This window comes from Cibotium barometz, chromosome 4, assembly GCF_041138505.1.
Source record: "Cibotium barometz isolate CiBa-2024 chromosome 4, ASM4113850v1, whole genome shotgun sequence".
NCBI classification, from domain to species: Eukaryota; Viridiplantae; Streptophyta; class Polypodiopsida; order Cyatheales; family Cibotiaceae; genus Cibotium; species Cibotium barometz.
In genome coordinates this window covers 45,697,268-45,769,356 of record NC_141049.1, presented here as the reverse complement: position 1 = coordinate 45,769,356, position 72,089 = coordinate 45,697,268, and the positions used below count along the sequence as shown (strand labels likewise).

The 72,089-nt window shown below is 38.6% G+C and overlaps 1 protein-coding gene across 3 annotated transcripts; it reads right to left on the bottom strand.

The window, feature by feature from the left end:
- Positions 1 to 33,170: 33,170 nt before the first annotated feature.
- LOC147639311 (uncharacterized) lies at positions 33,171 to 36,882 on the bottom strand. 3 transcript variants are annotated; one of them, XM_086789902.1, is made up of 4 exons: positions 35,774 to 36,882; positions 34,394 to 35,649; positions 33,959 to 34,113; positions 33,171 to 33,841 (listed from the first exon to the last, which is right to left on the bottom strand). In XM_086789902.1, the coding sequence occupies exons 2-4, from the start codon at positions 35,388 to 35,390 to the stop codon at positions 33,506 to 33,508; spliced, it is 1,488 nt and encodes a 495-aa protein (XP_086646028.1). In that variant the 5' UTR covers positions 35,391 to 35,649; positions 35,774 to 36,882; the 3' UTR covers positions 33,171 to 33,505. The 3 variants fall into 3 exon arrangements, with proteins under 3 accessions (XP_086646028.1, XP_086646019.1, XP_086646013.1); XM_086789893.1 differs by having other exon boundaries at positions 36,021 to 36,882; XM_086789887.1 differs by having other exon boundaries at positions 34,394 to 36,882.
- Positions 36,883 to 72,089: the final 35,207 nt, after the last annotated feature.

Sequence of the window (72,089 nt, the reverse complement as noted above, 5' to 3'; positions counted from 1 at the left end):
GATAGAGAAGTTGTGCTTGTTGTCATCTATGTAGATGACTTGATCATTACGGGGGACCATGATGCAGAGATCTTTGATGTAAATTGAAGAATAAAAGGAAATCCCTCCAAAAATGAGTAAATACTCACATAAGATAAAGAGTTGACAAGGCTATTAGTTAAAAAAGAAGAGATATTTAGAAGAAATGATGCATTTTTGACACCTCAGTGTGGGGGAATTCCCCTCATGAAGGAGGTGCCTATTTCACATGTGTGGTTCAGTTTTAAACTCACAAATAATGAGATATTTTCATCTCTCCTCTCTCTTGCTTTAACTAGATCCAAAAAGTAAGCTAAACTGACCTAAAAATGGTCAAAATTGACCAAACTGATCTGGAAAATTCTAGAATCAGTTTGCTTGGTTAGAGGCTCACTTTTTCCTATAAATGAAGCCTCTCTCTTTGTAAATGGTTAATAGTGTTTTATGCACTATTACTGTACTCCTCCTCCCTAAAGCCAAAAATAGTGAATTTATTGATAAATCATTAGTTTTTGACCATTTCCTCTTCAAAAGAATTGGTGGCCACTCTTGTTGCAAACAAGAGTAGATCCCTCAAACCATCAAGCCAAAGGAAAGCTCACAAAAATTCATGTAAGCTAGAAATCCTACTTTTTCTTTATTCCATTTAATGGTTTTTTAATTTTTATTTTCTTTAAAATGAAAAATGATGCTATGCCTTGTTGGAAAGGCTTTCCCCCTCTCTTCATTCTTGAATTCAGCCTTTCTTTATCCTAGATGTGCAATCAAATTGTTAGAATTAAACTTTTCATATTGTTTCTCTTTAAAAAGTGAAAATTGATTAGTTTAGAATACTTTAAACCATTTGGGATAATTTCTAAGTAACTTGAGAATGAAAAAAATTAAAAAATGGTCAGCCATACAAAGGAGGTTATGGCAAAATTTTCTTAAATTTTGTGAAATAAGTTTTATCTTTTATTATTCAAAAAGAGTAATCCCCACCGCTTGTGTATTCTAGAAGCGTTATTTTTATTCTATGCATAGAAAAATGCATATTAAAAATATTTTTATAATAAAAGTGTTATTTTCATTAGAATTAATTTCTATGCATAGAAAGATGCATATTGGGAATATTTTGATTATAAAAGTGTTACTTTCATCAAAATTAATTTTTATGCATAAATAGATGCATAAAAGAATTTTTTATTATAAAAGTGTCACTTTCATTAAAATTGAATTTATGCATAAATAGATGCATAAAAGATTTTTTTAATTATAAAAGCATTACTTTCATCAAATTTTGATTTTATGCATAGAAAGATGCATAAAGAAATTTATTTTTATTTCAAAAGAGTTATTCTCATCAATTTTGATTTTATGCATAGAAAGATGCATTAAGAAATTGATTTTTATTTCAAAAGAGTTATTCTCATCAATTTTGATTTTATGCATAAAAAGATGCATAAAAGATTTATTTTTATTTCGAAAGTGTTATTCTCCTTAAAATTGAATTTATGCATAAACGAATTTTTATAAAAGTGTTATTTCCCACTGAAGTTGTTCTTATGCATAAATAGATGCATAAAGAATCTTTATATTAAAAATAAGAATTCTCTTACATTCTATAAATAGATGTGATATGAATCGGATAGATGGGAATGAATGGATGGATGGATGTGATGAGAATGAGAGGTAAATAGATGTGATGAGATGGGATGCGAATCAGATAGATAGGAAAGAATGGATGGATGGATGTGATGAGAATAGAAGTGATGAGAATGAGAGGTTAATAGATGTGATGAGATGGGATGCGAATCAGATAGATGGGAAAGAATGGATGGATGGATGTGATGAGAATAGAAGTGATGAGAATGAGAGGTAAATAGATGTGATGATATGTGATGCGAATGAGATAGATGGGAAAGAATGGATGGATGGATGTGATGAGAATAGGAGTGACGAGAATGTGAGGTAAATAGATGTGATGGGATGGGATGCGAATCAGATAGATGGGAAAGAATGGATGGATGGATGTGATGAGAATAGAAGTGATGAGAATGAGAGGAGGTAAATAGATGAGATGATATGTGATGCGAATCAGATAGATGGGAAAGAATGGATGGATGGATGTGATGAGAATAGAAGTGATGAGAATGAAAGGTAAATAGATGTGATGATATGTGATCCGAATCAGGTAAATGTTAATGAATAGATGAGATGTGATGTCATGTGAATCATGATGTAAATGAATGATATAGGATGTGAATGAATGTGATAACATGAGAATCGGGATGTGAATGAACGATAAGGGACGTGAATGAATGTGTTAGCATGTGAATCGGGATGTGAATGAATGAGATGTGATGTGATAAGATGCGATGTAAACTGGATAGATGTTAATGTATGTGAAGTGATGAGATGTATGGGTAGATGCAAGTAGATGTGATCTGATGAGGATAAATGAGGAAATAAGTGATGAGATAGAAAAAGATGTGATTAGATGAGAATGGGAATACTTATGAAATGAATGTGGATTGATGTGTGGGTAATGTCGATTGATGTGGATGGATGTATGGATGATGTGGATTGACATATGGATTGATGTGGATGGATGTATGGAAGATGTGGATGGATGTGTGGGTAATGTGGATTGATGTGGATGGATGAGTGGATAATGTGCATTGATGTGGATGATGTGGATGGATGTAGAGATGATGTGGATTGATGTGTGGGTAATGTGGATTGATGTGGATGGATGTATGGATGATGTGGATTGATGTGTGGGTAATGTGAATTGACGTGTGGATTGATGTGGATGGATGAGTGGATAATGTGGATTGATGTGGATGATGTGGATGGATGTATGAATGATATGGATTGATGTGTGGCTAATGTGGATTGACGTGAATAGATGTATGGATGATGTGGATGGATAATGTGGATTGATGTATGGATGATGTGGATTGACGTGTGCATTGATGTGGATGGATGTATGGAAGATGTGGATGGATGTGTGGATAATGTGGATTGATGTGGATGGATGTATGGATGATGTGGATTGGTGTGGATGATGTGGAAGGATATATGGATGATGGTGGATTGATGTGTGGATGATGTGATTGGATGTGATTTGATGTGGGAATGATGTGACGTGATAGGGATCGATTTGATAGAGAATGATGTGATGTGATAGGGATCGATGTGGGAATGATGTGATGTGATAGGGATTTGATGTGGGAATGATGTGATGTGATGTGATATGGATGATGTGGATTGATGTGTGGATGATGCGATTGGATGTGATTTGATGTAGGAATGATGTGATGTGATATGGATCGATTAAATGTGGGAATGATGTGGTGATAGGGATCGATTAAAAAAAAATGTGAGAAGATGAGAAAAGATGGGGACTAATGTGAAAGGATGTGGAGTGATGAGAAAAAATGGAAATATTGTTGGAACTGTATTTGTATGTGAAATCTATTTTTAAATGACTGTTTTATGTCAAGAATGCTGGGGAAGCATTTTGTCCGTCTTGTGAATGAGGTCGTGAAGACCTATCTGTTAAAGTTGCAACTGCTGACGGAGAGGAGAGTCAACGGAGGACGTCTCGCGTAGCAAGGTCGGCCGAGGTCTTGACCAGCCTCGGTTTGATTTAAGTGGTGAGCTTCCGGTGGTACAGTAGTGCTTCCGGTGGTACAGTGGATGAGGGACCAAGGAAGTGGCCTATGAGTGAAGCGCTAGGTGACCTACGAAGGATCCTAGAGGGTGCTGACCATACGGTGCTCGGGCTCTGGGTCGCCAAAGATACCCACATGTACGTCAGGGAAGATATTAGAACAAGGAGTAAGAGTTGTTTTCTGAATTCGGGCATGGATCTAGTTGATTGACCTTGCTAGTCCTCAACGGATGAGTCCATGGCTCTTTTATATGGATCCGTTGGTTGATCTTGCTGATCTTCAACGGAGATTCCATTTTTGTCATGGGAATATTTTGCCGGTTATTATGAGCTAGGAACTATCGAAAAGGCCCTTGAGTGGATAGGTGGTGAGCTTTCTGGTTGCCAATGATGCCATAAGTACACCGATGAAGGAATGATTGAAATAAGGATTCAACTGAAGATTTTGAGGATTATGATCAGTGACACAATGGTTTCATTAAATGATTATTTTAAAGATTGTTGAATCTGTAAAAAAGGCAATTTCATATTGGGTGTGTAAGTGGTGTGACTAGTTTTAAGTTTGCATGAATATCCGGCTAGGGGGCCTGGGAACTCTTTTCCCTGGTACCCGGGACAACCTTACCAAATTCTTAATTGGATCCTATCACTACAGTGGTTGGGCGGTTGGCTAACCCATGGGACTGGATGGGCTAGGCTGGACTGATGGATCCCTAAAATGAGACTCAATTCTATTATGGTACGATGGATGAAGTAAATCTCGGATAAAAATTATTCTATGGAAAAGAATCAACGACTGTGCCTCTCAATGAGGAAAAAAGCATTAGTCTCTATGATCCAAGTGCAATCTTTTCCTTGATCTGACTTTGATACTATAGGTTTGGTTAGATCAGTTCAGTTAGTTAAGGCTTTTGACTATGTTAGAGAAAAATTTATCTTGGAGGAATCGCTCGTGCTTTCCGGGCAAGGGAAGTTTTTTCGGGTTTGGTTTTGGAAGAATCGATGGATTAGTCTCTTGTCTGGATATCCGTGGGGCGAGGCCCCGAGTGTGGGACCCTATCCTGCACAAGAAGTGCTATTTCCACTGCTAGCACCCCTGAATTCGTTGCACGGTGGGGATAGGGACCTTACAGCTGGTATCAGAGCGAATTGGCTAATGAGGATCAACCCAGAAGCCAAAAATGTCAAAAAAATGTATGAAGAAGCAATAAAAGGTTATAATTGTGTGAAAAAATTCATACGAATTGATATTCAAACTGAAATTCGTAAATTGGTAATTGGATCTTCAGATGGAAGTACCGCAATTGTATGGAATCCCTGACTTGCTTGAGGCCTAGACATGATGGTATTTACCTTATAGTTCCAAGGACCGTGACTACCCGTATATACCGAGGATATAACTGCAGCTCTTTACTGGCAGTATATACGAGTAAATCCAAGACTTGAAATTATAAGCATTGATACTATCCAGATGATGAATTCGAATGTGGTTGATATGATGTTAAATTTTGATTAAGAACTGATGAGTTGATTTGGATTCTGATTGAAAAATGAAGATTCTTGAATTTTGGTTGAAATGTATTAAACTAACCAAAACCATAATGAGGATGAATGGGACGAGTCCCTATGATGATGTTCATAACTCACATGACGTTAATGACTTCAGCAAATCACTATGAGATTAGTGGATTGTGCTGACAGATTTGCTACTGTTAACACTTGACCCAGTGGATCAAGTTAAGGGATGTCAAATTAAAAATCTGTATAATTGAAAATTTCCATGGACTGTTCAAATAGAAAATTCGGTCTAATGGACCATTATTGTGATAAGGATTTGAATGATATGATCTGAGTGAATTATTATCTGATGATGAGTTTTATATAAGAGATCTTTATCCCAGGATTTTGTTGGATTCACCACACTATAAGAAACCCCAGAATCAGTTGGATCTAAAAAAAAAGTTCTCTAATTTTGCGAGATGAGGACATCTCGCGTTTTTTAAGTGGGGTAGGATGTAAGATTCCTCCCTCTGGCTTTTTAGGTGTGCAGGTGTAAAAACCTCCCCTTCTGATCTTATAATTATTTTTCTCTCTCAAACAAAAGAAAAATCCTGTTTTTTCCTGTTTTTGCCTAGAGAGAGAAAATGTCTAGAGGGAGGTAATTCAAAATTGACCTATTTTTGGATATAAAAATCCTCCTAGTGTCTAAAATGGTTTCCCCTGAAACAGATATTCAAAAAGAAATTTCCAATGTGCAATTGGAATAAATTGAAATCAGGTAAAAAGGACCTTAGCCTAAGGGTCCAGATTTTCTGAAATTTTTGAATTAAGGTTCCTATGGACCAATTAGATTAATCCAAATGTAGGGAGGAGATAAATTGAAGAATAAAAGGAAATCTCCCCAAAAATGAGTAAATACTCACATAAGATGAAGAGTTGACTAAGGACAAGGCTATTAGTTAAAAAAGAAGAGATATTTAGAAGAAATGATGCATTTTTGACACCTCAGTGTGGGGGAATTCCCCTCATGAAGAAGGTGCCTATTTCACATGTGTGGTTGAGTTTTAAACTCACAAATAATGAGATATTTTCATCCCTCCTCTCTCCTGCTTCAACTAGATCCAAAAAGTATGCTAAATTGACCTAAAAATGATCAAAAATTGACCAAACTGATCTGAAAAATTCTAGAATCAGTTTGCTTGGTTAGTAGTGTTTTATGCAATGTTACTCTACTCCTCCTCCCCAGACCCAAAAACAGTGAATTTATTGATAATTCATTAGTTTTTGACCATTTCCTCAAAAGAACTGGTGGCTACTCTTGTTGCAAACAAAAGTAGATCCCTCAAACCATCAAGCCAAAGGAAAGCTCACAAAAATTCATGTAAGCTAGAAATTCTACTTTTTCTTTATTCCATTTAATGGTTTTCTAATTTTTGTTTTCTTTAAAATGAAAAATGATGCTATGCCTTGTTGGAAAGGCTTTCCCCCTCTCTTCATTCTTGAATTCAGCCTTTGTTTATCCTAGATGTGTAATCAAATTGTTAGAATTAAACTTTTCATATTGTTTCTCTTTAAAAAGTGGAAATTGATTAGTTTAGAATACTTTAAACCATTTGGGATAATTTCTAAGTAACTTGAGAATGAAAAAATTTGAAAAATGGTAAGCCATACAAAGGAGTTTGTGGAAAAATTTTCTTAAATTTTGTGAAATAAGTTTTATCTTTTATTATTCAAAAAGAGTAATCCCCATCGTTTGTGTATTCTAAAAGTGTTATTTTTATTCTATGCATAGAAAACTGCATATTAGAAATATTTTTATAATAAAAGTGGTATTTTCATTAGAATTAATTTCTATGCATAGAAAGATGCATATTGGGAATATTTTGATTATAAAAGTGTTACTTTCATCAAAATTGATTTTTATGCATAATTAGATGCATAAAAGAATTTTTTTATTATAAAAGCGTTACTTTCATTAAAATTAAATTTATGCATAAATAGATGCATAAAAGAATTTTTATATTTATAAAAGCGTTCCTTTCATCAAATTTTGATTTTATGCATAGAAAGATGCATAAAGAAATTTATTTTTATTTCAAAAGAGTTATTCTCATCAATTTTGATTTTATGCATAGAAAGATGCATAAGAGATTTATTTTTATTTCAAAAGAGTTATTCTCATCAATTTTGATTTTATGCATAAAAAGATGCATAAAGATTTTTTTTTTCAAAAGAGTTATTCTCATCAATTTTGATTTTATGCATAGAAAGATGCGTAAAATTGAATTTATGCATGAACGGATTTTTATAAAAGTGTTATTTCCCACTGAAGTTGTTCTTATGCATAAATAGATGCGTAAAGAAACTTTATATTAAAAATAAGAATTCTCTTACATTCTATAAATAGATGTGATAAGATGTGATGCGAATCAGATAGATGGGAATGAATGGATGAATGGATGAATGGATGTGATGAGAATAGAAGTGATGAGAATGAGAGGTAAATAGATGTGATGAGATGGGATGCAAATCAGATAGATGGGAAAGAATGGATGGATGGATGTGACGAGAATAGAAGTGATGAGAATGAGAGGTAAATAGATGTGATGAGATGGGATGCGAATCAGATAGATGGGAAAGAATGGATGGATGGATGTGATGAGAATAGAAGTGATGAGAATGAGAGGTAAATAGATGTGATGATACGTGATGTGAATCAGATAGATGGGAAAGAATGGATGGATGGATGTGATGAGAATAAGAGTGATGAGATTGTGAGGTAAATAGATGTGATGAGATGGGATGCGAATCAGATAGATGGGAAAGAATGGATGGATGGATGTGATGAGAATAGAAGTGATGAGAATGAGAGGAGGTAAATAGATGGGAAAGAATGGATGGATGGATGTGATGAGAATAGAAGTGATGAGAATGAGAGGAGGTAAATAGATGTGATGATATGTGATGTGAATCAGATAGATGGGAAAGAATGGATGGATGGATGTGATAATGAGAATAGAAGTAATGAGAATGAAAGGTAAATAGATGTGATGATATGTGATGCAAATCAGATAAATGTGAATGAATAGATGAGATGTGATGTCATGTGAAGTAGGATGTAAATGAATGACATAGGATGTGAATGAATGTGATAACATGTGAATCAGGATGTGAATGAACGATAAGGGACGTGAATGAATGTGTTAGCATGTGAATCGGGATGTGAATGAATAAGATGTGATGTGAAATGGATGTGATAAGATGATGTAAGCTGGATAGATGTTAATGTATGTGAAGTGATGAGATGTATGGGTAGATGCAAGTAGATGTGATCTGATGAGGATAAATGAGGAAATAAGTGATGAGATAGAAAAAGATGTGATTAGATGAGAATGGGAATACTTATGAAATGAATGTGGATTGATGTGTGGGTAATGTCGATTGATGTGGATGGATGTATGGATGATGTGGATTGACATATGGATTGATGTGGATGGATGTATGGAAGATGTGGATGGATGTGTGGGTAATGTGGATTGATGTGGATCGATGAGTGGATAATGTGGATGATGTGGATGATGTGGATGGATGTAGGGATGATGTGGATTGATGTGTGGGTAATGTGGTTTGATGTGGATGGATGTATGGATGATGTGGATTGATGTGTGGGTAATGTGGATTGACATGTGGATTGATGTGGATGGATGAGTGGATAATGTGGATTGATGTGGATGGATGTATGGATGATATGGATTGATATGTGGGTAATGTGGATTGACGTGAATTGATTTATGGATGATGTGGATTGATGTGTGAATAATGTGGATTGATGTGGATGGATGTATGGATGATGTGGATTGACGTGTGGATTGATGTGGATGGATGTATGAAAGATGTGGATGGATGTATGGATAATGTGGATTGATGTGGATGGATGCATGGATGATGTGGATTGGTGTGGATGATGTGGATGGATGTATGGATGGATGTATGGATGATGTGGATTGATGTGTGGATGATGCGATTGGATGTGATTTGATGTGATTTGATGTGGGAATGATGTGATGTGATAGGGATCGATTTAAAAAAAATGTGAGAAGATGAGAAAAGATGGGGACTAATGTGAAAGGATGTGGAGTGATGAGAAAAAATGAAAATATTGTTGGAACTGTATTTGTATGTGAAATCTATTTTTAAATGACTGTTTTATGTCATGAATGCTGGGGAAGCATTTTGACCGTCTTGTGAATGAGGTCGTGAAGACCTATCTGTTAAAGTTGCAGCTGCTGATGGAGAGGAGAGTCAACGGAGGATGTCTCACGCAGCAAGGTCGGCCGAGGTCTTGACCAGCCTCGGTTTGATTTAAATGGTGAGCTTCTGGTGGTATAGTGGATGAGGGACCAAGGAAGTGGCCTATGAGTGAAGCGCTAGTAGGTGACCTGCGAAGGATCCTAGAGGGTGCTGACCATACGATGCTCGGGCATCGAAGATACCCACACGTACGTCGGGAAAGATATTGGAACAAGGAGTAAGAGTTATTTTCTGAATTCGGGCATGGATCTGGTTGATTGACCTTGCTGGTCCTCAACGGATGATTCCATGGCTCTTTTATATGGATCCGTTGGTTGATCTTGCTGATCTTCAACGGAGATTCCATTTTTGTTATGCGAATATTTTGTCAGTTACTATGAGCTAGGAACTATCGAAAAGGTCCCTGGATAGGTGGTGAGCGTTCTGGTTGCCAATGATGCCATAAGTACACCGATGAAGGAATGATTGGAAATAAGGATTCAACCGGAGATTTTGAGGATTATGATCAGTGACACAATGGTTTCATTAAATGATTGTTTTAAAGATTGTTGAATCTATGAAAAAGGCAATTTCATATTGGGTGTGTAAGTGGTGTGACTAGTTTTAAGTTTGCATGAATATCCAGCTAGGGGGCCTGGGAACTCTTTTCCCTGGTACCCGGGACAACCTAAGCAAATTCTTAATTGGATCCCATCACTATAGTGGTTGGGCGGTTGGCTAACCCATGGGACTGGGATGGGGCTAGGCTGGACTGATGGATCCCTAAAATGAGACTCAATTCTATTATGGTACAATAGATGAAGTAAATCTCGGATAAAAATTGTTCTATGGAAAAGAATCAACGGCTGTGTCTCTGAATGAGGAAAAAAGCGTTGGTCTCTATGATCCAAGTGTAATCTTTTCCTTGATCTGACTTTGATACTACAGGTTTGGTTAGATCAGTTCAGTTAGTTAAGGCTTTTGACTATGTTAGAGAAAAATTTATCCTGGAGGAATCGCCCATGCTTTCCGGGCAAGGGAAGTTTTTCCGGGTTCAGTTTTGGAAGAACCGATGGATTAGTCTCTTGCTCGGATATCTGTCGGCGAGGCCCCGAGTGTGGGACCCTACCCTGCACAAGAAGTGCTATTTCCACTGCTAGCACCCTTGAATTCGTTGCACGGTGGGGATAGGGACCTTACAAGAGTTTTAATAATAAAATTGATTAATAAGATTACGCTTAGAACTCGAATAGTTAAATAATAACCAGAAGACTTCTCAAATGAATAGATCAATGGGCTGTGGCTGTGCCTAATTCAATTAGGCATAGCCGTTGATTCCTTCAAGTTAAGTCTGTTATAGTTTCCCTTCTATCCGGTTTATTCAGATGAAGGTTAGTTCAGTCTTGACCTCGTTAGAAAAATTCATTAAGAAATTCCAAATGGTGAAATCGTCTCCGCTTTCTGAGCATGGAAAATTTTCTGGTTTCGGTTTTCAGAATGACCACTAGCTTAGTCTCGTGCTCGGACATTCAAGGGCAAGGCCTCGAGTGGGAAACCTTGCCCTGCGCAAGAGGGAGCTACTTCCGCTGCTGCTGCCAGCAATTCGGGATTCGATGCGCGGAGGGGGCAGTGGGATCTCACACAGACTCACACTCAGAAAGCTCTAGTCATCCACGAAGAAATTTCTATTGACATGAGTTCAGTGACTAGGTCTTTAGACCTTGGTAACTGGTTTTGCGGCGGATAGAACGTACATTAGGAAGGGGGGGATGTTAATCCCATTTTGGATTAACAAACATGATCCTCCAATTGAGGACATTAATAAGTGTCATTAGCAGTTGCAAGGAACCCAGTGTTTCATGCTCACACTAAGTACATTATGTTGAGAAAAACGTGGTGGATGAGATATGTGGAGGAGATTGACTCAAAGAATACAAGAAAATATCTTGTTTATTAAGTTGTTTATGAATACAACTAGGCCTTGCTCAATACAAAATGCCTCCTAGCTTCACCTTTAAATTATAGGTGAGCTAGTGGACCTTAAGTCCCTTCACACTCACTCACACCCTTCTCTTCCCCTTCTACATAACCTTAGTCTCTTAATACCCCCCCTCAATACCAACTATGAAAGAATGGAATAGGTGGTATTGGACATAGGATGCCTTTATAACATTAGGTGTACAAGGTTTGGAATATAGGTGTGATTACATTGAGATTTAAAACAATTTCTCAGCGGAGGTAGAGGTTGATACAAAGTTTGTCTCTGACTCTTTGTTAGGACATTTAGAAGTGATATGTCCCATTTGTTTTCACTTGTTACATTTCGTTTTGTTGGGATATTTGATCCAACAATTATTTGCCAAGTGACCCACCTTTTTGCAATGGGCACATCTTACTTTGACCACTTGATGTGACAAAGCTTGTTGTCTATTCAATGAAGTGGTTGCATTTGAAGATTCTTCTCCTCCCTTTGGCCTCTTTTCTTCATCAAGATAAGATTGAATGACTCCTTCGAGGGTGGGATTAGGTATGTTCTTCAGGGTGGTGACTAAGGTGGGGTACACCTTCTTGACTGCTTTTAGCAAAACAGCCACTGCATCATCTTCATCCATTCTCACATTCACTGATGCAAGTTGAGCCATAAGTCCCTTCAAGTGAGAGATGAAGGCTCCAATGCCATCTCCCTTTTTGAGTTCCAAGCTGAAAAATTCAATTTTAAGTGAGATCTTGGAATTCTTACTACGAGCTCCATAGAGCTTATCAAGTTTATCCCATTTCTCCTTTGCAGTCGGAAGCTGGTCCACACGTGGTGAATGAGAGCCTCATCAAGATGAATCATGATGATGGCTTGTGCCCTCTCATCATCTTCAATATCTTCAGCCTTTGTTCGATCAATAACCTTAGTGCCGGAGATGAATGGCCAAAAACCTTTGGACATCATCTTGTACTTGACAAGGACTTGCCAAGTGTGGAAGCCCTCTCCCGAGAACTTCTTGATTTGGGTGTTTTCCTTTGATATTGGGGTATTGAAGGAGGTTATTTAGAAATTAATGGGCTGACTTATGAAGAAGAAAAAACCAGAAATTTATAATATTTAGGCTTAATAAGAAAGAGAGAGGCTTATGAGAGTGCAACAACCCTAATCAAGTCAAGGATGTTGCATAAATAGGAGATTAAGATGGTAAATATATGGTTTAGCATTTAGGGTTTGTGTCCAACCATTAATACTAATTTAGAGAGCTTAATTAGTATTAAGGAACACTTTCTTTGGTGATTAAAATCACCATTAGTGTTTAGCAACACTATTAGTGCTTAAAAGCACATGATTAGTATCTAATGATACTTGTGTTGGTGATTAGATTCACCATTAGCATTCACAAACACACTTAGTGTTTAAAAACACTCTTAAGAGGCTCTCCTTTGCTAGATTAATAGCATGATTAGTGTTAATCAACACCTGTTAGTGTTTACACTTTTGACAAAAGCTTGAGCAAGCTTCCATGGAAAAACCAGTAGGCGTCTGGTTTTTTCCTTCCCACGAGAGCTCTACGCCTCCATTTCAGCTGAGGTTTGAGCTGTGGATAGGGGAGACAATGGGATTCAAAAGCCCTAAGCTAATGTTGCTTGGAAGGCTCCACATAAGGTGTATTTATGTACGACATCTTGCATAGTTGAAAAACATGCCTGTCTGCGAGAACTGCAATGCCGAGCTGTAGCACACGTGTATTGCCAATGTAAATAGCTGGGCTGAAGCGTCTTGAGCTGAGGATGATTTCTCTAGAAGAAAACAGGCGCTAAAACATTTTCTACAGCTCTCCCCACGTCCTCCACTGACGGCTACATTAGATATCTGAAATCCAATGGTAACAAGATACTCCCTAATCTTGTTTGACCATGCTCTAGGTGCTTGCTTTAATCTATACAAGGCTTTGTGTAACCTGCACATAAAATCTAGGTGTGCATCACTCTCATAACCTAGTGTGGCTGCATTATGTATACTTCTTCTCGCAAATCACTATGCAAAAAAGAATTCTTTACAATGTCATCCATCTGATGTGTAAACACCAACTCTTTGATATAGCCATATCAATGATATCTGTCATGGTTGCTATTCTCATAACTAGGTTGAATGTCTCCTCATAGTCAATGCCATAGGTCTAAGAATAAACATCCGCAGCAACCAATCTTGCCTTATATCTACTCATAGATCCTTCCAAGCTATGCTTGACCTTATACACCCACTTGCCTTATTTTCATTAAACAAAGGCACTAACTCCCATGTTGCATTTGCATCCAATGGTGCCATCTCAAATGGTAATGCACCTCAATGTGCTTCAATCCTAACATGATACATTGGGTGTTCTCACAATAAAATGATAGCCACCACCCTATCCACCATGGGATCACCCATATCTACAAGTAGCTTCTATAACCAAGTTGCCTCACCACATGTTGCCACCACCCATGCAACCGTTGGTTATTTCTTGCTTCTCTCTCCAACTAAGAGCAGCACTCCTAAAAGAAAAGATAAAGCCACTAGTGGATCTAGTGTTTGAGACACTACCCATCTAATGTATAAATGTATATCCATGTACCTATACTTGTACTCTAGTCTTATAGAAAAGTCCATAGTGTATTGTCGACTTTATGTACATGATATCCACCTAGTAGCATCCAAGTGTGGCTCCCTCGAGGCCCTCATAAATCCAACATCATACATAGCTCAAGTCTAGCATGGTGATAGTCATGTAGATCAAATTCCATACAATGCATATGTACATAGTAGGGTCCTCTAAAAGATCACCTATATCTGCAGCCAATTTTGTGTTCTACTCTAATGGCACTGAAAGTATTGGCTTACAACCTATCATTCTTTATACTTGAACAACATCATGTCTAATGGCACTAAGATTATTGGCTTACAACCTATCATTCTTTATACTTGAACAACATCATGTCTAATGGCACTAAGATTATTGGCTTACAACTTGTCATTCTCTATACTTGGACAACATCATGTCCAAAGCATATTGTCTCTACAAAGCCAAATCCCATCATGTGATCTAATTGAAATCTTTTATTTCAGACTTCTCCTTGAGGAACATCTTCACCACATGAATGTCAACATTATGGTCCCTTGTGAGACAATCAAGTTATTAACATAGATGACTCAGATAGGAGTGTATCTTGTCACTATTGGATTACACATATCTACAACAAAATTTTCACTTTATGTGAAAAAACGCTGACACGGGCATTGCTAGTGGTGCGCATGGTCCTCATATCTTCAAGCCATACAAGGCTTTATACAACATAAAAACAAAATCTGGGTGTGCATGGTCCTCATATCTTGTTGACTATAACATGTAGACATCCTTATGTAAATCACCATGTAGAAATGCATTCTCTAAATATGGGGAAGAGATGGGCCAAGGAATAGCCAGAGAAATAGGCACTGCTCTAGAATCCCGACCCTCCCAGATGAAGCCACATATCATTTCCAAACTCGTCCAAAAATTCTCAGGGGATGGAGATCCTATCCAACATGTAGAGATTTTTGAATCCACATGTGAAACCTGTGGGCCTGTCAGTGATGTGACAATGATTCATGCTTTCTCATTGACCATGGAAGGGAAAGAGCATTAGTGGTTCCGAACCCTCAAGCCCAAGGATAAGGTTAACTTCACACGACTCAAGAATGTATTTGTGCCCAGCTTTGCCAGAAGTGGTGACAGATGGAGCCCTGTGGCGGCACAGTTGCATAATATCAAACAAAATTAAGTTGAATCGATGAGAGACTATGTGTCTTGACTTAAGCACTTAAATTCAAGGTGCAAACTACGGGAGAGGTTAACTGATGATCAGTTATTGCCTTGCTTCTGGAGGGGGGGTAGAGACCACAAGATGCATGATTATCTGGTACTAGCCTGACTAGCTACTCTTGATGCATGTTGCAAACTGGCAATTGAATATGAAGATAATATGCTGGAATTGCCACAACCAAAAGATGTTAAAACATCTTCAGCAACTACAACTTCTTGTGTCTCTCTCGAGTCACCAAGAAATTGGAACTCGAAGTAAGCAAGTCGGAAACATGACTGTGGAGTTTAGAAATGCTGTATTAGAGAAATTGAAGGTAAAGGAGGGAAGAGAGACATATGGGCATGGGCATAACCATCTTTACCCCCACGTAGGGAATTGGTGTGGTGTTCTATGTATAGATTGAATCACACTACCACCGAATGTCATCCATTTCGACAGTCCATAGTGTGAACCACCCCACTAGATGAGCTAGTGCTATAACTATGACATAACTCTAGTGAACCAAAGTGACTGTCTCATAGCCATTGGCAGCATATCACCCATAATCTCACCAACCATGCCAATGGCACAAGTGCAGAGCTGCCATCCTCATGTGTCATTCATATGCGTGAAATCATGGAAGGGTGTATTTACTATTGGCAAAGGGGCAAAGGGTGTACGCACTATTGGCAAAGGCAGTACTATACTTTACACCTTAATTTTTGTAACTTTTCTAAGTGAACCCATGCATATCTAGTAATATCTAGTAGGTAGATTCTCCCACCAAACATTTACTGAAATTTTGTAACTTTCCTAAGTGAACCCATGCATATCTAGTAACATCTAGTAAGTAGATTCTCCCACTAAACCTTTACTGAGATTTTATAACTTTCCTAAGTGAACCCATGCATACCTAGTACAAGTAGATTCTCCCACCAAACCTTTACTGAAACTAGTCATAGGATTATTAGTATGATACAGCTACTCATTCCCTCCATCCATTTCAATATTTTGCATGAGTGTACATGAAAGATCCCTGTCCCCTCTGCGCAATGAATCCTGGGGTGCTAGTAGCGGAAGTAGCACTTCTTACATGGGGCAAGGTCCTTCACTCGAGGCCTCGCCCATGAATATCCGGACAAGAGACTAATCCCTCGTTTCTTCCAAAACCGAACCCGAAAAAGCTTCCATCGCCTGGAAAGCACGGGCGATTCCTCCAGGATATTTTTTTACTCTAACATTGTCAAGAGCCTTAACTAACTGAACTGATCTAACCGAACCCGTAAGTATCATAGTCAGATCAAGGAAAAGACTTGCACTTGGATCATAGAGACCAATGCTTTTTTCCTCATTGAGAGGCACAGCTGTTGATTCTTTTCCATAGAACAATTTTTATCCGGGATTTACTTCATCTATCGTATCATAACAGAATTGAGTCGTCTCATAATTAGGGATCCATCAGTCTAGCATAACCCCATCAAGTCGCGTGGGTTAGCCAACCGCCCACCAACCACTGTAGTGGATCCATTTAAAAATTTGGTTAGGTTTTGTTCGAGGTACCAGGGAAAAGAGTTCCCAGGCTCCCTAGCCGGATATTCATGCAAACTTAAAACTAGTCACACCACTTACACACCCGATATGAATTTGCCTTTTTCACAGATTCAGCTGTCTTTAAAACAATCATTTAATGAAACTATAGTATCACTGATCATAATCCTCCAAAATTAATCCGATTGAATCCTAATTTCTAATTTTTCCTTCATCAGTGTACTTATGGCATCATTGGCAACCAAAACGCTCACCACCTGTCCACTTAAGGGCCTTTTCAATAGTTCCTAGCTCATAGTACCCGACAGTATATTCACTTATAAAAATCAAAATGGAATCTTCGTCGAAGATCAACCAACAGAGCCATATAAAAGAGCCATGGACTCATCCGTTGAGGACCAGCAAGGTCAATCAACCATATCCATGCCCGAATTCAGAAAACAACTCTTACTCCTTATTCCAATATCTTCCACGACGTACGTGTGGGTATCTTCGACGACCCAGAGCTCGAGCACCGTATGGTTAGCACCCTCTAGGATCCTTTGTAGGTCACCTAGCGCTTCACTCATAGGCCGCTTCCTTAGTCCCTCATCCACCGTATCGGAAGCTCACCATTAAATCGAACTGAGGGTGGTCAAGATCTTGGCCAACGCAAGACGTCCTCCGTTGACTCTCCGTCAGCTATTGGAAAAACACGTCATAAATACAGTTTCTATAACAAACTCTCATCTTTTCACATTGTTCCACATCAATCCTCATTTATTTCATATGTATTCCCATTCTCATCACATCTTTTCTCATTTATCCACATCAGATCTCATCCACTCGCATCTTTTCTCATTTATCTGCATCAGATCTCATCCACTCGCATCTACCTATATCCACATCTCATCACATAATATTCATTCACATCACATATCACATCTATCCCAATTTACATCACATCTCATTCACTCACATCTCGATTCACATGACATCACATCTCATTCATTTACATCTCGATTCACATCACATCACATCTATTCACGTCCATCACATTCATTTACATCACATCCATTTACATCCATCACATCACATTCATTCGTACCCACCACATTCATTCTCATAACCATCCCATCACATACATTCTATCCACATTATATCACATCACTTCTATCCACATCATATCTCATTCATACACATCTCATCTCATTCATCCACATCCATCCAATCATTCACATGTACGACTACTCACATCTATCCATACATTCATATCTATCATGTCACATCCACATATATTCATATCACATCACATCTCTTTACATCACATCACATTCTTTCACATACACATCCACATCCATTCTTTCACACACATCCACATCCATTCTTTCACATACATCCACATCCATTCTTTCACACATACTCATCCACATCCATTCTTCACATACACATCCACATCCATTCTTCACATACACATCCATATCCATTCTTTACATACACATTCACATCCATTTTCACATACACATTCATATCCATTCACATCTTATATCTTTCATTTACATCCCGTTTCACATCACATTACATCTCATCCATTCATTCATTCACATCTATTCTGATTCACATCGCATCTCATCACATCTATTCTAATCACATCTCATTTCTATGCAAGTTTTCAGTTTGATATAACCTTGATCCACAGATCAATTGAAAGGGTCTCAAACTTAGTTTCAGATTTGGCGGGAGCTTTGAGTGTATTTTTCTAAATTGGTTACACCTTCTTTTCTCAAAACTGATGAAAGAGTTTGGTCTTGGTTATAGTTTGATTCAAGGTTCGAGTCGGATAAGATTTTTCCTGATCTATCTTTCTCGAAAAGGTTTGGTAATTCAGTTACTATTTTACTGAATTTCTTTCTTTAATTATTCACTTAACTGATTTCTAAATTAGTTACAAATTCCAATGAGGAATAGATTAATCATTTTGATCTCAATAGATTTCCTGAATTCTCTTTTTACAATCCGTGTAAATATAAAATGATAGAAATTTCTCTCTTAGAGTATTTAATTATTCATTTATCAAATACTCATAGAATTTAAGAGAATTCTAATCTTGATCTAAAAATTCTTTATGCATAAAAATCAACTTCAATGGGAATAACACTTTTATTAAAAAAATCATTTTATGCATAAAATCAAATTTGATAAGAATAACACTTTTAAAATAAAAAGAATTTCTTTATGCCTCTATTTATGCATAAAAATCAAATTTTATAAGAATAACGCTTTTATAATTAAAAAAATTCCTTTATGCATCTTTCTATGCATAAAAATTAAATTTAATTAGAATAACACTTTTGTAATTAAAAAATTCCTTTATGCATCTTTCTATGCACAAAAAACAAATTTAATGAGAATAACACTTTTGTAATAAAGAAAATTCCTTTATGCATCTTTCTATGCATAAAAGTCAAATTTAATGAGAATAACACTTTTGTAATTAAAAAAATTCCTTTATGCATCTTTCTATGCATAAAAATCAAATTTAATAAGAATAACACTTTTGTAATAAAGAAAATTTCTTTATGCATCTTTCTATGCTCAAAAATCAATTTTAATGAGAATAACACTTTTGTAATAAAGAAAATTCCTTTATGCATCTTTCTATGCGTAGAAATGAATTTTAATAATTATTAATATCAGTGATATCCATGCATATTCATAGGTAAATATGTACATGGAGTAATTAGAATATTTCTTTTCGATGCAAAAATGGTGGGAATTACTCTTTTGGAATAACATAAAAAGAAACTTTCTTTTCGCGCAACAAATCCTGGGGTGCTAGTAACACTTCTTACACAGAGCAGGGTCCTTCATTCAGGGCCTTGTCCACGAGTATCCGGACAAGAGACTAATCCCTCGGTTCTTCTAAAATCGAACCCAGAAAAACTTCCCTCGCCCGAAAAGTATGGGCGATTCCTCTAGGATATTTTTTAACTCTAACGTTGTCCAGAGCCTTAACTAACTGAACTGATCTGACCGAACCTGTAAGTATCATAGTTAGATCAAGGAAAATACTTGCACTTTGATCATAGAGACCAACGCTTTTTTCCTCATTGAGAGGCACAGCCGTTGATTCTTTTCCATAGAACAATTTTTATCCGAGATTTACTTCATCTATCGTACCATAACAGAATTGAGTCCCATAATTAGGGATCCATCAGTCCAGCCTACAGTCCCGTGGGTTAGCCAACCGCCCAACCACTATAGTGATGGGATCCATTTAAGAATTTGGTTAGGTTTTCTCCCAAGTACCAGGGAAAAGAGTTCCCAGGCCCCCTAGTCGGATATTCATGCAAACTTAAAACTAGTCACACCACTTACACACCCAATACGAATTTGCCTTTTTTATAGATTATCATTTAATGAAACTATAGTATCACTGATCATAGTCCTCCAAAATTAATCCGATTGAATCCTAATTTCTAAATTTTCCTTCATCGGTGTACTTATGGCATCATTGGTAACCAGAACGCTCACCACCTATCCACTCAGGGGTCTTTTTAGTAGATCCTAGCTCATAGTACCCGACAATATATTCACTTATAAAAATCAAAATGGAATCTCCATCGAAGATCAGCAAGATCAACCAACAGATCCATATAAAAGAGCCATGGACTCATCCGTTGAGGACTAGCAAGGTCAATCAACCAGATCCATGCCCAAATTCAGAAAACAACTCTTACTCCTTGTTCCAATATCTTCCACGATGATGTACGGCATCGTGTGGGTATCTTCGGCGACCCAGAGCGCGAGCACCATATGGTCAGCACCCTCTAGGATCCTTCGTCTCGCAGGTCACCTAGCACTTCACTTATAGGCCGTTTCCTTAGTCCCTCATCCACTGTACCGGAAGCTCACCATTTAAACCGAGGCTGGTCAAGACCTCGGCCGACCTTGCTATGCGAGACGTCCTCCATTGACTCTCCGTCAGCTGTTGCAACTTTATCAGATTAGGTCTCCACGACCTCATTCACAAGACGGTCAAAATGCTTCTCCAGCATTCTTGACATTAAATAGTCATTTAAAAACAGTTCAAAAATACAGTTTCTATAACGAACTCTCGTCTTTCTACAATGCTCCACATCAACCCACATTATTTAATTCCACAACCATTTCATAAGTATTCCTATTCCCATCCAATCATAATCATTCACACATCACAATTCACATGACACCACATCAATTCTCGTCCATCACATTCAATTACATCACATCCATCGTTCACCTGTACGACTACCCACATCTATTCATACATTCCTATCTATCACTTCACATCCACATATATTCATGTCACATCACTTCATTTTTCATCACGTCACATTCCTTCGCATACACATCCACATCACATTCTTTTACATACATTCACATCCATTCTTTCACATACATCCACTCACATGCCATATCATTCATTTACATCCTGATTTACATGACATCACATCTATTCACCTCACATCTCTTCACATCCCATATCATTCATTTACATCCTGATTCACATGACATCACATCTCATCACATCTATTCACCTCACATCTCTTCACCCCCATTCACATCACATCCATCCATCCATTCATGCACATTTATCTAATTCACATCACACATCTCATCACATCTATCTATCCCTTCATTCACATCTATCTGATTCACATCACACATCTCATCTCATCACATCTATCTATCCCTTCATTCACATCTATTTGATTCACATCACACATCTCATCACATCTATTTACCTCATATCTCATCACCTCTATTCTCATCACATCTATCCATCCCTTCATTCACATCTATCTGATTCACATCACACATCTCATCACATCTATTTACCTCACATCTCATCACCTCTATTCACATCACATCTATGCATCCCTTCATTCACATCTATCTGATTCACATCACACATCTATGCATCCCTTCATTCACATCTATTTGATTCACATCACACATCTCATCACTTCTATTTACCTTACATCTCTTTTTCTTCCTGAATTATCTTTCTCAAAAAGGGGGTGTTATTTTAATTACTAATTTACTGAATTTCATTCATATTGAATATTCACTTAATTGATTTCTAAATTAATTTCGATGAGGAATAAATTAATCATCTATCTGAATATTTCGACTTCGATAGATTTCCTGAATTTTCTCTTTACAAACCGAGTGAATATGAAACAATAGAATTTTTCCTTTTAGAATATTTACTTATTCATTTATCAAATATTCATGGAAATTAAACATAGAATTAAAGAGAATCTAATTTTGATATAAAAATTCTTTATGCATCTATTTATGCATAAAATCAATTTAACAGGAATTACGCTTTTAAAATAAAAAGATTTTCAATATGCATCTTTCTATGCATAAAAATTGAATATGATGAAAATGACACTTTTATAATAAAAATATTTCTATTATGCATCTTTCCATGCATAGAATTTGAATCTAATGAAAATGACACTTTTATAATAAAAATATTTCTATTATGCATCTTTCCATGCATAGAATTTGAATCTGATGAAAATGATATTTTTATAATAAAAATATTTCTATTATACATCTTTCCATGCATAGAATTTGAATCTGATGAAAATGACACTTTTATAATAAAAATTTTCAATATGCATCTTTCTATGCATACAAATTGAATCTAATGAAAATAACACTTTTATAATAAAAAATATCCAATATGCATCTTTCTATGCATAGAAATTGAATCTAATAAAAATAACACTTTTATAATAAAAAATATCCAATATGCATCTTTCTATGCATAGAAATTGAATCTAATGAAAATAACACTTTTATAATAAAAAGTATCCAATATGCATCTTTCTATGCATAGAAAATGAATCTAATGAAAATAACACTTTTATAAAAAGAATATCCAATATGCATCTTTCTATGCATAGAAATTGAATCTAATGAAAATAACACTTTTATAATAATAAAAAATATCCAATATGCATCTTTCTATGCCTAAAAATTGAATCTAATGAAAATAACACTTGTATTAAAAAATATCCAATATGTATCTTTCTATGCATAGAAATTGAATCTAATAAAAATAACACTTTTATAATAAAAGAAAATCCTTTTACACATCTATTTATGCATAAAATAAGAATAAAAATTTTGAAATAAAAAGAATTTCTTTTAGAATGCACAAATGGTGGGGATTATTCTTTTTGAATAACATAAAGATAAAACTTATTTCTACAAAATTTAAGAAAATTTTGCCATAACCTCCTTTGTATGGCTGACCATTTCTCAATTTTTACATTCTAAATTTACTTTAAAGTTTATCCCAAGATGAAATAAAGTACTCTAATCTAATCAATTTTCACTTCTAAAGAGTAATCAATAAGAAAAGTTTAACTCAAGTTATTTGTTACTCATTTTAGGACAAAGAAAGGCTGAAATTCTTAATGAAGAGAAGGGGGAAGCCTTTTCATCAAGGCTTAGCATCCATATTCACATTAAAAAGCAAAAATTTCAGAAAACCATAGATTGGAATTAAAAAAAAGTAGAATTAGTAACTTACATGGAGTTTTGTGAGCTTTCCTTTGGCTTGAGGGATTGAGGGTTCTACTCTTGTTTGGATCAAGAATGGCCACCAATTCTTTGCAGAGGAATTAGTCAAAAACAAGTGAATTATCAAATGAATTCAATGTTTTTAGCTCTGGGGAGGAGTAGAGTAACAGTTCATAAACACTATTAAGCTTTTACAAAGGGGGAGGCTTCTATTTATAGGAAAAAGTGAGCCTCAAACCAAGCAAACTAATTCTAGAATTTTCCAGATCAGTTTGGTCAACTTTTGACCATTTTTGGATCAGCTCAGCTTACTTTTTGGAACTAGACTTGAATTAGGAGAGAGGAGAGATGAAATATCTCATTTTATTGATTTAAAATGAAAAGCAATGATGAGAAAAAAGGCACCTCCTTCATGAGGGGGAATCCCCATTTTGAGGTGTCAAAAATCAGTTTTAAACTATTTTCCTTAGTTCTTAGTCCACTCTTCATCTTATGTGAGTATTTACTCATTTTTGGGGGGTTTTTCTTTATTTCTTCGATTTATCTCCTCCCTACATTTGGATTAATCTAATTGGTTCCTCAGAACCTTAATCCAAAATTTTCAGAAAATCTGGACCCTTAAGCTAACGTCTTTTGAGCAGATTATAATTTATTTCTAATTCACCTTAGGAAATTCTTTTTAAACTTCTATTTCAGGGGAATTTAGTTTAATTAGAAAGGATATTTTTCCATCCAAAGATATCTAAAAACTGAGTTATCTCTCTCTAGAACATTTTCTCTCTCTAGGCCAAAATAGGTAGAAACAAGATCTTTTATTATTCTGAAAAGGGGATTGATTACAGGGGAAAAAACTGGACATCTTGGGGGGCTGGGGAGGAATCTTACATGTAAGATGTCCATATATCTCCTAGCACCACGAGTGTAATCCTTGGACTATGAAGGTATGAATTACAGAGCCTAAACGCTCTAGGACCACTATGTCATCCACAATGAGGAGCCCACAAATCTCACACCCACATCCTACAGTTGTGCAAAATCACACGAATCCGCTTCTGATAGCCATACCACTCCCAAGGCATGAACACTTTGGCCAACCATCGCACATGAACTTTGTAGTGAACTAACACTCAGTCCAAGCCCCTCACACACTCACTGGCCCTAGTATAACGAGTCACCTCTTGTCCCATCACATCAACCATGTCAGGAGAACACCCACGTCCATCGAGATGGGTCAAGGTCTCGGAGACCATCTTCGTGTGTGAAAAAGGATTAACCACTTGGATGACATCCGCCCATGGTATCACAAACGCCTATGTGTTACCTTCACATGCTTACCAACAAAATACAACAATACAATATTTATCAAATATTATTCAAACAATATAGTAATTATGTTCAAGCAACCATGCATCACATGCATCGTGAAATGGGGTAAACCATCGCAAACTCCGATGAGACAATCTCGGTTCTCCATCGAATCTCTGAATACGTTTTCCCAAACTGATAAATCCTTTCTTGAGCCTCTGATCCTTTGGAATGGAATCCTGGTCCATTCTTTCCCTAAGTTATGGTACTAGTCTCTAAGGGGTCATTTCTATCTAGAGCCTTTATCCAACCTTTAATTGTTTTCTATAAGTCTCTCTAATGCATTCTTGGGTGTTATAAATCCTTTATTCTTGATGCTAGAACTAAACCCTATGTCTTACTAAAAAGGTCATGATGTTTAACTAAGGTCTTTGCTCAGGGTCATGATGAATGATAAAACTTCTATTCGTCGAAAAAATCTTAATGTTCATGTAGGAGAACCTATTTTTTGATCCCCTATGTACTACACTTCGGGTTATAATTTAAGTGTTTTAATTTGATCCTTCTAACTCTAAGGTTTAATTTATCTAAATTTTTGATGAACCTTCTCTTATTCTTTATCTTCCTAAGGTTTCTCTCTCTCTTTAGCTGCCTTTCTTTCTCTAAAAACCTCTCTGTGCCATTTTTCCTCTCTATAGCCATTTCTCTACAACTTATTCATCTATAGCCATTTTTCATCTCTATAGCCATTATAACTTATTCACTGACTTTCTCTCTCCTAAGACATAAAAAGGGGTAATGCAATTTTAAGAACTTCCTATCATCCTGCTTCTTTCACTTTTATCTATTCCTATGCCATGATTTAAAAAAGTAACACTTTCTCTCTCTAGAATTCTCACTAGGGTTTTTAAAATCATGCTTTCTTTTTCTCCTAATTTTTCCTAAAATGTCTTATCTCTCTAAAAGAAGAAACCTTTAGGGTCAAAAGTCTATAATTTCTTCATCGTAGTTTCCTATGCATTTTATGGGTAACACATACCAAAATTACAAAACTCATCCATCATACCTTCCTAAAATAACAAGGGTTTCCCATGAAAGTTTAGTGCATATTCATATGCACATGATTGCATATGCTAAATTACTTCTACATTTAATTTACTCTAACCCCAGCACTAATCATAAATTATGTTTTGGGTTTTGAGTAATCTAATGTAGGATCATCTCCTAAAAATCTAACAAAAAGGAAGGAAATTGGTTTGGGTGCAACTATGCCTCCTAGTTCTATATATTAATTTAATTTACTCTTATATTATATCTTAAGATAATAACCTTAATAAAATTTTAGAGACTCCTATAAGGTCATTTAAGATACTAGGGCATCCACATATTTCATTTAAGATACTAGGGCATCTACATATTTCATTTCCCAAAGATCTAGCTCATCTAAAATACCTAAAATCATGGGTAAGGTCATTTATATTTAACTAATATGTTTTTTTGCTTTTTGTAATTTTTACAAAGCCTAAGAAAACTAAGAAATGATAAAATTTAAATACAAGATAAGAAACAAAGGCCATAAGTACATTGTACTTTAAACTTTTTGAAAAAGGAGATGTTTCATCACTTACTTGTATATAAGGGCTTGCAAATAGATGTATATATGTGCTGTAGTAGAAGTAAGTGTAGATGACCTCCCAACTTCACAAATGATACATGCCTCCTTCTGCCTTGAATTCAATGCCCCACACAAGCTTAAATGTGATGTAGATAACTAGTTTGACTAGCTAGGGTAGTATTGTGGCATGTAAGATGATGAAGTAAGTATTGTATGGCATAAATATGATAAAATACTATCAATTAGGTGTCATGAAGCCTATAGGCATGGAAAAATGAAGAGATGGGGGCCCTTTTATAGCTAACCCTCCCCCCTCCTTGCCCCAAAATGTATGGAATCTACCATATATGCCATATTTGAGTCTCAACCTACCATGCACTCCACATACATGAGTTAACTTCATCAAAATAGGGGCTAAGTGTGGCTAGACTAAAACTTTCTAATGCATGAGTCCACCATGTAACTAATGCAACTCAAAAAAGGGAGTTGACACCAGCATGCAAAATACCACCAGTCCCAAAACCATTTACAATTACCACCTACCAAAAAGCCATGTGTGCCCATACCAATTACCATTTTCCAACTTTGGTTCTCCACCATAAACCCATGGTTTTACCCCAACCATTGAACCTTAGTCCATTTTAATTAATTCTTCCATGGGCATAGTCTAGCTAAATTTAATTTATTTCCTTGAGGTGCTAGTAATATTTTTTTGGCCAAGCACATGACCCTAGGGTATATCCCTATTTTGGTTTTAATTATGGAATTATTTTTCTCAAATTCTTCTAAGGTTAGGGTGATTTTACACATATGCACATGTGCACGTGGGCAGCACCAGTGTTGGTCATTTTTAATTTTTCTATGTGGTGAACTTAGGTAAATAAATCAACTTAAGCAAGGAATTAATTCTATTTATTATTATTTTTCTCTTTAAATTTCTCTAAACCTTCCAACTTATTTTTACACATTTTCGGGCTGTTAAGAAGGGTGCCCAATTGGTGCAATTTTCTCTCTCCTCAGAAATGCATAGTTTCACCCATTTTAAAAACATTTTTCTAGTAATTTCTTTTACGAAAAGGGCAAGGAGGGTTCTTACATTCTCCTTCTCTCCCACTTAAGCATCAACATGTCCTTATCTCACAAAAGAAGGGGGGGGGAGGGGGGGGGATGGTCCTTGGCTAGATCCTCCTCTTTTTCCCAAGTTACATCTTCAGTAGGGAAAGTTTCCACTTAGCTAGATATTCTCTTAGAATTCTGTTCCTTAAGGGATTTTCTCTAACATATAGGATTTCTTTAGGTTTTAACTCTATTGTACTGGCATAATAATATGATCATCCTCTAATATGTGATCTCAAGGTTCGGATGATACATCTTCAACAAACTAACATGAAAAAACCTTTTGAACCTTACAATGTGGAGGAAGGACTAATTCATAAGCCTAATCACAAATCTTCCTTATGATAATAAGGCCCACAATATCTTGGTGATAATTTATGTATTTTTGCAAGGATAGAGAACTTCTCTTGGGTCATACACGAAGAAAAACCATATCACCTTTTTCAAATTCTCGAATGGACCTCTTTGGATGAGCATATTATTGCTTCTATCTATCCTGAGCAGTGCGTCTAATTATCCATTTCTTTAAGAATTTTCTTAAAGACTTCTACTCTCATTTTAACGGATTTGACCAAGCCAAAGAAGTAAGGCATTCTTGTCCATATAGAGCTTTGAATTGTTGCTATATATATATAGGCAGTGATGTGTGTGAACACACTTAGGACCGCCGAGGCACTTTTTCCCTCTTTAGGAGGTTTTTTCCCCCGGCTTGTATATACGCCCATCCTTCTAGGGCTAACTTATCTTTTGTACATTGACACAATCTAATACACTGTGTGTTGTGTGCATTCTTGCTTCTTCTTCTCCAAGCTTTGTGTGCTTTCCTGCAACCCTAATTCTAACAATTGGTATCAGAGCAGGCATCGGCTCCCAGGGCTACGTCGCCAGCACCCTCCGACTCACGTTCTCCGATTGAGGTGAGTTTTCACGAGCGCTTGTTTGCAGGTCCCTATACTCTGCAAATAAGCCCATAGGGCTTAGCGTTCTCAGAATTTGCATCTGAGGTCGTTTCGGGCTTCGTTTTTGCATTTCAAGTTCTGCACACGTGTTTTCGTCATTTTCTGCAGAAATTTTGACAGTGCAATTTTCTGCAAAACAGGCATACGTATTCTATTGTAGACCGTGCTATATAGCACGAGTTGTTCTCTGTTCAGTCTTCGCTTCATTACAGGTAGCTTTTGCATCAGTTTCAGTCAGTGGCCATGGCTGATAACAACAATGATGTATTTCGTATGTTGTCTGCTGAAGACAAACTGGATGGAGACAGCAACTACCCACTTTGGGCATACATGATGCAGTATGTTTTGGTTGCAAAAGGAGTCTGGAACATTGTGTAGGGTATGGATGTACGTCTAGGTTCTGTGGATGTAGGATCTGTTGAGGATGTTACAGGTTCTAGCAGCTCTACTGTTGCTGCTGTTTTACCCACTGCTGAACAAGCTCGTTGGGATGGTAAAGATGCGCAGGCTCATGCCTTGATTGCACTTTCTGTCAAACGTAACATCACCCCACATATTCATTCAGCTAAAACAGCAAAACAGGCTTGGGATATTCTGGCTGGTCTGTATGCAGGTCGTAACGAGGCAAAAATCGCTTACCTTCGTAAAGAGCTAGAATTGAAGATTATGCAAGAAGATGATGACATGAATGTTTTTCTTGCTGAGATTAAAGATCTCAAAGAACAGTTGATTTCTGCAAGTGAGATTATTCCTGATCATTCTCTTGTGCAGACTGTTCTTGATGCTTTACCTGAGACATATCAGACTTTTGCTTCCACTTGGAGACTTCTTAATGAGGATAGACCTGATGCTGTCAAGTATGATACTTTAGTCAACAAACTCTTGCAAGAAGCACAGTCCAGGCAAAACAGGGCCAGGTAGCGTGCAGTTGATCAAGCATTTATTGCTGCCCAGCAGCAGAGAAGAAGTGGTAAGGCAGCCCCTTCCACTGTTTCTTCTCCTATTAGTAGGTCTGCAACTTCTTCTCCTTCCACAGGTAGCAACAATAAGTCTGAGAAGGCTCTTGATAAAGGCAAGAAAAAGACCAGGTGTAACTATTGTAAGGCAAATGATCATGTCATTAAGAATTGCCCTAAGCTAAAGGCTAAAGAGGCAAAGAAGAAAGAGTCAAATGCAGCCACAATAGCAGATGCTTCTACAAATGCAGATTCTGCAAATGTTGTGCAGGATACAGAATGGGCGTTTAGCGTGTATTGCCAGTATGACCCATCTGTACATGATGCATGTTTGGCAGTTTCTGTTGACTCTCATGTTTGGTATTTTGACAGTGGTGCTACAAAGCACATTACCTCGCATCGTGATATGTTCACTTCTCTTGAGGTTGTCCCTAATGGGAATACTGTCACATGTGCCAATAATGCTTCTTACCCAGTGAAGGGCGTTGGTAAAATTATGCTTACGACTGTAAATGGCAGCGCTTTCACACTTTCAGATGCTTTGTATGTGCCAGGGATAAAGAAGAATCTATTGTCTGTCTCTGCGCTTGCTAGACTTGGATTTGTAGTCAAATTTGTGGATGACAGATGTACTGTTCATGATTTGACTTCTGGTGATACGATTATTGCATCTGGCACCTTGTTTCGTGGGCTGTATAGGCTCAATTCTTATGACAAGAGTGTGGAAGATTTGGCAAATGCAGTTTCTGATGAAAAGGCAGTTTCAGATGCAAAACTATGGCATGCTCGTTTTGGTCATCTGAACTTTGCTAGTTTGCTGCGTTTGCAGAAATTTGATATGGTTGCTTCATTGCCCCCTCTTGAGGCACCATTGAAACATGTTCGTGAAGGCTGTATTTTGGGCAAAATGCAGCGTTTTGCGTTTCCAAAGGATGGTTCTGTGCGAGCCACTCGCAAATTGTAACTTGTACATAGTGATGTATGTGGGCCTATGCAAACTCCGTCATTTGGTAAACACTTGTACTTCGTGACTTTCATTGATGATTACTCAAGGTATAGGCAGTGATGTGTGTGAACACACTTAGGACTGCCGGGGCACTTTTTTCCTCTTTAGGAGGTTTTTCCCCCCGGCTTGTATATACGCCCATCCTTCTAGGGCTTATCTTTTGTACATTGACACAATCTAATACACTGTGTGTTGTGTGCATTCTTGTTTCTTCTTCTCCAAGCTTTGTGTGCTTTCTTGCAACCCTAATTCCAACATGAATGGACTCATACCAAATATACAATGGTGATAAGAAGCATTATATGTAAATTCCCCATATGAAGATAATTGAAGCCTAAAAATCTCTCGCAAAAATACTTGAGCAATATTCATCATAGTAAAAATCTTCTTTACTAGAATCAAATGGACAAGTTTAGTTAATCTATCGACTACCACAAATATAGAGTGATAATGAAATCCATACTATGTATTCCCATTTCATCGTCATAATATCTAGAGGATGTAATTTCTCAGGCAACTTTAGTCTCTCTATTTTGATCCTTTTTGATAAGTAAGGCATTGAAAAACATGGTACACTGTGTAAGGTTTAAGAAACAAAAGCTCTGATGGACACGAAGGGTGTGTGTGGCCTATGAGTTGCACGCAATGTGATTATGAAAAGCTAAATAAAAATTGTGGTTCCTTCCCGCCTATGAGTTGCACACACTGTGATTATGAAAAGCTAAATAAAAATTGTGGTTCCTTCCCACCTACCAACAAAAATCATTTCGAATGCAGTATCAAACCTTGTGAAGAGAGTTTCTAAGAACTAAATAAGCCTAGGCCTCAAGGACACCAGTATCAAACCTTGTGAAGAGAGTTTCTAAGAACTAAATAAGTCTAGGCCTCAAGGACACCACATGATTTCCCATGCTGTGTAGTGGACCTCGATACCATGTTGGTACACTCTTGGACCAGCATTTGAGCAGCTGTCCATTTAGTTCAAGGATTGCATTAAGGTCAAGGATCACTAATAACTTCCTTATTGAACACCTACACCTACACACAACCCAAGACTTGTAGAGAACAAAGCACGTAAGAAGCTAAAAGGAAATCTTGAAGAACAATCTCCAAAAATAAATGTATTAGAAATGGGTTACAAATGCATGACACTACACAATAAAAAAAGTGTAGTCTTGTAGTTGTAACATCACTTTTTCTTCAACCTAGTATTTACAATGGTAGGATGAGAATTTTCTTTCAACCTAGTCTTTATACAGCTAGGGACAGTCTGAGATTCCATACCAGTTGAGAAGGGGGATGTTGTCTTCATCTACCACCTCCTTTCTTGGGCCTGCAAAACCAATTGCACCGAAATTACATAATCGACACCTTTCTTGAGATAGAGACCATGCACCAAATCTGTGATTACCACTGTCTTGCTCCCTTTTTAACCTTTCTTGCATACTTTGCTTGCCTTGTTGAGCAAGCTTTCTTGCACAATATTCAAGAAAATACAAGACTAAGCAAGATTAGGATAAAGTTTGTCTTACTATTGTAAATTTTACACCAAACTTTGATGAATCTTGAACACAGCACCAAGATCCTGAACTTTGAACACTTGTGTTTGCAACTTTACAGATCTACACCAAGAATCTTGTAAACTCACTTCACTCTGACCAAGTTGAGATTTGGGAATGGATCGAAGCCATATCCATGAAAAGCCATGTGATGATTCACATATGACGGATCATGTGCCAGCTCCCATGAAAGCCAAGGGTCCACTCATCATAGTGAGGAGTTACCTAAACATGGAAAGACTGCCATGATTTAGCCATAGAAGCATAAGCTCCAACAAAGGTATATATATATATCCAATTATCAAAAGGTATCAAAAGGTACTATAAAGGGCTGGTGCCTTTTATAGTCCCAAGACCCACATGCCCCTAACACCACATGTGTAAATGCTCATAAGCCCTATGTGCCTAGGCCAATCCCCCATGTGCTTAGGACCATCCCCCATGTGCATGTGCATCCTAAAATCCCCTTCGCTATGGGAGGTAGGCCTATAAGCTCTCCAAAAAAGAAATTCAGATTTGGGGTGATATATATTTATATATATGGGACTTCAATGAACAACATTGCCATTGGCTCAAGCAAACCTACAAACTTAGGGAGGAGGACCTAGCCGCTCATCAGAAATAGAAGGGAGATGTGGGACTTGGATAAAGTCCCTCTAGTTCAGTTCATAGGAGCCTTTAAACCCAGAATGGATGCGTTAGATTGACCTTTCAAAATCAACTAAATATGTATGTTTATGCATAAAATTTAGAGAATTTTTTAAAATAGTGCCCTCTTATGCAACCCTACTTTCTAAGAGGTCTACTCTAGAAGGCTTGAAGGGCTTTGATGCCCTCTGGGAAGGCTTCAGATTTCAGCACTGCATACCATTCATTATACTAAGCGAAAAAGATCTACTACCCCTCTTTCAAAAACCAACCATTTCTTGCCACTGCCACCTCTTTCAAAAACCTCTCTCATTAACACCCTCTCTGAACTTTCTTGTTTTAACCTACCTAATCACATTCTTCAGTATAAAACACTTCCTTCTATGCTTGAGGACAAATTTGGTGTTGAAAGAATTTAAGGACATTACATCCTTTAAGTGGGTAAAGTAAACATGCTGACAAAAATTCCTTGTTTTCCCAAGGTTAGCAAATGTGCCCTTTTTTGGGTAAAGATCTCCTGCTTTGGTATTTCTCTCTCTCTCTCTCTCTCTCTCTCACACACACACACACACACACACACACACACACACAAAGGGCCACTTGAAGATGAGAGTAGTCAACCAGAATTCCAAACCAACCTTCAGAATACCATATCCTACAAGATGGAACTACAATATGTGTGAAAGACTACAAAAGCACTTCAGCAGCAAGTTAAGAAGAAAAAGAAGACTATCACATGCAGTACACTCAGTCATTACCATGGAATCATGACGATTGGACACCTGCTTGCTAATGTACCAAACCATTTGGAGCTTGAGATCACACAGCAAGAGCATTGTATGCAGCATGTCACAGTGGTCGAAGTAGATAGCATTATTTGTGAAGACTCTTGAACACTACCTAGTATATACTATACAGTCCTTTACAGTCACATAAAAAAAGGCATCCCATGATGAAGAGATTAGGTGGCTAAGGAGGCCAATGCAGGAAGCCTTTGCTGCACCTCAGTCCAGACACATGCATACTCATCATCTGATTGCTTTAAGGTCCTCATCATGCTGGTCAGCAAAATATTCTTGCCCTCTTCCAGCGACTTCTGAAGCAGATCCAGGTACTGATGGATCTGATGTGAATGCAGCCCTGACAGTAGAAAAGGGAACATCTGTGCATGCATCGATTCCATAATATTCACGCACTTGCCCACCAGAGCTGCTTGCTGTTTACTTCCCATGCCTGCAGCATTAAGTAAAGGAAGTAGCTCTGTCTCCTCCTCCTGGAAGTGTTCGACTGTGTGAGCCTGCACTCATCAATCAATGAAAGCTAACATGATCCAATTTGCCTCTAGACTGTTCACATCCGAGTAGTTATGCATGTAAACAAAATCTCCACATGCAGTTAGCAGAGAAATTTGTACCTGGAGGGCCCTTAGGCGGTTGGCGACAGTTTGAAAGGCCTCTCTTCTACCAGGGCTTCCCTGCTCAAGTGCTACCACTGCTTTAAAATCTTCTTTGATGCCATTCATCACAGGCAGGTCTCTTGCATGACTTTTGTTGGCTTCCTTAGTTAAGCCTGCGCGGGTGGTGCACAGGACATATCATGAGCATTCCAGAACTAAGCATTACATCATGAGCATCACAAAACTAAGCATGACATACATGCATACATAGTACATACATGCATGCACACACACAAATGCACACATGCATGCATGCACACACACACACACACACAAATGCACACATACATGCATAAACACTTTATGTACCAAGAAATGTCGACAGAATTCTCAAACTCTCAACGTGTAAAAGATCAAACACACATCAATGGTCAGACAGAAACTTCCACAAACCTCTATCAGCCTTCTCAAGAGCAGGAAAGATGACCCTTTCTTCCATTTGAGCATGCTCCAACATAAACTCCAACAAGTAGGCATAGCTAGCTGATAACTTCTTGATCTGCATTGCGAGGCTTCCTTTGACTGGATCAACAACCCTGGAAGGCTGCTTGGCAGCTACTATCAACTCATCCACTGTAAGAACAAGCTTCTCAAAATGACCCAACATACTCTGATGCTGCAGCAGTGTCATGGACACCAAGGGCGGGGGCGTGCTTTGTGCGAGCGCATTCGACACAGACATTTGCAACAGGTCCAGATCCATTCTGATTGGGGCATAACTGGCAAAGCTAGTCATGCGCGTGCTATAGTTGCGCAGATGAGAGTGAGCAGGGTTTATGTCAATGCCCTGGAAGTAAGCAAGAGGGCGTTCTAAGAGAAGGAAAGGTAAGAGGTACACATCTACGAGACTGAATTGGTCACCATAGAAGTAAGGACCCTTTGGGCTGTATTTGGCCATTGCAGCATCGAGCTTAGCAAATGCAGCATTAAGCTGTTTTGTGGTGTCCTGCTGAATCAAGAGATCTCCATTGTATAATGCTTTGATGATGAGTGGGCTGAATGTGTCACGGATGAATCCAACCCACTCTTGCACACTCTTAGAATGAGCATTACCTAGGAGGCTTGGCTTGGGGAAAGTTGCCTCTATATACTCCAAAATGTCATCTGAAGAGCCAGAGATGGTGTGGTCCTCATGTTGTAGGATTGGCAGTTTCCCATCGGGTAACATGTATGCGAGCAACTGCTTGCTTCTCCCTTTCTCATCATCAGTCAGCCATAAGACCTGCACTGGTATGCCTTTGAACTCGAGGGCAATCCTTATTCTGGATGTGAAGGGGCACAGCTCAGTGCCATAGAGGCGTAATCGGGCGCGTTTTGCCTGGGGCGATGAGTATGGCACCACTACAGAGCCTCTAGAATTGCTCTCTGGCTTGGTCAAGCATGAACCCATTGCAGACTACAATCTCTTTGTGATCAAAGGTATAATATTCAGAGATTTCTTTTATGCTTTAAAAGCAGAGAACCAAAGAAAATGGGTTCCCCTTCCAGCTTCAACAAAATACATGCAGCTCGTGGCCCTCTACCATCAGTTGAAACACAAACGGCTGGACTCTAGAGTCGCTCCATCTGCTAGAACATTTCCTGAGCAAATTACCCTTTCGAACTACGATTATGGGCAAGATTGGAGATGATCAGCCGATGGGCAGTGCCTGAAACATTAACTTGTTAGCAAATCAATCAATATTAAGTGGAAGCACTGAATGAAAGGCGCCGTGCTAGAGGATAATGAGGGTGGTGAGTTCAGCGACAGTCAAGCAATGAGCGATGCCTTACTGCGAAGTTTTAAGCGAAGAGATGGCGGACAGGACCTTAAATATGACGGGGAGAGGCTTATTTAAGGCTGAATTGCATGTAGAACAGAGGTGCAATTAACGCAGTGCAGAAGAAACAGAGGTAATGGGGAGCACGAGGGGGAAGGGCAGATGGATGAGGGGGAGGAAGCCAACTGGGGCAAGCAAAGCTGGGATAGCGTGTGGAGAGAAGAGAGATATAGAGAGAGAGAGAGAGAGAGAGAATTGACCTTGTTTTGATGACCCAATAAGATAAATCAGCTTATTTTAAGGACCCAATAAGCTAATTGGGGCACGCATTGGGATGGATCATGGCAGAGGTGGGGGTTGTGTGTGTGTGCGCGCGCGCGTGCCGTATGGCTATTGCTTAATCTCGTAGCAGCAAAGGCCCTGCGGTGCATTAACACAAGGAGAGAGTGGTCGTGTGTGCCTTTCAACAAGTGGGTTCCTCTCTCTCCTGATTTTTTCTTTCCTTCACAAAACAAAAAACACTACTAATTAACTACTGCTTAATGGCCCTAATTGCGGACTAAATAACCAAAGATTAACAGTCCTTTCAACAAGATTAGCGCAGTGCCGTGCCCCGATCCTTCTCAGAGACCGACTGCCAAGAGCTCAACGGATTGTTAGCAGAGAGTTAAAAAAAAAGAACGAGTTCTTGATGTTGAATTCTGTGACCTTGTCTTGCAGAAATGTGAAAAACGAGCATGGTGATTTTGCAATGTCTACCCTACCTACTTCACCATATAGCCAGCCAGCGACAGAAGCAAAATTACACGTAATTTGCTTATTTGCAGAAAGCTAAACCACTCACAATAGTGCTAATAAAGCAGCTCAATTAAGCAGGACCTGTACTGGTAAGCAGCTCAATTAAGGAGAAGTCATAATGCTAAGCACCTCAATTAAGCCGGAATTGAACTGGTAAGCAGCTCAAAAGCTCAATTAAGAAGGAAAAACAATGCGAAGTGGCTTCAAAATTTGTTGGAGTAGAATGTAATTTACAAACAAACGGATTGAAAGGTTGAAAAATTTTATATTTTATCCTAACAACAGACATTAATAATCGTTCTTTTTGTGCCTTGGATTCCACTTGGCACAAAGATTTAAGGGGAAAGTACCACAGAGAAACCCTAATATAGGGAGATGTGATGGCATAAATGAGCCGTTAAGAACGGTCACAGGCAATGGTGGTGTCCCAAAAAGAAAAAGGAAAAAAATGCCTTTTTTTCCAAGCAAAATAATAAAAAGAAAAGGTTTATGGTCTGCACGTCATCCCTTGCCTCTCTACCACCACCATATCCCCTAGTAGACGCACCACACTCTATGCAAGCATCATGTCCACTCCCCATTTCCTTAAGTCATGAGACCTTTGGAAACCATTGAACAGGACTCAACACATGATCACTGCTTGAAAAACAAGTCTCTCTAGTGATGAAATTTAACATTGCCTTTATCTTCAAGGGACATATATATATGCTTGAAAAAACCAGTTTGTATTGTTGAAATTTAACATGGCCTTTATCTTCAAGGGACAAAATTTATGCATTTTAGTCATAATTTGTCCAATTTTCAGTGCTCAATCTTGGTTAGTGTTGAATCTCATTATGTCGATAGTATAAAGGACCCTCATTAATAAAGGACCCCGCCCCCATTTATAAAGATCCCACACAACATACACTTGATGATTTATGCAGCAAAATATCTTAGCAAATACACAGTTCTTGCACCATATGCTCCATTCAGAGCCAACATCCCATGGAAGCCAAGCTCAGTGTACAAAAGCCACTATAAGGCCGAGTTCGTATGATTTCAATCGCGAGTGTCACTCACCCTTCTGCTGGAGCTCTTTTTCTCTAGTTCACATAGAGCGTATTAAAAAACAGTGAGGCTTAGACAACAAATGATATACAACCAACTGGACCATAGTGAGAGCAAGCCAAAAATTCCTTGTATATTGACGCATTTGGTGATGCCTTCGTAAGATTACAAAGTTTGCTCATTGAAGAAAAATAAGTTGTTCATTACTCGACGCATCTTTTTGTCTAAGAATAGGGATCATGAAAGACTCCTTTGAGAATTTCATTAACTGTGCCTAAAGGTATACCACCTTAATGACCATTAATAGATATCATCAAATGGGTTAGACCTTCTAGCTACCAAGTACTTGCATGTTGCATCTTTATGAACTCATCATACATGCATTAAAAGATACCCACTATTTTTGCATTAAATAAGTAACCAATAACCACCCTTTCCTCAAACCAGGGGGGACATGTGATTGCAAAATTCGACATATGACAAATATCCATAATTATTATTTTTATATATACACAATTGTATAAAATGTCTATAAGGGTCATAATATTATTTAAAAAATAATAATAACAAAATAATTATTTCCACATGCAGTGATTCACTTGTTTGTCACTTCTTCCACATAATAATATGCTCTTTAACATGAAGAGATAAAAATTGCATGTACCAAAGTAAGTCAAGGGGGGAGAGAGAGAGAGAGAGAGAGAGAGAGAGAGAGAGAGAGAGAGAGAGAGAGAGAGAGAGAGAGAGAGAGAGAGGACACACTTGGATCTTGATAACCATGCAAAAATTTTATAAGGGTCATAAAAATGTAATAAACATGAACAACAACAAAATAATTGTTTTCATGCAGTCTCATGGTAAATCATTCACTTTTGACACTTCTTTGAGGAGGTAATAAAATTTGAGAGAGAGAGAGAGAGAGAGAGAGAGAGAGAGAGAGAGAGAGAGAGAGAGAGAGAGAGAGAGAGAGAGTAAACAAAGTAACAATCACAAGCATGCACGCTAAAGTTTTTGTTATGTTAATGGTTCTTGAAAAAGCTAACATGAAATCTAGAATTAGGGGTAAGTCAATCTAGATTAGACAAAGAAACTTCTTAAGCAATCACAAGCATGCACGTTAAAAGTTTTTATGATGTTAATAGTTCTTGAAAAGGCTAACACAACATCTAGAATTGGGAGTAAGTCAAACTACTATTGGCACTTGTTTCTTGCAACAAGAAAATCTATAGTAGTGCTAGCCAATCCAAAAAGGATTTCCTTTCTTTTTCCTTTTTTAAAGAGTTTTTTTAACATATGCACCCATGAGAGGCCCTTTCTGGCCCCCTTGTGATGTTATTCTCCTAGGTCGTAGCTAGCACAAATTGAACCAAGACCTTGCATAGAGACTTCAAATTTGAACTAGAATGCTAAAATGGTAGATATTAGCTTAGCACATTGCAAAAAATTGAGACTTTGTCAAATGTTGAGCTCTCTACATCAATACTAATGCTTTCACAAATGTGTGAAGCATCTACAAGATTGAGGCATTTCTCGATTTGTATATCATGAAAAAGCCTTTGTATAAACTATCACCAATGTGACTAATATGAGAATTTCTCAAGGAGCCCCTATACAAGAGTTCAAAAAGAGTTCTCTCTCTCTCTCTCTCTCTCTCTCTCTCTCTCTCTCTCTCTCTGTCTCACACACACACACACACACACACACACACACACACACACACACACACACAAAATTATAGTCACTTGGACTTGGGTGGATGATGACATGGAGAGATAAAGAAGGCACCTTTTAGAAAATAACAATAATAACGGTGTGGGGACCTTGATGTCAATTTGAAATTTACATATAAAAAAATCCAAAAACTCTCTTTACTCCTTTGCTTAATCTATAAAGCAGTGACGAGGAGGTTCTTCCTTGTGTTTGTGATATTCATGCATATTTGTGTCTCCATTTTGTATTTGTTTCTACTTCAAAGAAGCAAGGGGTGTACATGGTTGTGCCATTTGTTTTTACTTCAAAGAAGCAAGGGGTGTACATGTAGGATTGGAGGGTTGTGCCATTTGGCACATGGCACTAATCCTACTTCTCTAAGCCCCACTTGGACTTTTGAGATGTAAGATTAGTAACTATGGAGATTTTACAACCTCATGAATGTTATGCTTGAAGATGCTTCCTGATATTTGTGGTGACTATCATGATCATTTATGGTGGGGGATCACATTATAAACATGAGTGAATAAAAGTTTCACACCCTTGAAAAAGAAGCATGTAAATAAGACACATCATGATTCTTTAAGGGAACATTGGTGCTTACCCCATCACCTATTTCATAATAAAGGTATCATAGGTGAGGAATTGGATTCTTCATTCACAAATAGTGAATGCTCCTTTCACTCATCACCTATTTCATAATAAAGGTATCATAGGTGAGGAATTGGATTCTTCATTCACAAATAGTGAATGCTCCTTTCACTCATTTGTACGTTTTAGAATAGCCTATACATGCGAAGAAAAGGGAATAGAAGGAAGGGATGGGAGAAGGTGGGGGTAGGGGGGGGGGGTGGGGGGTGGGGTGGATATTTGGTTGTGTGGGATATTAGCCACAACTAATAATTTCCTCTACATCAACAACTAATAATTTCCTCTACATCAAAAAATGGCCTAACCAACCAACACCTAAGTTTAGAATTGGGATGGTCAGGCACACCAATCCAAAGGTCTTGATATCCTAACATCACTTATGCATATTTTGATTGAGTAAACAAAAGAATCTATAGTCATTTTTAAGCATCAAAGAAAGGTTTGCTTATAATATTTCTTTTTACCACATAAATATACAAGTATTCAATTACCAAGTCACATCTCATTATTAGACATAAGAGGTATCTAGGGCTTAACTATGTATACTCTTTCATTCCACTACTAAGCTAAAAATAGAGAAATGACAATAACATGAGTATACATATATTTGAATGCAATATCTTGAGCAAATACACAATTCTCACACCACATGCTTCATTAACAGCCCCATTCGGAAGTGTCGCTGACCCTTCTGCTGGAGCTCTTTTTCTCTAGTTCACATAACTTAAAAATGGTCAATATTTTTCCATGTTTCTTGTTGTAGCACCTTTATCTAGCTTATCGAGGCCCACTTGTGGACCGTACACGGTGGCTTTCGAATGTAAACTTGATGTGTGGCAAACATGAATTTTGCTTGGAACTTAATCCTAGGAGAAGCTACTAAAACTATGTAGTTAAAAGAGGATGGTCCCTTTTATTATTAGAGGATACTCTAGTGAAGCATTAACTTAAACATGATTATGGCAATCTTTGAGTTGGAAGCATTAATTCAGAAGCATCAATTATGTCTATCTTTGAGTTGGAAGCATTAATTTAGAAGCATGAAAAGGAACAAGTACCAATTAAAGCCAAAGTTACTAAGCTACTTGTTATTGTAGTGGAATGGTCAACCTGTAGATGAACACAATGAGTTTGCTAAGCAAGCCAAAAAATCCTCCTCATCACATCTTTTTGTCTAAGAATAGGGATCATCAGTGAAAGACTCCTTTGAGAATTTCATTAACTGCCTAAAGGTATGCCAACTTAACCATTAGTAGATATCATTAAATGGGTTAGACCTTCTAGCTACCAAGTACTTGCATGTTGCATCTTTATGAACCCATCATACATCCATTAAAAGATACCCATTATTTTTGCATTAGATGAGTAACCACCCATTCCTCAGGGGGACATGATGGCAAAATTCAATATATTACAAATATCCATAATTATTTTTTTATAGATACATGAGATCTTGACAATTGTACAAAATTCTTATGAGGGTCATAATATTATAATAAAAAACAACAATAACAAAATGATTATTTCCACAGGTAGTGATTCACTTGTTTTGTCACTTCTTTGAGACAATAAAATGCACTTGAACATGGAGAAATAAGAATTACATGCACCAAAGCAAGTCAAAGGCCCGGGGGATATATATATATATATATATATATATATATATATATATATATATATATATATATATAGAGAGAGAGAGAGAGAGAGAGAGAGAGAGAGAGAGAGAGAGAGAGAGAGAGAGAGAGAGAGAGAGAGAGAGAGGATACACTCGGATCTTGATAATTATGCAAAATTTTTATCAAGGTCATAAAATTGTTTAAAAAAATGAACAACAACAAAATAATTGTTTTCATGTAGTCTCATGGTAAATGATTCACTGTCACTTCTTTGAGGTAATAATGTTTTTTTTTAACATGGAGGTATGTGAATTGCATGAGGAAAAGTAAGTGAAGGGGAGAGAGAGAGAGAGAGAGAGAGAGAGAGAGAGAGAGAGAGAGAGAGAGAGAGAGAGAGAGAGAGAGAGAGAGAGAGAGAGATGATTCACTTTGTCACTTCTTTGAGGTAATAATGTTTTTTTTTTAACATGGAGGTATGTGAATTGCATGAGGAAAAGTAAGTCAAGGGGGAGAGAGAGAGAGAGAGAGAGAGAGAGAGAGAGAGAGAGAAGAGAGAGAGAGAGAGAGAGAGAGAGAGAGAGAGAGAGAGAGAGAGAGAGAGATGATTCACTTTGTCACTTCTTTGAGGTAATAATGTTTTTTTTTTAACATGGAGGTATGTGAATTGCATGAGGAAAAGTAAGTCAAGGGGAGAGAGAGAGAGATTAGACAAAGAAACTCCTTAACAATCACAAGCATGCACATCAAAGTTTTTGTGATGTTAATGGTTCTTGAAAAGGCTAACACGAAATCTAGAATTGGGGGTGAGTAAGTCTAGATTAGAAAAAGCATCTTCTTAGCAATCACAAGCATGCATGTTTAAAGTTTTTGTGATGTTAATGGTTCTTGAAAAGGCTAACACAAAATCTAGAATTGGGGGTAAGTCAAACTACTATCGACACTTGTATTTTGCAAGCAAGATCTATAGTAGTGCTAGCTAATCCAAAAATGATTGCCTTTGTTTTTTCTTTTTTTAAAGAGTTTTTTAATATATGCACTCATGAGTGGCCCTTTTTGGCCCCCTTGTGATGTCATTCGCCTAGGTCGTGGTAGTTAGCAAATTGAACCCAAGACCTTGCATAGAGACTTCAACTCACATAGCATGAAAATTTTGAGCTATTATGCTAAAATGGTAGATATTAGCTTAGCACATTGGTAGACTTCAACTCACATAGCATTAAAATGTTGAACTATTATGTTAAAATGGTAGATATTAGCCTAGCACATTGCAAAAAGTCGAGACTTTACCATGATTTTCAAATGTTGAGCTCTATACATCAATACTAAGGCTTTCACACAAATGTGTGAAACATCTATAAGATTTAGGCATTTCTCGATTTGTATATTATGAAAATGTCTTCTTATAAATGTGAGTAATACAAGAATTGCTCAAGGAACCCCTATACAAAAGTTAAAAAAGAGTTCTCTCTCTCTCTCTCTCTCTCTCTCTCTCTCTCTCTCTCTCTCTCTCTCTCTCTCTCTCTCCGTCACACACACACACACACACACACACACACACAATTGTAGTCACTCGGGCTTGGGACAAAGAAGGCATCTTTTAAAAATTAACAATAATAGCAATGTGGGGTCCTTGATTTCAATTTAACATTCACATTTCAAAAAAACCAAAAACTCCCTTTACTCCTTTAGTGATGGGGAGGTTCTTCCTTGTGTTGGTGATAATTATGGTCATTTGTGGCAACATTTTGTATTTGTTTCTACTTCAAAGAAGCAAGGGGTATACATCTGGGCTTGGAAGGTTGTGCCATTTGTTTTTACTTCAAAGAAGCAAGGGGTATACATGTAGGCTTGGAGGGTTGTGCCATTTGGCACATGGCACTAATCCTACTTCTCCAAGCCCCACTTGGACTTGAGATGTAAGATTAGTAACTATGGAGATTTTACAACCTACACTTGAAGATGCTTCCTGATATTTGTGTGGTGACTATCATGATCATTTATGGTGGGGGATCACATTATGGTGGGGGATCACATTATTAACATGACTGAATAAAAGTTTCATGCCCTTGAAAAAGGAGCATGTAAATAATACATGCCATGATTTTTTAAGGGAAACATTGGCATTAAATTCTTTTTTTGGATACTTTCTATCACCTATTTCATAATAAAGGTAACATAGGTGAGGAATTGGATTCTTCATTCAGAAATAACAAGTGCTCCTTTCAATCATTTTACATTTTAGAAAATAGCTTATAGGGTGGGTATTTGGTTGTGTGGGACATTATTTGGTTGTGTGGGACATTAGCAACAACAACTAATAATTTCCTCTACATTAACAAATGGCCTAACTAACACCACCTAACCAACCAAAACCTAACCAACCAGCAACTAAGTTTAGAATTAGGATGGTCAAGCACACCAAGCCAAAGGTCTTAATACCCTAACACCACTTATGCATATTTTGATAGTCTAAGTAAACAAAGGAATCTATAGTTATTTTTAATCATCAAAGAAAGGTTTGCTTACAAGACTTATTTTTACCACATAATACAAGTTTTCAAGTGTCAAGTCACATCTCATTATTGGTGGACACAAGAAGGTATCTAGGTATACTCTTTCATTTCACTACTAAGCTACAACTAGAGCAATGACAATAACATGAGTATACATATATCTAAATGCTATTGAATACCTAGTGGTTAGTTGTAGTGATTACCCATGGTAAATTTCCAAGTTTTTTTAATCAAATTGTGAGCATGTAAAGATCCAAAAAATTAAAAACACTAAAATTTAGGTATTTCTTCTTTCTTAATAATCCTTCAATCTATAAAATGGCAAATGGTTGTACTTTTTTATCCTCTAAATGTTGTTTACTTAAAAACTTTCATTATGGTATAGGTGCTAACTTCCTCCATGTGGCACAAATCTTTTCTTCCACTTTAAATAGACTAGTTATCTCCCTAGTCTCCTCATAAAGTGAAGGTAAGGGTTCCATTGATGCATTTTTTCCCATCTTTAATATTTTCCACCTTCTTGGCTATTACAATCCTCCTACATGGCTAAAGTGGACTTAAAAAATAACATAAGATTCTGGGTTGAAGAATTGATGAGATTATTAACCCTTAATTAAAGTAGGATATACAAGATAGAAAGCTCACAAATCAAACCTATGAATCCATAAATGTCCTTACTACAAGATCAACCAAGTATATCAACATATATTCTTTCCTAAAGGCCTATAGACGCTAGAAGGATCTCACACTCCGAGCATGTGTCCACCATAAATGAGGCCAAACAAAAACTCTTTATGAGTATCACTATTCATGTATCTAGACCATGTGATCCATAAAGGGATTTACATGATATTTTTCCCTTATACAATCACATATTTTTCCCTTATACAATCACCACAAATAAATTAATATTTGTCCAAAATATGTAAATACATTAAACTCTATCATACTTCCCCTCAAACACTTAGCATGCCATTAACCACTAGCCACCACAACTCCTAGAGGTGAGTTTTTTGCTAAACCTTTGCTCTAGTTTTCTTTTATTGTATTTCTTGTATGTGAAAATGTTGACATTAATCCATTTCTACACACCTTAATCCACTTTCCACCATGGCCATGCTTGGATCCATGTGTTTTATTAAGTATCCGATCATTAAGTGTGCTACATGGGCACAAGGATCTCATAGAGTCCTTGAGCTCACACGGAGCCAATCATGACGCAACCTCCAAATCTGATTGATAGATTCTTTCAAGGAGAGTTAGAGTCAATCAAGGTGATATAGAGGCCAGTATGAGGATGCCCAAGGAAACCTCTTCAACATCACTCACATACATTGGGATGTACAGGGAAATCACAAGTTTTGGGATGCACCTCTAGTCAACAGCAAGTGTTATCATCGTACTAGTGAGGTCAAACGACATATGTGGATGAGGACGATAACACATATGTCCCTAGAATGGCCGAGGAAGCGAGAAGGACATAAAAGTTTGGGTGGGTGGGGGTTTCCCATTTAACACGGGACTAGAACATAGGACTTCAAGGCCAAGTGAAGGAGGGACCTCAAATCACAAGGATCTCTCCTAAGGAAATAACCTCGAGAAGGAAGGCCAAGTGAAGGAAGGACGCCTTTCTTGAAGGAAACCACCGCGTGGCCCCAGGAAGTGCAGCGAGATAAGAGGAGAATTTTCTTTTTATTTCACAAGGGAAACAAACAGCCAACCCGAAGCCAAAGTTAGGATTTCCTCCATGTTAGACTCAATATCAGAGAAACATTTAGCCTTCCATAGGGATGAGGACCATTAGGTGAGAGCCTTTGGAAAGAGCTACATTAGTAACCCTAGTTGAACTAGTAGTGCCAATTGGATTACCAATGAGGACTGTGATAATTAAGAGATAAGACTATAGGGCCTCAATTGTACCAATAGCTTAGGAAGTGCCAATTCAATTATAAATATGGAGGATTGAGATCCAAGACTATGGGGTCTCAATCGTACCAATAGATTAGCAAGCACTGGTGTATGGGTATTGATGATACATTCAAGCTTTGTACCCCCTGAAAAACAAAGAGAAGCATCGTTTGGGGTGTCAACCTATGGATAAGTGGGATTGTCCTAGGTATATGGACACAATGGCTCCTGAGCCAATTGCATAACTAACAAAGATAGGGTTCAAAACTCACATAACCCAAGAAATAAGAAGAAACAACAATGCCATCCCAACATTAATTATACTAATAACTAGGGGATTGAGGAGGAAGTGGAGTATGGTCATCCGAGGATAAGACCCTCTCTCATATTCAAGATGATTTCAAAGTTTGATGGAATGGGATATCCCTCCATCTAGCTACTTTCAAGCAAGTTTGTATCGTAGAAGGGGTGATTGAACCTTGAACTAAGATAGCTTCTATTTTCTTAACCTTAGAGAATAATGCTTTTCTCTAGTTTCAATTGTTAGAAGATTTCGAGGAGAAACCATGGAAGATTTGTAGCTAGCATTTACGACAAGATTCTCTAAGATGGGTGTATCAAGCATAGCTCAATAACTCAGCTTTACCAATTCAAACAGCTTGAACACAAAATAATGAAAAACTACATCAACCATCTCCAAGAACTTGAATAGCAAGTGTCCACTAAGGAAAAACCAAGCCTAATGAGGCTGATTTTGTTGTTCTTGAAAGCGTTAAGAAGCAACTACAGGATACATCATATGGCAAAAGGCATTGAATGCTAGTGGAGTGTTGCTTGGATGCCACAAACTTTGATGACAACTTTTCTAGCATCCCACCCACATACCAAAACGGACAAGCATCAAGAGCCAAGATTCAGAGAAGGCCGAGGCATTCAAGAGTATCAAATACATAGTGAATGTTATGATCAAAGGACTCAAAGGAGCGCTCAAAGCTAGATAGAGACCATTCTCATTTAGCTTCTAGAATGAGAAATGATGTGGTGTGCTATTTGTAGAAGAAACCTTATAGCCCATGAATGCCCAATCCTTAGAGTGAGAGAGAATCAGTGGTGTGAGTATTTGCAGAAATCATGAATCCACCAACTACTATCATGAAACCTTATTTGTAGAAGAAACCTTATAGCCCATGAATGCCCAATCCTTAGAGTGAGAGAGAATCAGTGGTGTGAGTATTTGCAGAAATCATGAATCCACCAACTACTACCATGACTAGTGATGATGAGGATGACTAGAGTACCAACATTGTCGACACCCCCACAACAATGAGCTTTTGCTTTTGTCACCTCCCAGTGGTGCAGAAGCAACTTACCCAAGATGGAACTTGATTGTTGTTAGAAATCCTAATAAGGACATGGAGATTCCACCTCCTGTGTTATCTCCTCAACCAACCCATTCCTACGAGGCTTGTTGAGACTGAGCTAATTATCAATGAACCTTCTAACACACCTGAATTCTATGCTTACAACCCAGACTCCGCATGGTTGGAAGTCCACTAAGGGTTGAACACCACATGACCCAACTTGGACATTTGATGCTCGACACACACTACCTGACCACCTTAATGATGCAAATAACATCAAGAGCTTATAGACCAAGGGATATCAGTGCACCAAGGCAAGCTCCCTTAGCTTGCTTTAGATGAGAGTGACCGATTAGTTAATGAGAACTAATCTAGAAGCAACTATCCCCCCACCATTGGATAGATGGTGTACAAAGTGTCACATCAATCTCAGTACTGCCCTCTTAAGCCAAAAAATCTAAATCCCTCCATGAGTACATCGTTGCTTGCCAAGTTTGGGGATAGCTAGTGTGTCCTATCCCTGACGTCTTCTTTAGATGATGAAAAGTAAGTCCCATTCAAGATTGTGACAAGGGCCCAAGCAAAGCAATTGCAAGATCAGGTAGCCTCCATAACTTCTTCCGTATCAGAAGATTTTTAGTGTGTCATGTTCCCGATGTCTTCTTCAGATGATGAAAAGGTAGTCTCATTGAAGATTGTGTGACAAGGGCCCAAGCCAAGAAATTGCAAGATCATGCTGCCTCTAAAACTTATTCCATATTAGAAACCCTGAAAAGTAGAAAATGGAAAAAGAAAGAGTAGGGACCGTGACAAGAGGGAGGCACATGCAATGCTAAATAAGCCTATAATAAAACCACTTGAACCAAGAACTTCCCAAATTTCTAAGATGGAAAACAAGACCAAAGAGAAAGACCATAGGAACCTACCAGCTTATTTTGAGGTTGAGGATGTTCTAGATTCCTCCACTCAAATTTCCTTGAAAAAAGAGTGGGGAGTGGGAAGCCCTCGATGAACCAATCCTCATAGACAAAACTGAAGAACTTAGGGATAAATCCTGGAGAGCATCGCAAGCCCATAGGGACAAGAGGTGCAAATCTAGGAGTTTGAGGGATTATCAATGATATATTGATATTGAAGATGTTATGGAACCCTATTCAAATCACTTTGGATGAGGAATGAGGGACATAAAGCAGTGATGGATCCATCCTGATGGAGAGAATGGACAAACTCTTGGAAATGGCCAAGAAAACTGTGGAAGGATGATACAAACTAAGACCAAAATATGAGGAACCCCTTCCTAAGAAGCTAGAAGAATACCCCAACCCACCAAGAGAGGAGATCTTGAGATTAAGAGAAGCACATGACTCGGCACTATATGCCCAGCTAGACATAGAGAGTGCCGTAGGACTTATCATGCTATGTCCATGTTATGGCTCACCCTAACCCCCCTTGAAACACATCCAACAAGAGATTACCTGGTGAACTGCAACTGTCATGAGGTTATTTCCAATGGCCTTGCACTATGTATACCCGTCCCTCCTCTCACCTCACATCATTAGAGAGAGAGATTAGCAAGAGGATTAGCAAGAGCAAGACTCTATTGCACAATGCGAGAGTCTATTATATTATGAGAGATATTCACTTATACACATGGCCATAAGTGTTCACACTCACTTAAACTATGGCTGGACAGGCACTTTAGGCTCATAAGAGGCCTAATGCTATTACAATCACTACTCTCATAATATATCCATGAAGTACATCATTTATGACTTCATCCTAACTTGCTACCACATGCTCTTGAAGTGAGAATCACCAATAGTATTTCGTCAAACCATTACATGCGCCTGTCCAAGCTGTAGATTTGGACGCCATTGCTTCATATCTTGAATGTATGACCTTTTGGTGTATCTACCTTGACTCCTTGATATAAGATAATGGTAGTAGCTCTTGTTAGCCCTAGGAATGGGTTAATAATCTACCAAAGATTCCTACATTGAGACCTCTAGAGCCCATCCTAAAAGCATCTCATGAAGGTAGTGTCTCAAGCCATGAATTAGAAAAAGATCAATAATCAAAGGACCCCTTAGGACATCAACGAGGAAACTAAGAAGCACTAAAAGAACTTATAACTAAAGAGGAAGCATGTAACAAACTTTTAGAGCCAAAAGACATAAGAAATTTGAGAGTGCTACATGACCATATCTTGAGGGAGCATGAGATTTGTGAGAGGTACCTTTCGAGATCAAATAATCTATGATAGGAGAAAACACTAAGGAAATGAGTCGTCAGAGTGGGTGTGGGTCTCACTACATAGGAAATGAGTCAGAGTGGGTGTGGGTCTCACTATAGAGGAGTCAGAGTGGGTGTGGGTGTCACTACATAGGAAATGAGTCGGTGTTGGTGTCACTACATAGGAAATGAGTCGGAGTGGGTGTCACTACAGAGGAAATGGGTTGGAGTGGGGCGTCACTACATATAGGAAATGAGTCGAAGTGGTAGTGGGTGTCACTATAGAGGAAATGAGTTGGAGTGGGATTGGGTGTCACTACAAAGGAAATGAGTTGGATTGGGATTGGGTGTCACTACAAACGAAATGAGTTGGATTGGGGGCGTGGGAGTCATGACAATTAAAAGGAAACTCATTAGGACCATGCCTTCATGCATCAACGTAGAAGAAGAGTCAATGAACGTAGCCAATGTACCTTCAATAAGGCCATAACTTAAAGAAGAAATAGGAGACTTGAGAGCACTCCTCTCTACCCTTGTGACTATCTCTATGGTTGAATACTATCTCTCTGGTTAAATACTTAAAGCAGGAACATGAGCCTTGAGAGAAATCCTCTCAAGGCTCATGTTTGAATATTATCTCTATGGTTGAATGCTTAAAGAAGGAACACGAGCCTTGAGAGCAATCCTCTGTGCCCCTATGATTATCTCTATGGTTGAATACTTAAAAAGGAAACCAAAAGCCTAGAATGAGGGCCATGAATGGATGAAAAGTCAATGCAAGCCATTAAGGGAAGTGAGTGAGACCAACTATGAAACCGAGGAAAACCCACTGAAGATAACCCACTGAAGATATACAAAGATGTGCTTGTCACTGTAGTGAGTAAACTTTGAAAGTGATGATATGGATGCCACCATTCCAATCAAACGAGAGGGCATGATCATGATTGTAATCCTAGATGGAGGAGTGGGAGTGAGCATAACTACCAAAAACATGCGGCAAAGATGGGGGAGAAAAAGATGGGGGAGAAAGCCCCTAAAACCTTAAAAAATAATCCTCAAATTAGTTGTTGATGATAATTTTGAAATGCCTATAGGAATCCTGAAACATGTGGCAAAGATGGGGGAGTAAGCCCTTGAAATCTTCAAAACGTTATTCTAAAAAATTAGCTGGTGATGGAAATTTCGAAATGCCTCTATAGGAATCCTAAAAGATATGGAAATAATATTTTGTCGCCTAGCTTATGAGCATATGCTAACCCATTCCTAGGGTTAACAAGATCTACTGCCATTATCTTACATCAAGGAGTCACGATACACCAAAGGGTCATACATTCAAGATATGAAGCAACAGTGTCCAAAGCTACAACTTGGACGGGCGCCCGTAATGGTATTTATGGCAAATCCCACTTCAAGAACGTGTGATAGCAAGTTAGGATGAGGTCCTAAGTGATGTACTTCATGGATATATTATGAGAGTAGTCATTGTAATAGCATTAGGCCTCTTATGAGCCTAAAGTGCCCGATCGGCTATAGTTTAAGTGAGTGTGAGCACTTATGGTCATGTATATAAGTGAACTTCTCTCACAATACAACATACTCTCCCATTGTGCAATTGAGTCTTGCTCTTGCTAATCCTCTTACTAATCTCTCTCCCTAATGCATGCTAGTGAGTGTCCGTGAGTGACGTGTGAGGTGAGAGGAGGGACGAGTATTTGTAGTGCAACGCGGCAGTGTGACAACGCTCGCGGGAGGCACAGTGGAATTTCTTCTCAAGGAGTTGTAGAGCTTGGAGACCTCAAGGGTTATGAGCTTGGTCATTGGAAAGATCCTCACGATAGTTGTGGTTCACTAGGTAATCTCTTATTGGATGTGTTTCAAGGAGGGTTAGGGTGACCCTTAACATTTTTGGTGCCACTGCCGGGGAGCCATCCCTTGGCTTTTTCCATCATTTTTTCTCTAATCTACGCATTACCCATTGCCCATTATCTTGATTAACAGTGGAATTTCTTCTCAAGGAGTTGTAGAGCTTGGAGACCTCAAGGGTTATGAGCTTGGTCATTGGAAAGATCCTCACGATAGTTGTGGTTCACTAGGTAATCTCTTATTGGATGTGTTTCAAGGAGGGTTAGGGTGAGCCTTAACATTTTTGGTGCCACTGCCGGGGAGCCATCCCTTGGCCTTTTCCATCATTTTTTCTCTAATCTACGCATTACCCATTGCCCATTATCTTGATTAATGGTTTCCCATGAAAAAGATGTGGATTTGATTGTGATTTGTGTGTGATTTGGTGTAGAATAGCTCTCTTTTTTATTTTTATTTTTTTATTTTTGTAAAGAATATTTTTTGCTTAATTTGTTATTTTTGTTGTTATTATTGTGGTTTTTCATATTCTTAGGGCTTGCATATAGTTTGTATTAGGCTTAGTTTGCATCCACCAGTGCATCAAACAATGCAATAGAATGCAATTTTTAGTGAATGTTAGCTCTCTTTAGTGTTAAACATAGAACTAATATAATTAATTTTAACTTAATCGTGTGTTTTTTTGTTGAAATTATTTGCATTAGAGTGTTAGCAATCATTAGGAGTGGCTTAATCTTTCAAAAAAAAAATCAAAACCATGAAAAAACCCTTGAATTCGACTAATTTCTCTTAATGGACTGGTTTTTATCATTAAGGGTGATTAATCTTGTTCAAGAAACAAAAAAATTAAAAAATGTCTTAATTGGGATCTAAATTGATCAATCAAAATTAGCATTTTTAAGTGTTTTGAGAGCATCTAGATACATCAAAACACTTAATTATATCAATTTCTTCATCAATTGGAGGAATTTGACTCTCTCTGCTTAATTTTGCCTTAAAAGAGGAGACCAAAATTAAGAGTCTAATTAATCTCCTATTTTAAATTAATTTACATATTTATTGATGCACATAGATTAGCGTTCCCTTGCTCTATCTAATGATGTGCTCAATTGTGTGAATTAATTAGGGATTAGTGGTTAATTAGAGTCTTTGATTAGTGTAAAAGAGAGAAAGATTAGTGAAAGGATTAATCTTTGATTAAATTTTAATCACTTTTTTATATAACTCATTAAGGCTAAATGAGCATTCAATGAGTAGATGCTCATTCATGAGTTATTAAATTGTCCATTTTGGAGGTCATTTATGAAGGGTGTAAGGGGTATCATAAAAAGGTTGACTTTTTTGATTTCCCACTTACCTTTTTGGAAAAATGCCCATATCTCCTTAATTTTAAATTCAAAAAATATTCCCCCCCCAAAAAAAAGAAATTCGTATTTTCCACCAGACTAAAAAAAAAGGTTCACGTCGTGAACCATTTCTGCACTTTCCTGGCCTAAGGTTTCACGGCCTAGGAGTCCGTGTATAAAAAAAAATGAAAAAAAAATAGTTCATGCTGTGAACCAGTTCTACACTTTCACTGCCTAAGGTTTCACGCCCTAGGAGTCTGCGCCAAAAAAAAAATCAAATTTAAATTTTTCGTGAAGTTCGTTTCACGGCATGAAACCCTAAGGTTTCATGACGTGAAAGACTTCATTCACACCCAAAGAAAAAATAAAATAAAAAATCAAAATTGATAAAATTCGTGGTCTGCTTCTTCACGCTGTGAACTGCACCCTACTAGTTCACGACATGAAAGGGGTCTGTCGGTAAAAAAAATATAAAAATAAAAAAATAAAATCACAATTGATAAAATTTGTGAAGTCCGCTTCACACCGTGAATTACACCCTGCTAGTTCACAACATGCAAGCGAGTTTGTCGGCAAAAAAAAAAAAGAAGACTCTAGAAACACCCCTATTTGGTGGAGGCTGGTATCTTTCAAACCGTATATCCGATGAAGACGCTCTAGGGCTCCACGAAAAGCTGACATCGAGCTCTTCAACTTTGGTCTCGACCGCCGTCTGAAGTCAAAGTTGATCGTTTTGGCCTCCAACTAACAGCCTCAAAATTTGACCCAGAAATCAAGGTAAAAAACAGCCCAAAAAGCACAAAAAATCATTAAAAAAACTACGCGAGAACGACGTTGAACCATATTCGGACTACTTTTTGAGGGTCTAAATGACAAAATCATGAATGACTCAGGGAGACAAAGCTGTAGTACTCCAAAAATACTACAACTCCCTCATATAGAGTTTTTCAAAATTCCCTTTGGAACATCCTAAAAACGTGCTGCGAAATAGGGAAAAATTTCTTGATTTTTAAAAAAATCTTGAGACTGTGATGGAAAACAGGCTTTAGGACTTCCTCTTCCATCTAGGAAGTTACTAGCATGTACGTTTTCACATGCGTATAGCGCCTAAGCTAATTAGGGCGAGCGGACACTCGTTTGACCCAACGAAGAGAATGCCAGGCCTCTTGAGGCTGTAACGAGCTGTGAGAAAATATAAAAAGCAAAAAAAAAAAACGTGTGCTTGCTCATTAAGGAGCATTTAGGCAATCAAACATGACAATGATAGAGGGATTGCTAGGGATCACGCAAGGACTGAACCCAATAGCTGACATCTTCGAGCCATTGAGATCTATGCCGCAAATGCACCTCCCAATACCATTGGCCCTGCCTATAACAAGCGTGTCATCGAGTTTTACACCCCCTGTCTATAACAAGTGTGTCATCGAGTTTTACACCCCCTGTCACCCCTCGGGCTCCCAATACCATTGGCCCTGCCTATAACAAGCGTGTCATCGAGTTTTACACCCCCTGTCTATAACAAGTGTGTCATCGAGTTTTACACCCCCTGTCACTTCGATCCCCTCGGGCTTTGGTCCCTTACCTAACATTCCCACCAATCTTATAGGTACCCTTCCTTTTCAACCCTTGGATGTCCACACCTTAGATATACTAACTAGTCTAGAAAGGGGGGTTGCCCAAGGACTCAGTGAGTCTATCCCAACACGATCACTCACATATGGCCTCAATGACTGATACAGAAATACGACCGTACAAATTTTTAAAATAATGTTGGGCAAATATGACGGAACAACAGATCCTGTTCAATTCATAATACAAATGTTTGAGCAGAGATGTGAAGCCTTTGGAAATCCCAATTGTCCCACCAAGGTACATGCATTGAACTTATGCTTAGAGGGAAAAGCTAGTCGATGGTTCACCACATTGATGCTGCCGACGATCAAGACCAACTTCAAAACCTTGAAAACAGCTTTTATCCACCACGGCTTTTCCAGACAAGGTGATCGGTGGAGTGCAATGAAAGAACTCTACTCAATTGAGGGTAGACCAAATGAAACCATTATAGATTTTATTCTTCGGATAAAACTCTTGGACTCATGATGTGAGTCATGTGAGACAATTGAAGAGATGTTTCATGATGGGCATAAAGAAAAATAGTTTACACAACTTAATCATTGTATCCAACCTAGAAACATTCGATCAATGTTGTAAAGAAGCAGTACATTTAGATGACAACATGCTGGAAGATGATCATGCTACGATATGTTCCTCATCTAAACCAAGTGAAACAATAGCAAAAGAAAGATTGATCTCAGAATTGTCATTCCCTGAATTTTATGCAGCTTTGCTTAAAAGCTTTCAATTGACATATTTAAGAGAAGATGAGCTCCTTCAAAACTAACCATCTTTAATGCCTCTACAACTGTGAGGAGTAAAATGCCTTGTGTTAAGTGCAATCACTACGACCATCCCAATCCCCACTATGCATACAAGGCACCTGTTTTTCTGTACTACATATATTGTAAATCCTTTAATCACTACGACCATCCCAATCCCCACTGTGCATACAAGGCACCTGTTTTTCTGTACTACATATATTGTAAATCCTTTAATCATGATACTAAAAAGTGTCTCAATTCATCAACAATTGACTCAAAACCCCCATCTTCTGTGCACCAAATAGAAATAGTCCAGAGGGTCAACATTGCTCAGGAAGCAGTTAATCGAACACTTCAGTGTTTCTATTGTTGTGGACCTCACAAAGTGGCAAATTGCACAGTTTGGAATACTTGCATGCCATAGTCACTGACACTTTGCAACCCATGTGTGAACGATGTGGCATTGATCACATGTTCCAATATTGCCCAGACGAGTTGCTTCAATGCAACATGCCGTCTCACAAAATACAACTCTTAATATCTTAAGAGTACAAAACGGGCAATTGTCCACGGTTTAGCATATCAAAAAGTCCCCTCAACCTCTTCAAAGAAAAAAACCTCAGCCACCATTTTATAATGTACATCAAAGATGGGTGCCTGCGGATGTGTTTCAACAAGAATACTATGATGGTAATCCCATCATATGGTTGCCAAAATCAAACAACATGAAGAAAACCTCACCATCGACTTCAACCCCAACAGCTTCACCTAAAGTTCAATAAGAATGGAGGCCCAAGCAACACTAAGCAAGTAACTCAACCACTCTCATGCATTCAGTATACCTACACAAGAGCTTGTGTGTTTGAACAACCCTAATGGTAACCAACTAGCAGTCTCACCTACTGCGTGTCCGACAACATTTGAGCCAAAAATTCAAAATCAATTCCCATGTCTACAACAACGGAGACTTATGAGCACATCAAAGACAAACTCACAATGCTCTTTTCACCCCTCTGGATGTGAAGTGTAAGGGAAGAAGCTACGCGATAGACATAAGAACCTATTCTCTCAAAAAGGAGAATAGCCACAAGAACATATTGCTCGCAAGGTGGTTTAAAAAACACACACACACACACACACACACACACACACACACACACACACACAGAAACACAAGGGAGTCACACATATGGCCTATCAAACAAACAACTCCCAATGATCTTAAATAGCTATTCCATTTTTGTTAAGATTATAGCTTACTATTCTTTTAGCTATAATAATGTAGCAGCTACTCCATGAGGACATATCCATACTTATGCACTGGAGAACATTTGCACCAAAGCCTCACCATTGACAACTTCCAGGTACATCTCTGGATGGGGGGGCCATGGTGGGCGAAAGCCTAGTCAATGGTACAACCCATTGCTTGGAATTTTCCTTTAAATTACAAACCTCTCCAAATGATGTTACCATCTTCACAAATCAATGATCTTAAATCCTTAGTGAAGATATCTATATTAGCCTCGCAAGTTAACATAATTCTTTCAACCTCGCCAACAAGTGGTTACTTCAACACAGAGCAGTTCAATAAGAGTCTATTTGACTCAATTCTTGTACTTCATGTCCATCTACTCTATAAGAGCACTTCAATATACATAAAAACATAAAAAGCACATGGGAAGAAGCATGCAAGAACAGGTCCTACTCAACAACATTTGACCCTGCCACACAAAGGGTCAATCGAAGGCCAAATTCTTTAAATGATGAATGTCGCTTCAATGAATCAAATGAGGAACTGAGAATCACCATCTCGTTCTAATGATTATGTCTACGTTCCTCTGGATCTTTCCTTCTCTTCTCTCCCATTATTAACATCTCTTAGTATCCCCACCACTAACATAAATCACATGTAACCTTACTTATGATTGCCAAAAACAATGTGAGCAACAAACCCTTAAAAAAACATGCTCACACAAATATAAAAATGTAATTACTTGCAAAAAACCCCACCCCCCACCCCATTAGGAATTCCCAATAAACCACTAACCTTTTCATTCACTTGCTAGCTTTTCTTATTCCTGCCGAAGAAACAAAGACCATTGAACGTCACTCAACATCAAAGCCATCGATAAAGCTTGTCCATTATCCCCACACAAAGGTATTCAACGCGATCACGAGGACGCGATTGCCTTTCAGGAACACTTATGGCCATGTATATAAGTGAATTTCTCTCATAATACAAAATACTCTCCCATTGTGCAATTGAGTCTTGCTCTTGCTAATCTCTCTCCCTAATGCATGCTAGTAGTGAGTGTGTGTGAGTGAAGTGAGATGAGAGGAGGGATGAGTACTCGTAGTGCAACGCGTCGATGTTAATCCCATTTTTGATTAACAAACATGATCCTCCAATTGAGGACATTAATAAATGTCATGAAATGGCACTATAAAAGTTGTACATTATGAGATATTGGCCACCCAAGGCCTAGTTAAGTAAGTTTTGGGAACCCGTGTGAATAAAGGCCAAATGTATAAAAGGAATTTTCTCATAATGAAAAGACACAATCCCCTTTTGTGCTATAGAGAGATCTTCTTTGTGTCTTGAGAGAGATTGAGAGAGAGAGCATTCTAGCATTGTTCCTCTTCTATGCTTGTATGACTCATGCTTATGTGGGAGAGTGAGAGAGAGTGATGATTGCCGTATACGATGGTGGGAGCGACTCTACGGTGACAATGTGGAGGTGGAGCTTGGAGGTTTAGAGCTTAACAAGTGAGCTTAGAGGCCTCAAGGGAGGGACTTGAGGCCTCAAAGCATTGGTAAGTTCCCTATGACAGTTATGATCTATTGCTCATCCTTTAGGTGAATGCATTGAGTTCCCTCTTGGATGTGTGGTAGCCCATAATATTTTTGGCACCGCTGCTAGGGAAACACCTTTGTTTCTTCCTTCCTCTTGGAGTTTCAGCTTCCATTGCATAAGATTCATGATCGCCCTTGCATTCTGGTAGTGCATTGTGTAGAAAATGAATGGATAAGATTTGTGTGGAAGTAAGAAATGTGTGAAATTTGTTGTGGTTGTTGTGTATGTGTGTGGTGGAGTGGTCTTAAAATAGAGCGTCACTGTTTTTTCTAGTTAATTTTGATATTTGCATCATTGGAAGCATCAACGCGAATGAGCAGGTTGGTGTGCTATTTTCTTCTTTTCCAAAAATTCACAAAAAAAAGGAGCCATTGACTGTGCCTTGATCTTGTATTCCACTGCTTAGATGTGGCACAATCATTTTGGGAACCGTTGGATAAGTATTTTGCACCCAAAATCATAATAGTCGATGCGAGAAATTTTCACGTGAAACTACAAAAAAACGTTCATGCCGTGAACCGTTTTCTGCAACTTCATGCCGCGAATCGCTCCCAACGTCAACGCCGCAAACGTTGCAAATCACGGGATTGCCTTGCCAAAAATAGGTAACCTTATCTTGACACCTCTAACGCCACGAGGTTTGACAAGATTTAGAATCATGAAAGTTCAGAAATCCGTTCATGTGCCGTGAACTTTTTCAGAACTCTTCATGGCGTGAACCAATTTGTTCACGACGTGAGCCATTTAGACGTGAATCCTTTTTTGTTCACGACGTGAACTTTCCTTGCAAACTCACGGTTTAGTCCAATCCAATGCATAGCCAGGCTAAGGCTACGAAGGTTGGTAAAGGAGGGATGCCTACAACAAGGACGAGGGGTTCTGACCCTAAGAGCAAAAATTTTTTAAACACGTGTGAAAGTGCAAAAAAACATTCACGACATGAACTGTTTTCTGCCACTTCATGCCGTGAACTATTCTTTGCAATCTCACGGCCTCAGAAACAAATCGATAGAATCATATCAAAATTAAATTGGGTCATTAAAGTAGTTTATCAAATCATACATACATGCACTTAAGATCTGAAAAGCTCATCATCGGAGATAATCTTACACCTGACGATAGTGCATTGAATCACCCAGGATCTTCCTATCAAAAAAGTGTGGCTTCAGGTCATTCAGCAAAGTACTCACCTGAGTGTCTTATAAGGAACCTGAAACTAGTAGTGAAGAATCCATGGAAGAAGGGCTGAGGTACTCTCTGGGTTTGGGGAAGAGGAGAAACCACCCTCCCCAACCACGTTTAGTGGTATCATTGATATCGCCGGGGGATTTTTTGGTCTCCAAAACTAGTCATGATGAAGAAGCACAATCTGCGGGCATGGGTCTGCCAACCAGCGCTCGACTTGGTCCAAGACAAGAAGTGCCCATCCAAACATCAAATTCAAGGCTGTCGAACACTGGCACCCCTTGAATGAGACGGGACATGGAAAGTGCGGCCAGGATGATCAAGTATTCTTCCCCGCCTCAGAGGAAGTAGAGTTAGATCATCTCAGAAGGAGCGAGGTGGAACGACAATTATGAGAGTTGAGCTTAAGAAAACAAGAGCTCGATACTCAAAGGGCGAGAGCTGAGCAAAAGGAAATGGAAAGTTTAAACCTACTCCAATCACGGGGTAAGGAGCCAGAATTGGTCATGGGAAGAAGTGAGGGAGACATTCCAAACTTAGAACCCATAAATGAGGAGCCCAGAGCTGAGGAAGTGTTTGTAACCCTAGAAAGTAAAGTGTGGTGGGGACAGCCGGATTTAAAAGGGGAGAGTAAGAAAAATCCACAAAGAAATCAAAAGTCAGCAGACCTGGCTTACACAAACAAATTGGGAGGACTCCAAGCATACCAATAGCCCACAAGGTTTCCATAAGAAAAGACTTACTCTGCGAGCACAAGGATACTACCAAGGCAATACATCAATATGGTTACCCAAATCCCACTCAGTGGCCAACACCACCAGCAATTCAAGTAACAAAGGAAAGAGTAGTAAAAGCATATAGCATCAACTCCCAACCCATGCGGGAACCTCGCCAACCTTTGTGCGGAGGAAAAAGAAAACTCAACAAAATGGGTTAGGAATTGCCAAAGCAATGACAATAGCCACTTTGGTCACATAACTAAATAGGGAACCTAAAGGTAGAAACAAAGAAGTTCAGCAAAGGGACACAAATAAAAGCCCTCAACCATAGGACCCAATAACAACTTTGTTCAGTTGGGTGGAAGGAAGAATTAAAAACTCCCACATAGAACTAAAATGACTGCATTAACAAATACCCGGAAGTGCCTAGGTGTCACCTTGGTTTTCGTGGCAATAAAAAATGAAGGTATTCAATGGTTGCACAATGGGTACAAGGTAAGCAGGGTATCATTCACTCAATATGTGCATGTTTGAATGCTTGAGCATGAAGAAAAAAAATAGAAGGTATCAATCTTGTGCATTCATGATTCAAAAATGTTCACATCGTGAACCAATTCAAGAATGTTCACGTCGTGAACCAATTCAAAAGTGTTCACGTCATGAACTGGTTCAAAAAGAGTTCATGTCGTGAAACGATCATTTCTCGCATGGACCAATTGAACGATGCCACATGGTTTTCTTCATTAAGGCAGCCACCCTGTCCGATGGCTGCGTTATAAAATTAAATTCTTTCCTTTCTCGTCATTTTGCATTGTGTGACCATTGCTTCTTGCTTGCGCTCCTGCTGCTCTGTTGATCGTTGTGCATCGCCCGTCCCGGATTTTTGTGCTATAGTTGACTGTCATCTATCGAGTTGGGAGCTTGGTCCATTTTCTTTTCGTTTTCTTTTCTCTTTTTTATTTTTTGATCTTCATGTTATGATCTATATCTTCTTGGCAATACTTGTTGTACATAAATTACAACCGAATCATAATTATTCTAAAATTTCTTCACAATATCCCCACTTGCATGAAGCACAGTCTTTAACAATGGAAGAAAAAATGGAAAACCAATAAAATAACAATCGGCACCTTCACTAAGGTTTCACGGGATTATATCACCTTGCAAGTTCATGAAACCGTATTTCGTGAAATTGTAGTTTCACGTCAGACCCTGCACCTTCATGCCACAGATTTCACCTGTCCATTAATGTACCTTGTGATTGTATGGCGCCATGCTTGTATCTGGGACATGGCGCCATGCTTGTATCCAAGTAAGCATTTGTTTTCTTTGCTCTCGTATGTTTGGAAAGGTTGCTGGCATGAAGACTGGGAAATTGTAACAGACATGGGAGTCGCACTATGCTTGGCCTTCTAAAACTCCAGTGGAGTCCATCTTCTCTTAAGGGGCATGTACAATGGGTCAACTCGCTGAGTTGGTGGTGCGCACACATAGACTTGGCTGTACTCTGGAATTGTTAAGTATTCTTTCTGCCAATTTAGCTATATTCCAAAATCCTCTAGTTTGGGTTGTGCCTCGTCTCTATGACAATTGTGGCATAGCCACCTCTTGTGTGTATAGGGTGAGCCTTTCTCTCCACCTGCGCGAAAGCAATAGTTGATCATGAAAGTGACAATCTTGATTTCCAGCAAGTTGGCCAATTAGGGATTGGCCAATTTTGTGTGCCATGCCACATTAGCCCATAATGTATCCTCTCTAGCCAAGGGAAGTAGTTCTTCTAAATCTGGGCGAGGTGCTTGTAGTAGAGGATATGGCACATAATGTTGTTTTGTTGGTGTGACCTTGGAGTAGGCTTTTGGTAGAATCCTTCTAGTTGGTTCAAAGTGTGTTACTTGAATCAGCACTTTGACCATCAACTTGGGCTTGCTTTTGTAAACTTTGAGCCACCCATGGCTTATAATCCCCTAATAGCTATGTGCTACCACCTCGTAGTTAGTAGGTGTGTTGAGAATGTCATCTGGAACAAACGGGTCTAATTTTTCAATACTCATCTAGAATTTCATAAATTTGGAGTACCCGACACCAACTACAAAGGTTTAACACAATAGGATGTAATGGATAAAAGAAGATATTATGTGGATCAGTTAATACTATGACCCCCCGTAAGTCCTCAGATAGATTTATATCGTATTGAGTAAGGAGATGGTTAGTGTAGAAAAAAACAGAGTAAGATTTTGAGGAGGGGCTCGAGGAGTTACTGGCATACTAACCCAACTCTGAGGCATGCTCAAGGAGTAGGCGCATGTCATCTGTAGGCTCTGACTGTTGACTTTGGTCTTATATCGCCAACTGGCATTCCAACTCTTGTAGACAAGAGTCATTGTTGATGAGGAGGTTTGATATTGTGGCTTCACGGACCATCCTTACAGCATCCAACTCCTCCTTGAATCGTCGGGTTGCTTCCTCTTGGGCACGCTTGGCTGTAGCTTCACTTTCTTGAGCTTCTGTGATTCTTTGGAGCCTTTTCGGCGGCGGCAACCAGCCTTTGACTATCTTGTAACTGCTACATGATTTGTGCCATTGCCTCTATTATCGGTGACATAGCTCTGTAGGCTTTCTCCGTGACCTCATCTCGAATATTTTCATACTCTGCCCCATTGGAGTTATATGAACTCCTCTTCAGCATAGCATCCAAAGGCATTTTGTCGAAGGCATGGCGGCGTGGACTTTAACTACTGGTGGGAGTTGCAGAGTGTCACGGATGAGTTCTTCTGTGATTAAAAGTTGCTCTGTGTTGTGCCGTCAACCTTCGTGATGGTGCCACACTTGGTGCCTTTGTCATAAGTCTTGATATATTCAGCACAGAGCTCCATGTCGATGTTCCCTTGGGAGTATCCATGCCATTCTCCCTAGGCCCACTTTCTCTAGCTTTTCCTTGACCTCTGAGTCTCTTCCAGGATTTGGAGGCACTCTGGGCTGCTGTGATAATGCAGTGCGACCTTTCAATGGGCCGTATGGATCTCCTTGCTGCTGATGATGACCCCATGGAAGGCTTGGGCATATGGGCCCAAGTAGTTCAGTTTTGGTACCCGCACTAGTTTCTTCTAACTTGCTAGGGAACCTGTAGCGCTAGCTTGGGTGACTACGGGGGTCTCTATTGCTTTTGTTTCTAAGGCCGACATCTGTACATGAAAAGAACATCAGTGTCTAGACTGACGGGGTAGGTACCATTACTTTTCTTTTCCTTTTTGTTGTTGTTGTTGTTGTTAATAGTAAACTGGTTAGTTGAGATGGGAAGTGTGTTAGTGTAGGAGCAATAAACAGGGTGTGTTAATTGAAAGGTGAATGCTGTGGCGTGGTGCAGAATCTTAGTAGTCTTGTGAACCTGCAGGGTTGTGAGGAGTTATCACGTGAAAGGGAGTTCCGTGAGACGGAATCGCGTGAGAGTTAGTCTCGTTTAAAAGGAAGTTCTGTGAGAGTTTGTCATGTGAGATGTGGTTACGTGAAAGGGAGTTCTGTGAGATGTTGTTTCGTGAAAGTTTTTCACGTGAAAGGGAGTTTCGTGAGATGGAATCCCATGAGAGTTAGTCTCGTGAAGGAAGTTCTATGAGAGTTTGCACGTGAGATGTGGTTACGTGAGAGGGAGTTCCGTGAGATGGAATACTATGAGAGTTAGTCTCGTGAAAGGAAGTTCCGTGAGAGTTTGTCACGTGAGATGTGATTACGTGAAAGGGAGTTTTGTGAGACAAAATCCCATGAGAGTTAGTCTCGCGAAAGTAAGTTCCGTGAGAGTTTGTCACGTGAGATGTGGTTACGTGAAAGGGAGTTCCGTGAGATGTTTCATGAGAACTATAAGTTCCGTGAAACTATAGGAAGTTGCAGGTTTTTGTTATTTTGTGAAACTACGGTTTGGTGGCAGTTTCGTAAAACAGTAGGTTTTTGTGATGTTATCGTTTTTTATGTTTTTGTTTATCAAAAGATGCAATGCGTGCAAGTGATGATACGCAAGGAATTTTTAGAACAAACACAGAATTCGGATGATACTAATGCACATGATTGTTAATAAGCATGATATTGATTGAACATAAAAATCAAAATAAAAAAGGAAAAAAGAATACGAAAAGAAAACAAGAACTGGTCCAAGCTCCCACCTTAATCGAGACTATCGATTAGAGCTGGAAGAACCAGGAAAGACGATGCACGATCAAAAACAGGAGCTCAAAGTGCGTTGCGACACATGATGCAAAATAACAAAAAAGGAAAGAATTTTTGAATTTATAGCGTAGCTGTAGGATAGAGCGACTGCCTTAATGAAGAAGGCCATGTGGCATCTTGTGATTCGCCCGTGAGAAGTGACTGTTTCATGGCGTGAACTTTTTTAAACCAGTGCACGGCGTGAACTTTTTACGATTGGCTCATGGCATGAACTTCTTTGAACCAGTTCATGGCGTGAACTATTTTGAACCAGTTCATGGCGTGAACTTTTTAGGTTTGGGTCACGGCATGAACTTCTTTGAATCATGAATGTGCAAGATTGATACCTTCTATTTTTTTCTTCATGCTCAGTCATTCAAATATGCATTAAATGATTGAATGATACCCAGTTTACCTTGTATCCATTGGGCAACAAATGGATACCTTCATCTTTTATTGCCATGGGAACCAAGGTGACACCTTGGCACTTTTGGGTAGGTGTTGATGCAGGCGTTTTAGCACTGTGTGGGAGTTTTTGATTCTTCCTTCCACCCAACTAAACAATGTTGTTACTGGGTCCTATGGGTGGGGGCTTTTATCCGTGTCCCTTGGCTGAGCTTCTTTGTTTCTCTTAGGGTCCAGCTCCTTGATCAAAGTGGTTAACTGACATTGATTTGGCAATCCTTAACCCATCTTGTTAAGTTGTTTTCCTCCTCCATACCAATGTTTGTTCAGTTTTAGCATTGGTTTTAGTTGGGTGTTGGTTCTGCATGCTTTTACTACCCTTTCTTTTGTTATTACTGAAACAGTTTTATGATGGTGGCCATTAAGTGGGGTTTGGGTACCCACACTACCATATTGCCTTGGTAGTATCCTTACGCTCATAGTAAATCCTTTTGGACCCATTGCTTATGAAGGCCTTGTGGGATGTTGGTATGTCTGGAGTACTGCCAACTCAAGTCTGATTTTTGGCTCCTTTGTGAATCTTTCTTATTATCTCCATATTATCCTTCTTGTGGGGCTAGTTTTTGAATTGAACCTTGGGCTCCCATTTCTGTGTACCCTGTGACTTTGGGTATTGTTTGTGTAGGCTTTGTGGGTTTGATGCTAGTTCTATTTTATGAGTTGATGTTACCGTGTGTTGGGTGTCGTTCTTTCCTCAATCATGATCTGTTTCCCTGTGTTTGTCAGGCTCCATATAAGGGTATGGACATGACATTGTCGCCCTCGTTCAACATCGCTGTCCTCTTCTCCCATTGGATATTACATTTGCTGGCGCAAATCTAGGATTGTCCTAGGATCATTTCCTCTTCCATGGAACCTGCACACATGACAAACACTTTCCCAACCAAGGAATTATTTCTGATGGAAATCTTAACACTTAAAAATCCCTCAGCTTTCGTAGTTATTAAGTGCACACTGCGTACTTGTGCATCAGTGCATTCAAGGTGTGGTCTATCTAAGGCTACCCATGTCTCATATGAGATCAAGTTATGACTTGATCCCGTATCTATTAGTGCAAAGCTCGTTGCATGGTCTTTAGCTATAGTGAATTCCACCTTGAGTCGTGCTGGCTCAATGTTCAGTTCCTCTTTGTCCGAGAGAGTCCAGGAAGCCATGTTGATGTTGTGTAACATTCTCTTCTCTGGAGTAATTGTTTAGCATTGGCCTCCCTTGCCTTAGCCTCTTCTTGAGCTTGCTGGATTTTTTCCTTTGCGAGCTGTTTTTATTGTTTTAAGAGATGTTCTTGCAAGAGCATCTCTTGGGTCAGTGGTCCAAAATATTTTTTGAATTTGCTTCCATTGACGTAACCCTCCATCTGTATGCCATCAATTGTCTCAATTCTAACCGACCCCTGAGGTGTGATCTCAAACACTCGGAAGGGTCCCAGGCCTCTGTATTTGAGTTTCTTTTTTTTTGGTGCTTTCTACACCATACATGAGGACAAGGTCTCCCATTTCCAATTCTTTTTGTTTCAAATTTTTGTCAAACCAATGCTTCCTGCGTAGTTTCTTGACCATGAGTTCATGTGATACTATTAGCCTGGTTGTCTCATCAAGCTTCTCTAAATCGATTAGCCTTTCAGCTAATGCGTTCTCCGTCGCGTTCTTGCGCTGCACAATCCTTAAGCTTGGAACTAGGTATTCCATAGGCATTACTGTCTCAACACCATAAGCTAGAAGGGAGTGTATCCCATCGCGCTACCTTATATGATGTTTGGTATGCCTATAGGGTTGCGGTGTCAACTTATGTTCCCAGTCCGTTCGACTTGCTTCTAAGGTTTTTGTCAAGATAGTACACAAAATTTTGTTTGTACTCTCTAGTTGACTATTAGCCCTGTGGATAATAAGGTGATGATTTTCGATGGACCACTAAGAATCCAGCAAAATGATCAATCACATCATTAATAAAATGTGAGCCATGATCACTAACTAATTCTAATGGACAGCCGAACCTTGAGATTAATTGCTCGTATACGAATTTTTTTGTTATTCATGCGTTAGCTCGCCTTCAAGGCTTGGACTTCTGCCCATTTGGTGAAATAGTCCGTGGCCATGATCACATATCAAGCTTGTGATGATGGATGTGCCACTGGACTAATAGGTTCAAGAAAATCTACTTCCCATTTTTCTAAGGGTTGTCTTACAATAATAGGGGTGAGCGGCATCTTGTTCATTTGTTGTGGGATAGTAAAACGCTGACATTCTTCGCACCTTTTGACAAATTCTATGGCATCTCCGAACAATGTAGGCCACCATAATCTTTCTTGAAGTACCTTCTTGTGAGCCGTGATTTCCCTAGTAAAATTCTCCCCTGCTATCCCCTGAATGAGCTTCATCCAATATCGTGAGACAAACTCATCTTCTCGCACACATCTTCTTAGGACATTGTCTTTACCCAGCTTATATAGTTCTCCACATAAATTAATTTGATAAGGTGCAGAAAGCTTGATAAGCCACCACATTTTATCTTTGTTCAAGGGTGTTTCCGACGAAAAACCATGAGCTAAATATAATGAGATATCTCCTCGCTCCATTCGGGTACCATGTCCAGTTTGAACATACAAGCATTAGGGAGATCATCTTCACAACGCCCGTTTTGCTGGTTCCCCATTTGGAATTCTTGACATATGATTCGACTAACACATGATGTGCCCCTTTTCTTACCGTAATCATAAAGTCAAATTCCAACAGTAATAGCAATCGTGTGATTCTTCCTATGGGGTGCAAGGCTTATTCACTAGGTACAATAAGGCTTGATGGTCCACGAAGAATACAAATTTGTTGGCCAATAGGTAGTGTCGATACTTCTTGACATCGTAAACCATGGCCAATCCTTCTCTCTCTGGTGGTGGTGTAGTTCACCTCTGCATCATTTAATTAACGACTAGTGAAGTAGAGTGGATAGTCCAATAGGTAGTGTCCATACTTCTTGACGGCGTTAAACCATGGCCAATCCTTCTCTCTCTGTGGTGGTGTAGTTCACCTCTGCATCATTTAATTAACGATGACTAGCGAAGTAGACTGGATAGTCCAATTTGAACTCACTGGGTTGGGCTAGTATACATCTAATAGCAAAGTTTGATGCATCAATATGCACATGAAATATGAGGTCCCAATTGGGGGGTCGTAGAATTGGCGAGCTAGCCAATACCTACTTCAGTTGATCATATGCTTCCTGGTATTCCTCAATCCATTCAAAGACAATGAGTAGCTTGTACAATGGCTTGGCAATTTCAGCATAGAAAATTATGAAGTGACAGTAATACCCCACGTGGCCCATAAATCTTTGCACACCTTTGTAGTTAGTCGTGGATATACCGTTCTTTGAGACAATGTGTCCCAATATTACACCATGCTTGACCCAAGTTGGCACTTTAAAGTGTTCAGGGATATATGATATAATCGACATCGCTCGAACACCTTCCTTAAGCAAGCCAGATGGTCCGCCCATTGAGAGTGTGCATATAGATCATCAATGAATACCTCCAACCACTTCTGCAAGTAGTCTTTGAAGGCTATGCACATCAATCATTGGAATGTTGCTGGGGCATTGGTGAGACCGATGGGCATGACTTTGTATGCAAATGTCCCCCACATCGTATTGAAAACTATCTTATGTTGGTCTTCTGGTGCTATGGACACCTGATTGTAGATTGAAAATCCATCTAAGAAGATGTAAGCTTCTTCACCAGCCACTCTCTCTAAAACATGTTTCGTATAGGGTAATGGGTAATGGTGTTTTCCTAGTCACTACTGCATTGACCTTTTTAAGGTCGACACATACCCTAAGTTTTCCATTCTTTTTTGGCAGTATTACTATTGGTGACAATAACCAATTCGTGTGCTCTATCTCATAGATCAAATCTGTAGCAACAATGAGCTTGTCTATTTCCTCCTTTGTAATCGCCGCATACTTAGGATTAATCTGGTATGGTTTCTACCTGGTTGGCCTTGATTCTTCCATGATTGAAATGGTATGTTGCACTACCTCAGGTGGTACACCCTTCATCTCCTCGTAATTCCAGGAAAAATAGTCCTTAAATTCCTTAAGGAGGGCAACGAGCTCCACTTCTTTAGCTGAAGTCAAGTCCTTAGCAATGAATACGGGTCTCGCTTCCTCCCCTGTTGGTCCTACAATATTAACTTCCTTGACTTCCACTGGGCCATCATTATGATGTGGATAGCCCATCCGCCTTAACCCTTATTTTGCCGTCAGTAAGACCACTTTCTGTTTGGTCAATAGTGTAGGTTTTGAAGTGATTTGGTACAGAGAGAAAGTCTGGTTTGTCCTAATTCTACTTCTTCTGAGGTGGGGAAGGATACTTGACCCGTCCTGGCTGCACTTTCCATGTCCCATCTCATTCGGGGGGTGCCGATGCTCGACAGCCTTGAATTTGACGTTTGGATGGGCACTTCTTGCCTTGGACCAAGTCCAGCGCTAGTTGACGGACCCATGCCCGCCGATTGTGCTTCTTCATGAGACTGGTTCGAGACCAAAAAAGGATCATACTGGCAATACACGCTAAACGCCCATTCTGTATCCTGCACAACATTTGCAGAATTTGCATTTGTAGAAGCATCCGCTATTGTGGCTGCATTTCACATCCACTCTTTCTTCTTTGCCTCTTTAGCCTTAAGCTTAGGGCAATTCTTAATGACATGATCAGTTGCCTTACAATAGTTGCACCTAATCTTTTTCTTGCCTTTATCTCAAGAGCCTTCTCAGACTTATTGTTGCTACCTGTGGAAGGAGAAGAAGTTGCAGACCTATTAATAGGAGAAGAAACAGTGGAAGGGGCTGCCTTACCACTTCTTCTCTGCTGGGCAGCAATAAATACCTAATCAACTGCACGCTGCCTAGCCATGTTTTGCCTGGACTACGCTTCTTGCAAGAGCTTATTGACTAAAGTATCATACTTGACAACATCATCAGTAACAAGTCTCCACATGGAAGCAAAAGTCTGATATGACTCAGGTAAAGCATCAAGAACAGTCTGATATGACTTAGGTAAAGCATCAAGAACAGTCTGCACAAGAGAATGATCAGGAATAATCTCACCTGCAAAAATCAACTATTCCTTGAGATCTTTAATCTCAGCAAGAAAGACATTCATGTCATCATCTTTCTGCATAATCTTCGATTCTAGCTCTTTACGCAGGTAAGAGATTTTTGCCTCGTTTACGACTTGCATACAAACCAGCTAGAATATCCCAAGCCTATTTTGCTGTTTTAGCTGAATGAATATGTGGGGTGATGTTAAGTTTGACAGAAAGTGCAATCAAGGCATGAGCCTGCACATCTTTATCATCCAACGAGCTTGTTCAGTAGTGGGTAAAACAGTAGCAACAGTAGAGCTGCTAGAACCTGCAACATCCTCAACAGATCCTACATCCACAGAACCTGGACGTACATCCATACCCTGCACAATATTCCACACTCCTTTTGCAACCAAAACATGCTGCATCATGTATGCCCAAAGTGAGTAGTTGCTGTCTCCATCCAGTTTGTCATCAGCAGACAACATGCGAAATACATCATTGCTATTATCAGCCATGGCCACTGACTGAAACTGATGCAAAAGCTACCTGTAATGAAGCAAAGACTGAACAGAAGATATCTCGTTCGAGATACGTGGACGGTGGAGATGGGCTAGTCAAATATGCCTAGGGAGATAAAGCATGGCCCTGATGTGGATCGGAGTGGCATAGATATCTTGATCGAGATAATGTGGTGGCGGTGACCTGTAGTGGTGACATGGATGATGACTGGAACTCGGACCTGCTAGCATGGCATTAGTTGGTATCTCGATCGAGATATGTCGCTTTAGGCTTGGGAGGCACGTGTCGTGTTTTAATTCACGGCCATATCACGATCGAGGTACTCCGTCCGAGATGCGTGGATGTCCCAATTTTAGAGAGAGTGAACGAAAGTGAGTACCCTCATCTTGCAACCTCCCCATAATTGGTTTTTTCAAACTAAGAACTACCAAACTCCCTTCTAGTACTAGTGTAAGATTCCTCCTCAACCTAAATAATGAATAAGCTTTTATCTTAATCCCCTGTAATCATTCCCTATTTTTGAATACAAGAAAATATTATTTTTCCTTGTTTTTGTCTAGAGAGAAGTAAAATTCTAGAGAGAGATAATTCAATATTGAGATATTTTTGGATATAAAAATTCTAAAAATATCAAAAATATATTTTTCTAAAACAGAAGTTCAAAATAAATTCTCCAAGGTGCATTAGGAATCAATTGAAAATGATTTAAAAGACCTTAGCCTAAGGGTCAAGATTTTCAGAAATTTCTAGATTATGGTCCAATTAAGGTTCCAATGGTCCAATAGGATTAATCCAAGTGTTGGGATGAGATAAATCCAATGAATAAAAGAAAATACCCAAAAAATGAGTAAATGCTCACATAAGATGAAGAGTTGACTGAGTATAAGGTTTATTAGTTAAAAATTAAGAGATATTACTAAAAAAAATGAGATATTTTAGAGGAATGATGAATTTTTGACACCTTGGTAAGGAGAGGGGGACCTTTGCGGTAGGTGCCTCCTTCACATGTGTGGGAGGGTTTTTAATTCAAAAATATTAAGATATTTGTATCTCTCCTGTCTCCTGGATCAAACTGGATCAAATGGGAGCTAAACTGGTTCAAATCTTGTCCAAATTGAGCCAAGCTGAAGTTGGAAAATTCTAGAACTTAGTTGGACTCAGTTAGTGGCCTCCCTCACCTATAAATAGACCCTCATTCTTTTGTATTCTCATCTGTGAAACTATACCATGCCAGTATTATATTAAAATACTCATATTTTCTATTATCCCTTAAAAATCCTCTACTTTTGGTGAGACTGGAGCTTCTCTCTCTCTTCAACAATTCTTGGAGCTTTCCTCTCAACACACTAAACCAATTGATTGGTTGGGGCTTCCTTCTAAGATAAAGAAGCAAGCAAAATCTAGAGGTAAGAAGTAATTTCATGGTTTTCATTAATATTCTCAAAAGATTTCACTTCTCAACCCCTCTCAAGCTTGAGAAGTTTCAAATTAATTGTTTTCAATGCAAATCAAGCTTTCTATAAGAATTCTAATGATTAATCACAAAAAAGTTAGTCTTTATGCTTAATTATGATGCTTTTTATGTATATCTCTCTCTCCCAAAAGAATAGTCATTCCTATGACTAATTCTTTATTCAAATGGATGCTTCTCATTGATAAATTCTCAATTCAAAAATCAAACTCTATGCTAGTTAAGCTAGAGGTTAAGAAAATGGTTTTTTATGCTTTTATACTAATAAAATTATGATAAACTTATGATTTAATTCCATAAATTGGATTTAAGTCAAAAGATAGTTATTCTATCATAATTGTATTACAAAGTCTTATTCTTTCTTGAAATATTAAAAATTATCAGTAATAGCAGCGAAGATATGGTAAAATTTTTAGA

Coding starts and splice junctions, on each gene's coding strand:
- LOC147639311 (XM_086789887.1), bottom strand. CDS start 35,390: ATGGGTTCATGCTTGACCAAGCCAGAGAGCAATTCTAGAGGCTCTGTA. Junction 34,114..34,393: donor TCTTGAGAAGGCTGATAGAG/GTTTGTGGAAGT, acceptor CCACCCGCGCAG/GCTTAACTAAGGAAGCCAAC. Junction 33,842..33,958: donor ACCGCCTAAGGGCCCTCCAG/GTACAAATTTCT, acceptor TGATGAGTGCAG/GCTCACACAGTCGAACACTT.